General features: G+C 47.1%; 5 protein-coding genes and 2 long non-coding RNA genes across 10 annotated transcripts in view; 2 read left to right on the top strand and 5 right to left on the bottom strand.

Moving 5' to 3' along the window:
* LOC133889561 (probable polygalacturonase At3g15720) overlaps positions 1-14475 on the bottom strand; it is a 22731-nt gene extending 8256 nt beyond the window's left edge. Inside the window, 4 exon segments of the mRNA XM_062330037.1 lie at positions 13574-13662; positions 13665-13710; positions 13825-13971; positions 14458-14475. Of these exon segments, the coding sequence (XP_062186021.1) occupies positions 13574-13662; positions 13665-13710; positions 13825-13971; positions 14458-14475 (300 nt within the window).
* Positions 14476-15660: 1185 nt separating this feature from the next.
* On the bottom strand, positions 15661-20401 carry LOC133888687 (O-fucosyltransferase 6-like). 2 transcript variants are annotated; one of them, XM_062329021.1, is made up of 11 exons: positions 19859-20401; positions 19679-19738; positions 19500-19590; positions 19299-19375; positions 18161-18249; positions 17906-18089; positions 17623-17804; positions 17439-17541; positions 17016-17347; positions 16261-16874; positions 15661-15966 (listed from the first exon to the last, which is right to left on the bottom strand). In XM_062329021.1, exons 1-10 carry the CDS (start codon positions 20042-20044, stop codon positions 16457-16459), a joined length of 1722 nt encoding a protein of 573 aa, XP_062185005.1. In that variant the 5' UTR covers positions 20045-20401; the 3' UTR covers positions 15661-15966; positions 16261-16456. The 2 variants fall into 2 exon arrangements, with proteins under 2 accessions (XP_062185005.1, XP_062185003.1); XM_062329019.1 differs by having other exon boundaries at positions 19679-19741.
* A 3170-nt stretch (positions 20402-23571) lies between these two features.
* On the top strand, positions 23572-25727 carry LOC133887903 (uncharacterized). Its single transcript, XR_009903667.1, has 2 exons — positions 23572-23912; positions 24967-25727. It is a non-coding gene; the product is annotated as an uncharacterized LOC133887903 (long non-coding RNA).
* A 5108-nt stretch (positions 25728-30835) lies between these two features.
* Positions 30836-35247, bottom strand: LOC133888681 (protein LAZ1-like). 2 transcript variants are annotated; one of them, XM_062329011.1, is made up of 10 exons: positions 35041-35244; positions 34263-34530; positions 34093-34149; positions 33903-34011; positions 33143-33327; positions 32973-33061; positions 32419-32680; positions 32048-32296; positions 31211-31552; positions 30836-31131 (listed from the first exon to the last, which is right to left on the bottom strand). In XM_062329011.1, exons 2-9 carry the CDS (start codon positions 34413-34415, stop codon positions 31232-31234), a joined length of 1425 nt encoding a protein of 474 aa, XP_062184995.1. In that variant the 5' UTR covers positions 34416-34530; positions 35041-35244; the 3' UTR covers positions 30836-31131; positions 31211-31231. The 2 variants fall into 2 exon arrangements, with proteins under 2 accessions (XP_062184995.1, XP_062184996.1); XM_062329012.1 differs by lacking the exons at positions 30836-31131; positions 31211-31552 and having other exon boundaries at positions 32097-32301; positions 35041-35247.
* A 1577-nt stretch (positions 35248-36824) lies between these two features.
* LOC133887818 (uncharacterized) lies at positions 36825-38827 on the top strand. The gene is made up of 3 exons (XR_009903650.1): positions 36825-37345; positions 37683-37749; positions 38534-38827. It is a non-coding gene; the product is annotated as an uncharacterized LOC133887818 (long non-coding RNA).
* A 3595-nt stretch (positions 38828-42422) lies between these two features.
* LOC133889802 (cyclin-B2-1-like) lies at positions 42423-46193 on the bottom strand. Its single transcript, XM_062330278.1, has 11 exons — positions 45817-46193; positions 45642-45724; positions 45463-45553; positions 45320-45376; positions 45080-45239; positions 44853-44981; positions 43987-44076; positions 43676-43897; positions 43231-43329; positions 42942-43120; positions 42423-42847 (listed from the first exon to the last, which is right to left on the bottom strand). The coding sequence occupies exons 2-11, from the start codon at positions 45706-45708 to the stop codon at positions 42682-42684; spliced, it is 1260 nt and encodes a 419-aa protein (XP_062186262.1). The 5' UTR covers positions 45709-45724; positions 45817-46193; the 3' UTR covers positions 42423-42681.
* A 9965-nt stretch (positions 46194-56158) lies between these two features.
* Positions 56159-69340, bottom strand: part of LOC133888239 (uncharacterized) — a 19913-nt gene continuing 6731 nt past the window's right edge. For both annotated transcript variants that reach the window (XM_062328401.1, XM_062328402.1), the window contains 24 exons: positions 69323-69340; positions 67442-67555; positions 67263-67349; positions 66502-66630; positions 65760-65958; positions 65534-65674; positions 65364-65407; positions 65177-65260; positions 61584-61652; positions 61418-61494; positions 60962-61031; positions 60593-60742; positions 60123-60194; positions 59785-59929; positions 59591-59655; positions 59429-59494; positions 58835-58928; positions 58654-58690; positions 58501-58558; positions 57889-57999; positions 57369-57436; positions 56982-57048; positions 56825-56893; positions 56159-56740 (listed from right to left, as the gene is read on the bottom strand). The exon at positions 69323-69340 is cut by the window's right edge and continues 90 nt beyond it. In XM_062328401.1, the coding sequence (XP_062184385.1) occupies positions 56651-56740; positions 56825-56893; positions 56982-57048; positions 57369-57436; positions 57889-57999; positions 58501-58558; positions 58654-58690; positions 58835-58928; positions 59429-59494; positions 59591-59655; positions 59785-59929; positions 60123-60194; positions 60593-60742; positions 60962-61031; positions 61418-61494; positions 61584-61652; positions 65177-65260; positions 65364-65407; positions 65534-65674; positions 65760-65958; positions 66502-66630; positions 67263-67349; positions 67442-67555; positions 69323-69340 (2124 nt within the window). In that variant the 3' untranslated portion in view covers positions 56159-56650. The remainder of the gene's footprint in view (positions 56741-56824; positions 56894-56981; positions 57049-57368; positions 57437-57888; positions 58000-58500; positions 58559-58653; positions 58691-58834; positions 58929-59428; positions 59495-59590; positions 59656-59784; positions 59930-60122; positions 60195-60592; positions 60743-60961; positions 61032-61417; positions 61495-61583; positions 61653-65176; positions 65261-65363; positions 65408-65533; positions 65675-65759; positions 65959-66501; positions 66631-67262; positions 67350-67441; positions 67556-69322) is intronic.

Below are 69340 nucleotides of genomic sequence, written 5' to 3' on the forward strand. Positions count from 1 at the left end.
TTCTGCGCTGTCGGTTGGCGCCCTTGCGAGAGCGGGCCCGGCCAAGCTGGTTCTACACCGGGCCGGAGGACATCACCAGGACCCAGATTGGCGCGAGCTGGGATCTGGGGCAGGCGGAGCTGCGGGGGATGACCCGAGTGATCACCGGAACGGAGGACATGAGCCGGACGGAGCTCCCGTGGCCGGAGATGGCGCTCTGCGCCAACCCCAGCCGGGTGGCCATTATGGCGGGGCTGCCGGAGTTCGATGCCCAGGGGCCCGTGGACCGGCCAAGAAGCCAGAGTCCTGAGGCCTCCGAACTCCCCGGGCTGGAGGAACTACTTGGCGACGAGGTTGCTGGCAGTTCGGCGCAGGCTGGCGAAGGGGTCGCCGCAGGCGGCAGCCGCCGTGCCAGAGAGGAGGGCGCCACTGAAGTTGTTGAGGGGTTGGCGCCGGGAGACCGGGGAAAGCGTCCCCGGGCCTTGATCCTAGTGCCGGACTCTCCGCCGTCGCCGACGGCAGCGGCGGCATTTCCGGTGCTGGAGCCGCGCCTGGTGCGGATGGGGCCTGCATCGGTGCCCGCGACCCGCACTGCGGAGACCGAGACCCGTGCGGTGGCATCCGAGGCCCGCACGACGGCGCCCGTGGCCCGCGCAGCATCTCAGTCGAGCCCCCAGCGGAAGAAGCGGCGGGAGGAGTCCAGACCGACGGCGCCGGACCCGGACATCAGGCTCCCAGCGGCCAAATGACGGTATCGGTGAGTCTTCTTTCTTGCTTTTCCATGGGCATTTCCGGCCCGAACTAAGTTTTGACAATTTTCACTTGTCTCTCGTAGGCCGGGCGCAGGCGCTGCTGCGACGGAGAGAGAACAGGCGCCGGGGCCAGAGCCGAGCCCGCCCGCTGCACCGACGGAGGCCGGCACAGGAACGGCGGAGGCGCCAATTGACGTGGCGGCCCCTGGGAGAGAGGCGGAGGCGGCGGCCAAGAGAAGGGCGCCGGCGGAACCTACCCCGGGCGCGGAGAGCCCGGGGCGGATAACGGTGGAGGTGGATGTTCTGCCGGGGCCGGTGGACAGGGCGGCCGATGCGGGAATGCGGCCGCCGTCCGAGACCTTGGCTCCGGCGGAGCCTACCCCGGGCAGGCAGAGCCCGGGGCGGATGGCGGTGCAAGGCCCTGCGGAGAGCTCGGCCCCCCTGCAGGCACTCTGCGGAGAAGCCTGGGCCCCACCGGTGCCCGGCCAGCCCGCCGATCCTTTCCTGGCCGCCATTGAAGGCGTCCAAGTAGCGGTTGGGCGGCTGGGCGCAGTGGTGAACGCCAAGGAGGGGGAGCTCGAGGCCGAGCGCACCCGCCTGGCACTGGAGAAGGCGCAGCTGGCGGGCTCCCAGGAGGAGGCCCGTGCGGCAGCCACGCGGGAGCAGAAGCTCCTAGAAGACATCCGCGCGGAAGCCGCGCGGGAACGAGAAACTCTGAAGACCGCGCGGACAGAAGCCGCGCGGGAACGAGAAGACGCCGCCCGCTTGGCTGAGGCGTCGAGGCAGCAAGCTGCCGAGGCCCTTGCCAGGATGGGGCAGGCGCAGGAGAGGGAGGTGGCAGTCGCAGCCCGGGAGCAGGCTGCGGAGGGGCGGCAAGCCGAGCTGGCCCGCCGGGAGGGCGCGGCCGAGAAGACGCGCGCTGACCTCCAGCGCTGGGAAGACGACCTCCGGAAGATCAGAGAAGAATTCAAGCGCTGGGAGGAGGACGTCTCCATCCGGGAAGTGGACAATGAGCTATCGGCGTCGGATCTCGGTGCCCGGGAGGATTCGGTGGCCCAGCAGGAGGATGTGTTGGCCCGGTGGGAGAATGAGCTGAGTCGCCGAGAAGGCGAACTGAGTCGCCGAGAGGGCGAAGCTGCTGCTGCGGCGGCCGCCGCGGCTACCAGGGCGGAGGAGAATGCGAAGCATGAGGCGGAACTGGCCGCCCGCGAACGCGCCTTGTCCGAGATGGTGGCCAAGACGAAGCAGGCTCCCGCCCCTGCCGCGGCTGGCGGTTCTTCCGGTCCGGCCGGGGACCAGGGACTCGAGGCACAGCTGCGGGCCGCCAAGGAGAAGCTCGAGACCGCCTTTGTCTCGCGGGTCAACCTCGAGCATATGCTGGAGGACATACTCCGGCGGATGCGACGGGCCGTGGAGAAGGGTGGTCTCGGACGGCTTGTCGACGACAAGAAGGGCGACGGCCCCGCACGACAAGTGTTGGGGCTGCAGCAGGTCTGCGAGCGCCTCGAGACCCTGCCTTGGGCAGTTCAGGAACTTGCCGCCCGGGAGGGACGTGGCTTGGCATGTGCCGTGGCCGAGCACGTCCTGGCCTGCTACCGAAGCAGGGACCCGAACTTCCCACTGGAGCCGGCGCGGGAGGGAGTGGTCGAGGCTGAGGGGGAGGCCGCCCGGGCAGCGGTCCGGAGTACCGCCTCCGTGGTGGCGGCCGGCTTCAGGCGAGAGGTGCCGCCGCCGCCAGCCCCCGGGGACGACTCAGAGGATTCAGCCGACGCCTCCGCCGTCGACTAGATCTTTTGTAGCCTTTGTCTTTCTTTTGCCGTCTTAATGGATGTAAATATTAGGAGTGAACCCTTAGAAAACGCCTTGTATATGTCTTGTGAATATAATGGCAGCTTCTCCTTGGGCTCGCAACTCCAATTTCTCTGTGTGTTTGATGTTTCTTCTGGTGTTCTGCCTGGAAGTCCCGGGGAGTACTCAGTCGGGCCGTTCCCGACCTTCCCATCCCCGAGAAATGAAGTTGTTCCGATCGCTGACGTTGGCGCAGCCAGCCCTCGAGCTCTCGCGAGTCCGCATTGCCTAGGTTAAGAAATGAAGACACAGACTCCCTTGTCCGGGAGATAAATCGATCCCGCTCGGAACACGCCGTGCCTAATGAACACTTTTTCACTTTCCGACCACTCAGTTAGTAGAAGGGAGACGCGTGCGGGCGAGAATGTGACCAAGAGTCCTCGCGGTCCGATGGTGCCCGGGCTTAAAACGGGCCAGACCGAGCACTGACAGCCCGCCCCCGAGACCTGAGCTCCGGACTACCCGAGTAGCTCGAGCGATAGGATTACCCAGGGCACCCGAGGACTCGGTAGTGCTCGGGGTCCTTAAAAGCGGACCGAACACCACGACCACCATGAAGGGCTTCGGTCAGACATTATCGCAAGCTCGCTACTCTTTTCTGCAAACCGCTCTGTCGTTCTGGGAAAAAGTAGACACGCGGCAGGGTTTTTGCGTGCGAGGAAACCACCTCACCGAACAGATTAAGGCGCGAGAGCCCCCGAGAATGACTCGGGAACATAAATTTACTGAAGGTAGATTTGTCTGAATATAACCACTCACCGGACAGCTGTCGGCCTTCCGGCCCATCGATCCAGGAGGGATGTGCTTCCGAGTTCAGGTGTCGGGAACTTAATTCTTTTAACGGGGCGCCCGAGCGCCTGGAGGTGCACGAGGCTCCTAGGGTCGGGTGATCTCGACCACCCACGCCTAAGTGGTAGGACCACCCGAGGACCCTTGGGGCCGACCAAAGACAGGGGTATTGAAGCCCTCGCGGCCGAGCTGCTTGTGATCGCCAGCCTGTGACTTTAAAAGAGAAAATAGGATTTCTTTGTCTGGCGCGCTCTGCCAGTGCGGTACTTGTTATAGACTACTCTTGTTTTCGACCCGAGACCTCTCGAACACCCAAACCGGCGGACAAGAGCGGGCAGAGGCATAACCCAGAGGTCCTATGGTTTGGTGGCGCCCGGGTATGACAGACCAGACCGAGCACCGACAGCCCGCTCCGGGGGCCCGAGCTCCGGACTACTCGAGCAGCTCGAGCGATGGGATTACCCGGAGCACCCCGAAACTCGGTAGTGCCAGGGAGCCTGTCACGACACCGAACACCACAGCCTACCATGGCGGACGTAAGTCAGCGGCGACTGCTCGCATGCATACCGATCGGGATTCTTTTGTCAGCGGGGAAAAAGAGAGAGCGAACTTTTTCTCGCACAACCGAGCTCCTCACCAGACAGATTAAACATACGGAATCCAGAAAAAGTATTTTGACATAGCGATTGCTTATTGAAATACTTAATGTGCAATATTTACAAGGTTGGGCGACAGCGACTTACCCCACGGGGCGAAGCCTTCAGACTGCTCAGGCGGGGAGAAGCCCCCGGCCTTGCTAACCTGAGCCGCGAGCACGACCATCTACGGGTAGAAGCGTCGGAGATGCTCGATGTTCCACGGATTCGGGAGTGGCTGTCCTTCCTCCGTCGCCAACCTGAAAGAACCTGCCCGGGGGACCGCGATCACGGTGAAGGGACCTTCCCACACAGGGGACAACTTATTCATTCCTTCGCGCGACTGGATGCGTCGGAGAACTAGGTCCCCCACCTCGAGAGACCGGGCCCGGACATGGCGCAGATGATAACGCCGCAGACTCTACTGATACCGAGCCGCCCGGACAGCGGCACGCTGTCGGCGCTCTTCCAGGTAGTCCACGTCGTCGCGTCTTTGCCGCTCCTGCTCACCCTCAGAGTATGCATGCACTCGAGGGGAGCCCAGAGTGAGCTCGGAGGGGAGGACTGCTTCGGCGCCATAGACGAGGAAGAAAGGAGTCTCCCCGGTGGCGCGGCTTAGCGTAGTCCGATTGGCCCACAGCACGGCTGGCAGCTCGTCTACCCATCCCTTCCCGTGCTTAGCGAGCACGTTATAGGTCCGGGTTTTGAGTCCCTTCAGTATCTCCGCGTTGGCGCGCTCGACCTGCCCGTTACTCCGAGGATGAGCGACGGAAGCGAAGCAAAGCTTGATGCCGAGATCTTCGCAATAGTCCCCGAACAAGGCACTAGTGAACTGGGTGCCGTTGTCGGTGATGATCCGGTTGGGGACGCCAAAGCGGCTAGTGATGCCGCGGATAAACTGGAGCGCCGTGTTTTTGGTCACCTTGATGACTGGGACCGCCTCCGGCCACTTGGGGAATTTGTCGATAGCGACATATATGTATGCATAGCCCCCGACTGCTCGGGGGAATAGACCCAGAATGTCCAAACCCCAGACCGCGAAAGGCCATGACAGGGGAATGGTATGGAGAGCCTGAGCTGGCTGGTGAATCTGCTTTGCATGGAACTGGCACGCCCTGCAACGCCGAACCAGCTCGGAAGCATCCTGGAGAGCTGTAGGCCAGTAGAAACCTTGCCGGAAGGCTTTCCCGACCAGCGTGCGGAACGATGAATGGCCACCGCACTCGCCCTCGTGGACCTCAGCGAGAAGATCGCCGCCTTCTGCCCGAGAGATGCATTTCAGGAGGACACCTCCTGCGCTACGCCGGTAGAGATCCCCATCTACTATGGCATAACGCCTGGACTGCCGAGCAACTCTTTCGGCAGACTCCTCATCCTCGGGTAGGAACTTTTCTTTCAAGTACCCTCGAATGTCAGACATCCACGAGGCATCTTGAGAACATTCGGCGAGCACAACGCACTCGCCGGACGGCGGCGCCCTGACGGGGCTTCCCACTGAGGGCACCGCCGGGGTCCCCTGAATTGAGTTCGAGGTTTCCCCTTCATCCTGTTCGGCAGGCAGGACGGAAGGCCGTGCGAGTCTTTCTTCAAAGACTCCGGCAGGGACGCGCGCACGTGAGGAGGCCAGGCGAGAGAGCTCGTCGGCCGGAGCATTGTCGCGGCGAGGGATATACCGCAATTCGAGGCCGTCGAAGCGTCTCTCAAGCTTCCTGACTGCAGCTACGTACGCCGCCATTTGAGGATCCGTGCACTGGTACTCCTTGGATACCTGGTTGACGACCAGTTGGGAGTCCCCTTTGACCAGGAGGCGACGAATCCCGAGCCCCACCGCAGCCCGGAGGCCGACGATGAGACCTTCATACTCCGCCATGTTGTTGGATGCGCGGAACTGCAACTGTACGACGTACCAGAGCTCTTCACCCATTGGGGAGGTGAGAACCACTCCGGCCCCTGCGCCTTTCAGCGAGAGGGAGCCATCGAAGTGCATAACCCAGTACCCGGGCGCGTCGCGCCCGGGATAGGTAGAGATCTCTTCTGGGATGACGCAGGGGACGTGCGTCCACTCTGCCAAGAAGTCGGAGAGTGCTTGGCTTTTGATTGCCTGGCGGCAGATGAAGTGTAGGTCGAACTCCGCCAACTCAACCGCCCATTTGACAACGCGCCCGGTGCCCTCCCGGTTCCGGAGAATGGGTCCCAGTGGATAAGTGGTAACCACTGAGATCTTGTGCGCCTGGAAGTAGTGGCGCAGCTTCCGGGAGGCGACGAGCACGGCATAGAGTAGCTTCTGCACCTGGGGATACCTTGTCTTGGCCTCCCGGAGGACCTCGCTGACGAAGTACACCGGTCGCTGTACCCGGCGGGCCCGGATGGTGGCCCCACCCGGGGGGCTGCCACAGCCCCCAGGGTCGGCGGTATGGTCGGGGCTGGCCGGGCACTCGGGCTCGATTCCTTGGCTGGGAAGAGCAGTGTGTTCGGGCTCGACCCCTTGCCCAGGGGGAGCCGCGAGGACAAGTGAGTGGTCGGGGGCCTCTGGGAGCTGGGACCCAGCACCCGGCTCCGAACACTCGTCGCGCTCCACCACCAGTACTACGCTCACAACCTGAGGAGTGGCCGCAACGTAGAGCAGCAGGGGCTCACCTTGAGAAGGAGTCACCAACACGGGTGGCGAAGTAAGGTACTTCTTTAAGTCGCGGAAGGCCTGCTCGGCCTCCGGCGTCCAGTTAAAATGACCGGATTTCTTCAGAAGCTTGAAGAGGGGGAGCCCTCGCTCCCCGAGCTTGGAGATGAAGCGCCCGAGGACTGCCATGCAGCCGGCGAGGCGCTGGACTTCCTTGAGTCGAACCGGGGGTCGCATCTGCTCGATGGCCCGGATCTTCTCTGGATTGACCTCGATCCCTCGGCAAGAGACCAAGAAACCAAGGAGCTTGCCCGCCGGCACCCCGAAGACACATTTCTCCGGGTTGAGCTTGAGGCGGGTAGAGCGGAGACTGTTGAAAGTCTCGGCAAGGTCCTCGAGCAGGGTGGCGCGGTCTCGGGTTTTGACCACGAGATCGTCGATGTAAGCCTCGACGTTGCGGCCAACCTGCGAGTTAAGAGTGATACGAATAGCGCGCTGGAAAGAGGATCCAGCGTTGCGCAGGCCGAAAGGCATTGACATGTAGCAATAAGTCCCCACCGGGGTAGTAAAAGCAGTTTTTTCCTCGTCCCCCACGGCCATGCGAATCTGGTGATACCCAGAGTTTGCATCTAGGAAGCATAAAAGATCACATCCCGCAGTTGAATCTATAATTTGATCAATGCGAGGTAAGGGGAAGGGATCTTTAGGACAAGCCTTGTTAAGGTCGGTGTAGTCCACGCACATGCGAAGCTTGCCGTTGGCCTTCGGGACGATGACTGGGTTTGCTAGCCAGTCGGGGTGGAGGACTTCTCGGATGAATCCGGCGTCGAGGAGCTTGCTGACCTGCTCGCGGATAAACTCCTGGCGCTCTGGCGCCTGCCGCCGGACCTTCTGCTTCACTGGGCGGGCGTCCGGATGCACGGCCAAATGATGCTCGATCACCTCCCTAGGGATCCCGGGCATGTCGGACGGTTGCCAGGCAAACACATCTACGTTAGCCCGGAGGAAGGCGACGAGCGCGCTTTCCTATTTGCTGCCCAGGTCGCTGCCGATACGGACAACCTGGGTAGCGTCTTCGCCCACCTCGACCTCCTTCGTTGGAACAGAGGTGTCGGCGGCGAGTCGGGGTCTGGATGAAGAGGGTCCCGGGCCCCCTGTAGAGCCATCAACCTCGGCCTGCGCTGAGACCAGAGCCATGTATGATTGTTCAGCGCAGGAGACGGCGCCGCCGGAGTCGGCGATCACGGAGATAGAGCCTGCGGAGCCAGGCATCTTAACCGTAAGGTATGCATAATGCACGGCCATCATAAACTTGGCAAGCGCCGGACGCCCGAGGATGGCGTTGTAGGGGAGAGGGAGCTCCGCGACATCGAAGAGGACGCACTCCGTGCGGAAGTTGTCCCGGCTCCCGAACGTGACAGGCAACTCAACCTGCCCGAGGGGCAGGGAGTGCCCGGGGGTTACTCCACAGAAGGGGAGTGACGGCTTTAGACGTCGGGGAGATACTTGTAGCTTCTCAAAAGCCTCCTTAGAAAGGAGGTTGAGGCCAGCACCACCGTCGATCAGTACCCTGCCGACCTTGACATTGCAGACAGTGGGGGATACTACCAGAGGTAGCCGTCCCACGGCTGCAGTACTGGCGGGGTGATCAGCCATGCTAAAGGTGATCGAAGTATCCGACCATCTTAGGGGCCTTGTGACCTCCTCGCTTGGGGTTGCCAAGCACACTTCGCGTCGCATGACCTTGATGCCACGGCGCGAGCAGGGTGTGTAAGCGCCCCCGTTGATGAAGGCGACCGCATGCTCGGGCTCCTGTAAGCCGAGCTCGGCGTTGTTGGGGACGACCTCGGTATCGCCTCCTCCGCGGGACTCGTCGCGCTCCCTCTGGTGCTGCTCCATGAGTCCTTTGACCGTACGACACTCCGTGAGGTCGTGCCATCTGGTCAGGTGTATGGGACACCATTTACCTGGCTCGGGCCCCGCGGGAGTGGGGGCCCTCGCTGGAACAGGAGCTCGGCCAGGGGCCGGGGCTCTTGCTGGAGCTGGCGCCCTAGCCGGTGCCGGGGCCCTCGCGGGCACAGAGGCCCGAGGAGGAGCCCGAGCAGGGGCCCTGACGGGGCGCCGATCGACACCCGGCCGACGCTCTTGCCGGTGATCGGGCTCTCGCGGCACCCTGTGAGCGGGGACTTGGGCTGGCTCAACGGGAGCGGCCTCGCGCTTCCTTCTTTTTTTCTTTTCCCGCTTATCAGAGCGGGAAGAACTTGGCTGGTCGGAAGCGGGGCGAGGAGCATGCCACGCCCAGGCCTCCGCAGCCTTGGCGCACTTATCGGCCAGTGCGAAGAGTTCCGCAGTGGTCTCGATCTCGTGCGTACCTAGCTTCTCGAGCATCCGCTCATCACGGACGCCCTGCCGGAAAGCAACAATAACAGCATGGGGGGCCACTCGCGGAATAGTGTTGCGAACCTGGCTGAAACGCTATATAAATCGCCGTAGCGTCTCCCCTTCCTGCTGTTGGACGGCGTGGAGGTCGCACTCCAAACCGGGACGCGTAAACGTGCCCTGAAAGTTGGCCACGAACTGGTGGCACAGGTCATCCCAGGAGCCGATAGACCCTGGGGGGTAAGTTCATAAGCCAAGAGCGGGCGGAACCCCTCAAGGCAACATGAAAATAGTTTACCATCACCTTTTCGCTGCCTCCGGCCGCTTGGACGGCCGTCGTGTAGATCTGGAGGAATCGACGGGGTCGATGGACCCGTCGTACTTCTCCGGCAGCTCGGGGCGGAACTTGGAAGGCCACCTAACCCGGCGGAGCTCGGTGGTGAAGGCACGGCAACCGCTGCCGTACCCCGCAGCGCGAGCGGGGGTCCTCGGTGGCGAGAAGCGGCGAGCCGGGGATCCCCGGTGGCCGCGGGCCGGGAGAGAGGAAGCCTGGTCCTCTGCCCCAACCCCCTGCCGGGTCTCCCGCTGACGTTCGAGAGTAACTCGGGCATCCTCGTGGCCCCTCCGCTCGTCAAGGTGTAAACGAAGGTCCCGGGCTTCAGACACGGCCAGGGGGACGGCGCTCCGCCTGGAGACCCCTCGGCCCGTGCGGGTGTTGCCCGTTGAGGAGCCGGCTCTGGCGGCACCATGCTGAGAAGTGGCGCGAGGACTCCCGGCCTGCACCTGGCGACGAGCAGTGCCGACCAAAGCGACGACATCTTGTATCCACCGGCCTTCCGGAGTGTTTGGCGTGGCCTGAACGGGCGGGTGCCTGAGGAGAGCATGTGCTGCAAGCAGCGCGCTCCCTGGGCTGGCCTCGCTGAAAGCGAGCCTGCGCCGAGGCGGCACCCGACGTGGTCCAGAGGCGGACCTAGCGGCCGGGGTTCCGACCACCTGCTGGGGGTCGGAAAGTACGTCGGCAGCGGCGGCGGCGGCCCTGATGGGCCCAGCGCCTTGATCCCCTTGAGCGGGAAAAACCGCGCACGTGGATGGCGGCTGCCGCTGGTACGCAGCAGCGACGGGGCTATCTCGGGCGTCGGGCAGCGCTCCGTCACTGGAAGTGGAGCCGGAACGCTGGAGACGGTGCCCGCCGGCCATCTTTTCCTGGAAAAAAAAAGTGAAACAAACAATCCAGGGATATTCCCCCCTACCTGGCGCGCCAGCTGTCGGAGGGTGAACTCCTGTCGCAGGGATCCCGAGAGACCCCTTTTTAGAGATTCGGCCGGGGGGATGATCCTGGAAAAGCTTGTTTGGGAAATAAGTGGGAACGGAAACAAATACGATGGCTGGTGGGAGATGATCGCCCTAATGCGAGAAAAATGGGTGCACCGGGGTTTAGACAGGTTCGGGCCGCACGGAGGCGTAACACCCTACTCCTGTGTGAGCGCTATATTTATCCTTGAAGGGAATTCTTCAAGGATGTATCTGGTTCCAAGGGGAGAGCCGTTTACAAAGAGCTTGAGGCTCTCGTGTTCTAGCTTGGCTTGAGCTGGTTCGAGCGTCTGCGTCCTCTTCTTCACACACTTCCGGTCCCTGTTTTACGTGTTCTAAATCCTTTCCTTTTATAGGCGCGCCGACCTCAACATATCCTGAATGGGAAAGAGGGGATGCGAATGCCAAGGTGCCACGGAGAAAGGCGTAATCATTTCGTCTTGGCGAAGTGATAGGAGCGGTGGAGAAATGCGGCGCGCATTCGACCACCCGCCACTGTGGAAGCCCTCGGGCGCCATAAAGGGGGCCCGCCGGGCAGCCTCAGAGGTGTCCGGTGCGCCCACCCTGTCTTGTTCTTCCGCCATGGCAGGGTGGCAGACGGAGCGCTTCGATCTTGGCAACGTTATCCCGAGGCACCCGGATGAAACGGGACGGGACCCGTGCATTTAATGGACCCACGCCCCCCCTGCCAGTGCATGGCAGGGTCTGACACTGGGGCGTGGGCAGCTGAGAATGTCAGGATGTCAGGATGTCAGGCCGCGCGTGCCTATTAAATGCGGCATTGGGCCTTTGACTGGATGACACCCTGACGACGGGACCCTTCGGGTCGTCGAATGATCTTGCGCGAACCTTCGGGGAACCGAGTCCTCGGGGGCTGCCACGTGCAGCCCCGAGCACTCTCCCCCGAGCACTTGAGTGAGACCTTCGGGGAACCGAGTCCTCGGGGGCTACCACGTGCAGCCCCGAGCACTCTCTCCCGAGCACTTCGGTGGGACCTTCGGGGAACCGAGTCCTCGGGGGCTGCCACGTGCAGCCCCGAGCACTCTCTCCCGAGCACTTCGGTGGGACCTTCGGGGCACCGAGTCCTCGGGGGCTGCCACGTGCAGTCCCGAGCACTCTCTCCCGAGCACTTCGGTGGGACCTTCGGGGCACCGAGTCCTCGGGGGCTGCCACGTGCAGCCCCGAGCACTCTCTCCCGAGCACTTCGGTGGGACCTTCGGGGCACCGAGTCCTCGAGGGCTGCCACGTGCGGCCCCGAGCACTTCCTTCTTGGTATTTGGGCTCTGCGGATCATCGGGGAACTAGGGTGCTCGGGAACCAGAGGCGGTGGCCCCGAGCACCTTCTCCCAGGACTTAGCTTCTTCTTACCTTGCAGGGTGGTGACATGTGGCGGATGGTCGGCCTGGTCTCGGGACTTAGGGACCCCTGGTTCTGAATACACCGACAGTAGAGTTCAAGGAAGTTACACTCACCGAAAGGTCCAGTGATGAACCGGTAAACACACCAGAGCATTTCTGACAGAGGGTGAGGATAGTCTCACCGGATGATCTGTGCTAAATGAAGCAGTACACACTGGAGCATTTTCAAAAGAAGGCAGTTGAAGATCAACACACTGTAAGATCCGTTGATTGGAGATGTACTCACCGAAGTATTAGGCCATAGCATTTCCTGTGGAGAAGGATTCAAATGTTGAAGACTGAAGATCAACTCACTGGATGGTCCGGTAATATATGTGTACATCGGATGACCACACCTGAGTATTTTGTGTAGAGAAGAATAAAGTAGTTTGGTTGGCTCAAGATAACTCACCGGATAGTCTGGTGATAGTTAAAGGTTACGCTAGATAGTCCGGTGTTTACAATGACTTTGAGTGGGAGTCCAGCGGTTAATTTCTATTGGTGTACATACCGGATGGTCCAATGCTTATACCACTATTGTCACCGGATCATCTGGAGTAACAGTAAAGTTGAGTCATTAGGAAAATGGTTACTTGGCGGATTTGAAGCTATAAATACCACTTCACTCGGTAATTTAAGTGTGCTGGAGTCCAGAGAAACACAGACACATTTGAGAAAACATCCAAGCCTTCAAAGTGTTTAAAGTGATCATCTAAGAAAATTAAGTATAAGATTAGTGAGTGATTAATGTTTATAGGGCTAAAGAGAGTGTTGTTAGGTGATTGTTGTCTAAAGAGTGGATCAAGAAGTGATCCTAGCTTGTATCGGGTAGTACATCGACATCTTGTAATTTTGGTGACTTGTCGGCACCTTGAGCTAGCGTTACTCATGCATGTTGACCCTCTGACTTAGTGTGGAGTGACGATAAGACATTTATACGAGGATACGGAGATCCTTACCTTGGTGGCTCAAGTTCTGAAGTGACCACGACAGCGAGGAACCGGAAGAGAGGCTAGTGATGAGACTTTATCTTGGTAGCTCATCCGGGTGGAAGCCTTGTCTTTGTAACTTGAAGGCTCAAGAGCCGTAATTGAAAGAATCTTGACGATTGGGACCATATCTTTGGTGGAGCTCTAACGTGAACTAGGAATGATATTCATAACATCAATACCACGGAATAAAAATCCTTATGACGAGTTTGATCTCTCTACGTTATTTATGTTTCCGTATTTATATATTTATAATTTATCTTCCTTGATAGATCGTAAACTTTTTTATCAGTAAAGTAAACACACTAGATAAATTTAAAGAATATTTAGATAGAAATTAATATAGTTTTATCTTGTGTAATTTTTGGAATCGAATAGATTCTAAGTGTTTCAATTTATCTTACTTTTAAGATGTCATCGATCCTCACACCTCTAATATAAATCTTAACATAAATAAACTATAATTATAAAACATACGTCTACATAGATAAGTGAAAATTTCGCTTCCCGTCGCCCGCACTGCTAGTAGTGCCCAGCTCCCTCTGCCTGACCCGCGCCCGCGGCCCTTGACTAAATCCCAAACTCAAAACCCCTGCAACCCTAACGGCTGTCGATTGAAATTACAACGGAATGAGTGTTTACCCCGGGGGTGGGCCCCGGGGGGGCACAATCTCTGTTTCCCCGGTGGGACAGGGACAGACTGACAGGCACGCCCCCAATCTATGCACCATCTCTCCTCTTGTTCACTTGTGTTTTGGCAACGTGCTCTGTTTCCGCGGTGGGACAGAGACAGACTGACAGGCACGCCCCCAATCTATGCACCATCTCTCCTCTTGTTCACTTGTGTTTTGGCAACGTGTTGATGAAGGGTATGTACCTGCACGGTGATCCTTCTGGAGGTGCAGGGCCCCTGGAAGCTGACGGGGCCGATGACGAAGGACTTCCCTGCCGGCACGACCATCGACGCGGAAGGCCCTTGGCGCCGCACGCCGCGGCCCACGCGGCCGCGAACGCCTTCAGAGAATCCAGAAGCACCCCGAAATGTAAGCGCGTCTTGCACGGGACGAACGGCGAAGATGTTGGAACCCTCGAACAGCACCGGAACATCACGAGCTCGCTCGCACGTACCTTGGTGTCGTCCGTCCTGCCGTCTCCTCTCGCTCCGTAGCTCACGACGTCGAACGCGCGCCCCGAACCGGCGTCGTCGACCACGCAGCACGCGAGCGCGAGGCCATTGAGCAGCAGGATGCCCGTGCAGATGATGCCGGCGGCGCCCTGCAAGATCCAGCGTCTCGCGCATGAGCATGGCATCGATCGTCTGCTACGTGCCAGTTGAATCTCGAATCACTTGGTGGCGGCGGCGGAACTCGAGATGTTCACCCTTACCATATGTGTAGGCCTGCAGGTTGTATCACCTAGGATTTGGGGGGTGGGGCCAAACGCCAGGCTACTACTCTGTGTTGGTCTTTGAGAACGGAAGGATGCTGAAGCTTGCACGCGGCAGATTTAATTGCTCGATATCCAACTTCATCGCCGACCGATTTCGGATTACAAGGATGGATACTCAGCCATGTATGTCTAGGTGGAAATGAGCGATATCTCCTCACGCAACGGCTCGCTATATCTCCTCGTTAATCACGAACGGCCTGCGTCTGAATTGGCTAAAGCTTCGTTGCTTTCCGGGTCAGTTTTTCTTTTTCAAAAAAAAATTGAGAGGATTTTCGGCCTGGCCCATAAAATCCAGGGCCCAGCCTGATTTACCTGGGCCAAGTCCGCCATGTGTGGCGTGGTCCTACATATGTTAGCTGCAAACGAAACAAAACAAGGATGGGACCCGCACACCCGAACGGGCGTGCACAAGACTAGACAAAACCACCGCGGCGCACAAGCAAAACCGACGACGACGACCTCCCCTCGTCGCACCCTCGTCTCTCTTCTCCCACGGAAACGAGCAGAAGCGGATGCTCGGCTTCGGGTGTGCGTGTCTCAAGGGCGGAATGGAAGCGCATGAGCGTGCGTCGCGACTCCACTTTAGGGATACAGATGTGCGGGCGGAGGGGACCGGCCGGATAGCGCGGACGCCGACGCTGGGGGTAGAAACGCTGGGCTGCAGAATGCCTTTCACCTGAAAATGTTCTTGCAGAACAAAATTCACTCAAAAAGGGCACCAACTTCATCCAATTTGGACAAAACCTGGGAGCTAATATCATAAACAGACGAGGATTGCTCGAAGGGCTTGACTCATATGAAATTCTGTATCCATTTGCCATAGAACACCGAACAACTACTTAGTAATAGCTGTCCAAGAAATGATCAAAGTGATCATGGGTGTGTTTGTTTCCCCTCATCTTCCTGACCTAGCAGATACGTGAAATCTCAAAAAGAAGTTTATTTGGTTGTTTACATCCGTTATTACAGTTTGATCTGATAAATGCAAATATATGATCTTATCCTGATCTAGGAGTGAAACCCGATACAGTCTGATCCAACGAATACATTTATCAGTATCACAAAATCATTTATCAGTGTCAGCCTGATCCGCTGTATCTATTCATGCAAGCAGGTTATTTATCAGTATCACAAAATCATCCTTATACGAGTAATCAATCATAATCTCAACTCTTAAATCTACTCATACAACCTCAGATTCAATCAACCAAACAAAAATTTAACTCAACCTATCCAAACAAATACAACTAACCAAACGTTTTTTTAAATGAATATAACTCTGCTAAGTCTGCTTATACGATACAGCTTATAAAAACTTATCTAAATAACTAAACACACCCGATAAGAACTTGGAGAAAAATATTAGTAACTGAATGAACATAAGCGACTGAAATGTTGACAGGTAGTGGAACGTGTAGAGTAAACCAACAGGATACGAGCGCAGCTATGTTTTTATAAAAAGATTAGGGCAATTCTGTAGGGTGATCTGTACTAGCTAAAAATGCTGACGGGTCCTCGGTACAAATTCCCTTTTCATTCCCATGTTTCAAGTTATATACAAATTTCATAGAAGACCAACAAAATTGGGAAATACCAGATATTGTGAAAGGAAAAAAAAATCAAGAATAATGACTAAAACCCAGCAAACTCTAATTATAACATTGTACAGAAAAACTCAAAAGGGAATTTTTCTTTAGCATCTATTTAAGCTATACGAAAGAAATCCTTGAGGGAAATCTGACTTCCAGTTTTCCCAACCAGCATTACTTGAGGACCAATCAAACACTGTACAATTGTCTTGCTCATATTGAAGGCTTGTTTCTGCATTCACAAGGCAGAGCATTAGAGAGTTGAAGTCCAAGTAAGAAATATATAAGTGAAAATCATATTGCCCAGTTTGATTCAACATGTCTTTGTTTTATATAAATAAAAATTTAATTCCTCATATCAATACTGATAATTTAATGCCAAAGAGCGTCGGAGATATAGAAGTGAAGTTATATGATCAGAATCAAACATGAAGATTTGCGACGCCAGTAACTCTCAGTTTTCAAAGAAAGAATCAAGTGTATAAAGGCCAAATAACATTTGTCACTTCAAGAATTTTGTATTTACCTGTTTTTTTTTCTGCAAGAAGCTCTTCCTGACCTTTATTCTTTGCCGGGTTGGCAGAAACTCTTCCTGGTTTCTATAAGTCTCCAATAAATAAACAGGAGAAGATAAATTATACAGTAGCTTTTGTCCACCAAAGAACTCTTATCACCAAGACCTTCGGGAAAAAACCTATTCTAAAAGTATCTATCTTAAGTGGCTAGTCTGAGATCATGTCCTCCAATTCAGGAATGTCTGATCCACCAACACGATTATCATCTAATTCGGCTTCATTTGATGAATCCCTTCCCAATGGTGTATGCTCTCCATAGTCCAAATCCCTCCAGTCGAGGTCCCCATCACTAGACTGGTTCTCAACAGCTGCCCCAACATGTTTAATTAGGTGCGGCCTGCTATGTCCAGTTTTTCCCTTTGTTCTTGCACAAATGCAATCTATAGGATACTCATGGAATTCGCCTCTTCCTGGTTTAATCTCATTGGGCTCCCCCACAAATCCCTTTTGGAACGTCTGAACTTTGGATGCAAATGTGTCCCAACTCATGCTGGTTCGATTCAGAAAGAGTGAGTAAAGTTTCTTAGCATTGGGCCTTATGGTCCTCTTGTGCCCAAAATATCTCCTGAAACCCACAATTTATCAGTCAACATCATAGCCTTAAATTATAACAAAAACATAAAACAAATTTACTTTGTTCAATCAATTGCCATTAAAATTATTTAACCTAAATTAACCACTACATAGAAATTCAAAGAAAGAATACCTTCGACCAGCCAACATTCTGGCCATGTTGCCATTGTTGTTTGTCATGAAAACATCGCTCCCATCACATACGATAAAATCAAGAGCAGCCATGCGAGATGAATACGGTAAGAATGGTGCTAACTCCTCCTTGCTCGCTAGAGTCTCCTTTGAGTGAAAGTTTGGGAAGAGTGCTTTCAGAGGTGCCAATGTCTCCTCACCTCCATATACATCTCCTGATGCAACATATAGGTGCACGTCCTTCCCGAATCCCAATGCCCTGAGCATGAGGCCGACTTCCTCTGGTGTTAGAGGGCACTTACCGTGCCGCCGTTCTCTGTCAGGGTTACTTGCCTGTACAGAATTTGTAAATGCGGTACAGTAAAAACCTAAAATGATCATACGTTCACAAGAATCACTAGGTAATACCGTAATACTCTCTTACATGCAGGGTCTTCCACCTCTTACGAATCTCACCGAGTTCTATTCTCTCAATGTCTCCACCCCCATAGTAGCAACCAGAGAAAGCAAGCATGTCAGGCTCAAATCTGTCAAAAAGTGTGCCAATAGAGTTAGCGCCTACTCTATATGCAACACAAATGATGGACCGAAAAAATGTCTAATATCACCTTAGGTGAAGAGCAATGAAGCGTCCACTTTTTGCCCTCATTCTTTGAACAAGCGTTTCACCCATTTTGAGAATTGGATCCGTGAACTGTAGTGCATGGTAATTGACTCTACACCTAAGCTTTTGAAGATCAGTCTCTAACCTATTGGACATTCGGTAGTCAAATTTTGTTAGTTGAACAACCTGTGGGTGGAAGTTCAAGAAACAATGTCAGAATTGAGCATTTTCAGCTGAAAATGTCAAACTTAAGGAAACACATCAAGTTCACAAACTGCAATGCTTACATGCTTTTTTAGAAGAGCAGGTAGTACTCGGTTCTCGTAGCATTTTGGAGTACACTTCCTAGGAATACGCATCTTATAGGGTGATGGCATTTTCCCATTCCTATCAGGAACTTGCCGTATGATCTTTACATCATTTGAGAGCGTGGATATGAATGAATCAACATCAAATATCTCTGCAAAATCACTGCAATGCAGAACTCAAGATTAGGAGAAGGTACTTTGCTACAACAAACAAGAGAAGGTAATGGCAGTGACCTCGCGTCTTTCCAGAAGGATTTCTGATCCAGCTTTGGAACGACAAGCGTTGCATTCAGAATGCGGGCTGCCAAAACAGCATCTATGATCTGAAAATCAGATAAGCAGCAGAATTTCCTCGTCATGTATGGGCCAAAAAAAGAGGTCATAGAAAAACCGATGTTGGAATAGAAGAATTTTTTCATTACTTTGTTCTCCATTTATTAAGGACCGAAGCCATGATTTACGCTCACACACTGGCAACTAGCTTGCCGAACGCATTTACCCCCACCACACATTTTTACTTAATGTCCCAGAATGCATGTCGTCAACTTTTTAAAATTTTGAACATAATATACATAAACGTATTTAGATATTTCATCAAAAGCACTTCGGTATAATTACGCTTTTAGTAAGTTTTACTACCATGTAAGTATATAACTAAAAGAGCAGCAATCAAAGGCTATTGGAGGTCCTGTTGATATCAAATAACAAGTAAAAAGAACCTAAGTAGTACTACTTAGCTATGGAAACAACAGAACAGAAGTGCGCTTGCCACCAATAACAAACACCAGGAAGTAAATGGTTGCCCACAACATTCTAAATATGATGGAATTGGCACTTGTTAAGATTATTCACGAACAAAATTAGCAAATAAGCATTTGGTACACAATTTATGACAGAATAGTTGTCCGTACCAGCTAATACTGGCAACTGGCAAGAAATGAAAGAAATATGTCAATTGGAGCAAACCAACAAAAGACAGAAATGCAAGGATGCAGTCACGTAAGGGGGAATCAACAAAGTGGTTGGAGTACAGGAGTGACTAGTTGATAGCTGATCGTATCAAAGAGTTGTTGGAGTAAATGACTAACTAGTACACGCTGGACGCGTACATTTGAAGGAAAGGGATCTGAAGCTACAATAGTAGCATGTAAATGCTCCTGAACCTCATCATTGCCAAACATAGACAATGACACTACGTCACCAACATAAGAATTCAGATAGTCTACCTATGCACTGAAATCAAAACATAATTTACTTGAACCTAACCACAACGCAATTTAATCACCGAGTTGCTCGACCAATGAAAAACTGAATGTTCTGATGGTAGAAACTAGCAAGTGCACTGTTCAATTGACAGTTTGTATCCTCTTACCCCTGTTCGCTGCTGGTTCAGTCCACCGCTCGTCGCGATCATCAGATAGCGATCCGACTTCGTCACGGTCTTTGCATCTGGCGGAACATACAGAAAAAAGTAAGCTCTATTGCTACCAAACACACGCGCTGCGTCAATTCCTCCCCCAAGCGAGACGTTTCGTGTACGAAAATAAATCAAAATGTTGCGAGGAACGCGTACCGGCGAACTGCTTGGTCGCGTTGCTGCAGGCGAAGAAGTTGCTCGCCGCCTTCGACTCCCAGAGCTCCTCCCCCAGCTTGCTCCCACCGCTCTGCGAACCACGAATTCGACAAATTCACCGCTTAATTCCTCCGGTAAACGAAACAACTGATGAACCAAACACCGAATTGTGCACTCACGGGAACGCTGAAATCCACGGTGCCAATAACATTTCTACGCAGCTCCTCTGGCTTGTTCAACTGCTGGGAGAAGAACAGGAACCCGCGTTAAGGAAGGAGCATGACGAAATCGGAGACCAACCCATTTGACCATTTCATGAAGCAACGACTCCCGTCGTCCCAAAATCAGACGAAGCGTACCAGGAACGGGGGATTCGGGCGGCGAACAACACGTGCGCCGCCGCCGCCGAGCGGCGGCGACAGGAAGCAGTGGAACGCGACGACGACGAGCAGCAGCCCGGCCGCCGCGAACGCCGCCGCGGCCGGAGCCACAGCGGGCACCACCCACCGACGGTGGTAGTGGTGGCGCCGCCGCCTGGAGCCCATGCCGCTCCTCCTCCTCCTGGTACTCCCACGCACGTACGTACGTCTCCACGCACGCGCGCGGGGAGCGCACGTACGCCTCTGCTCCCTGCGCCGCGACTACTCTCCAACAAGGCCTCTTCTCAGCCTCCTCCTCCTTGTGCTCCTCCTGCGCTTCCGATGGAGCGTGCGTGCTCGGATCGGATCCGCGGGAGAGACGCGAAGCGCAGGCGGAAGCTTACCGGGGCGGCGGCATTTGGAAATGGAAAGCAGGTGACGAGAAGAGAACGACGAGGCGGTGAGAGAGGGGCGAAACCGACATAACGCGAGGGACGAGGGGCTAAACTGCAAAAAGAGACGGCTCGGCAGCAGAAATAAATGAGAAAGATCAGCGCGAATCTCATGGAAACAACCGTTTTTTAAAATATTTGGTCTGTTTGTTTTGGGTACAAAAGCCGGCATTAACCGGTAATTATTTTTCCTTTTGTTTTTTTTTTTCGTGTGCGGATCGATCGATCGATCTGGCTCGTTCTGTCTCGTTGCGGTTGGTGGCTAGAGAGCAACATGATGGTGTCCAGTAGTGGCTGATTGGTCGCATTGGGTAAAGTTGGGGCGTTGTTGGGGGTAGAAATGCCGGCTCTGATGCAAGGAAACAAAAAATCTACGTAACGGTGTCGTACAAGTTTTCTGCTACAGTGTATGATGCATGGTGCCATTTCGCACGTTTCACCGTTGTAAAATCCTAATCACCAGCACCATGAATTTAATCACTACGAGCACATTTAATGTGCAGCCGATGTAGTGCTTAGATGCTGGTTTACCGAAGTACTGGCATATTTTTGCTCTCCGCTAATCAACTTTTGATTTTCTTCGCGGGAAAAAAAGTTTGTGAATTTTCTTCTTCTGAATATGTCAAAAACGAAAAGAATTATGAAGATGTCAAGACGTTTACGCCTATGGGCGCCTCTGTACGTAGGACGTGCTGAATGCCAATCGTGTCATGTCTCATCAAAACCAGGGGCAAATTGAACAAAATAATTGTGAAAAATAATATTCGAACAGTCTAGAGAGAGATTGCACGAGCAGGATTATAGGAAACAGTCCACGTGATGTTGGGCGTGCTTTGATTCCAGCAAGCAACTGCCGATCGATGTCAAGCAATAAAAAAAAGGAAATTTGGCATGGATATGTACCATCATTGGCTACGAAAAGTTGACACCACTAGTAGTATATTGATAAGGGTTAAAAAAAAGAACAGAAAGTTGCGGTGGGATTCGCTCGAACACTAGCACACATGCTTCAGTTGATGCCAGGTTGCATTAGAAAAACAACCAGGATTAATTCAGAGTCAAAAGTGCATCCCTAACGTCACAAGAAAAAATCACTGCATTATTCACTCCAAAATGGTCAGGTTAACCATGAGTCGCTTATCTCAATTCTTATTAATAAATTTTACAATGATCTGTCCAGCCTGTAGTCTCTAAAGGAAAAGCAAGAGAAATTAGAATATTAACTGTGCTTTTCCGCTGTGCTGTGAGTACATATAATTAGGGAGTTGCTAATTTATAACCACACGTTTTCTCCTCTTTTCTCACGTGACAACTGTGAGCTGCTCGTAACTTTTCTTCCACCTCCGATCAAACCAATAATTTTTTCAACCTCCAGCGCTCTCACTCTCCTGTCGTCTCGCCTGACACTCCTAACCACTCCGTTTTGTAGCTCTCTTGCTCTAATACCTACCCACTAGCTGTCCCCCGGCCTCGCCGCTCCGCCTCCGTGCCCGTCTTCTCTGTTGGGCCGGTCTGCCTTCCGCCGACCTCCCTGTGAGGGCGCATGGCACAAATCCTCACGGAAAAGCTCGTCGGTGTAAGTCTCAAACCTTTACCTCTCTTCGTCAATGGAATTTAAAAGTCGTTTGAAATCTCGTGCGATTCCAAGCATTTGAAGATTAAGAAGCATGATATATATATATATATATATATATATATATATATATATATATATATATATATATATATATATATATATATATATATATATATATATATATATATATATATATCCTCCTTTACCACTGAGAACTACCTAGAGTGAAGGTTAGTGTGCTAGCTAGCCTACAAGATCTGCATGTGATGGCATGGATGGGTGGTGTACTGCACAGAATGGTTTGTTGCACAAATGGAGCGGGGCCTATGGATGGTGGGGCGAGGCCTCTAACAACCTGTGCGCACAAAAAGGCAAAATAAAATGATGTGTTGATAGCTGGATTAGAAGAAATGTCTCTATCAATGATCAACCTAATTTCAACCACCGGTCCAGGCCCATCCATCAGCAAGTGTGTGACAAGGCCAAAACATCAACCTAATTTAAGTGTCCACTGTCCAGTGATTTTGTTCATTTGATTACGAAATATTTAACTTTTTTATCACTCTATCGAAGGAGTAATTCTCCGTTAAGATCTGCAATTGATAAAAGCTTGCAATTAATTATGCTATTTTTACAAGTGTTTCAGTTCAGTGTGATCCAGTACAGCAATGGAGATCCTGTCCTGTCAATGACTTTAAGCTTCGAAAGATCCTTTTTTCTCTTTGCCTTTTTCTTCATCTAGATGAAGCAACGACATAGAATTTTTGCGCCTGGCATCGGTCCCAAAACACACCGACTGGTCTTTCAAATCGAAATGAAAATAAAATATTCTTTTGGAAAAGAGGCGCTCAATGATGCCGTCTCCCCATGGTTTGCAGTGTCTACGACTAACTTAGCTTAACTCTGCTAGGATCAATTTTTAAATCATTACCTATAAAATTTACTTCCTAACTCCTCATATTGCCATGCTTATGTTCTTCCAAAACCAACACGACTATTTGTCCAAAAAAAAAAACTGACGAAGTGGCAAGCCGAAATTATAGCGAGAAGAGCAATGATGAAATGTCAAGTGGACGATCGAAAGAAAAATCTGGCGAGCAGATATATATCCGTAGCTCCTACTTATTTTGCATGCTTTCTTTGCGAGGTGAAAGTGAGATGTCAACCACTAAAGCTGAAACCAACTCGGGCGTGGCTCACGTAACTAGATAGTACACAACGAACCCTTTTGCTATCATAAGTTTTTAAATATGAACCTTCTATTTTTTCTCTCTCTCGATTACACAGGAGAAATATGAAAGGTGGGCAAGGCTTTTGTTCAGCAAGTGCGTGACAAGGCCAAAAGCCTAATCCGTGAAGCAAAACGAACATGCGCGATCGACGGCAACAGTTCCTTAAATTACTAACTTGAGTGCTTCGTCAAACTTAGCATCCATTAATTTTTCTGGAAATCTAATTGCATCTGGAGATCAGAACCATCTAATTTGCACCTTTCCATGGCGATGCGGACTACAGAAGTCGGTGATAATTATTTTTTAATGACACAAGGACGAGGGTATTTGGGCATCAACAGTTTTTAAAAAAATCAAAAGGCATCTTTCTGTACACCCACATGATCTGACACCCAAAACTGTATAGATGCCAAGCAAAATGTTGGTTGAGTCCTGCTTCGCTCTTTCTGAAATGCCACCAGTATCTCTACTAGTGGTCCCTCTTCTTTCCCAACAAAAGAAAGTATTGCGTCATACATCTCATTTGACAACAGCAGCTGCAATCCGATCTCGCTGGGCAGTCGAATCGACCGACCAGGGCACTGTCAGGCTCAGGCATCCGCCGGTTACGTGCAACCGGGATAAAGGTGGCAGTACACATGCTGCAGGCTGCAGCACCACAACTTGCTCGCATCCAACTCCCAGGCTTGTCCTGAGAGAGAGTGCAGTTCAAGGATTTCGACGCTAATGCTGCCGATCCCCAAGATTGTGCTGCTGCTTTAGCTCGATCGGCGCCATTTTCAAGACCTAGCTAGGTAACACCTTCACTTCTGATTAGTTTTGGCTTCTGAGATGCCATGCAATAATCATCAACACAAAGGTGCTGAAATTTGTTGTAGTAGCACTGTAGCAGGCCTAAACGGCTGTGATAATCATCAACACAAAGGCGCCGCACTGCTCCTATAGTAGCGGTATGCTAGTAGTAGTAAACAAGGAGTGAACGCAGCATGGATCTGTTTAACTAAACAAGGGATCGGATGCTTTGGGTAACCGCGCATCTTTAGACGTGACACCCTATGACACCTTTTACTTTTTCTTTCATCTCATCGTGGCCATACGAAAAATTAAGTGAATAAGTATCTTAGTTTATTTATGTGATGAGTTGTTGATAAAATTTGAGTTAAATTGGGCTTGTACGTGCTTGGTCTTGCTCGTGGCTAGCTAAAGTTAGAGTTAGAGTTGTCTGTTTCTGAGTAAGGAAATTTGACCTCACCAGAATGTCTGTTGTTTGAAAAATTGGATACATAGGATGATCCAGTATTCTAAGCAAGATACACCGGAACTTTTTCAGTGCTGAAGCAGAATTAAAAGCAAACACCGAATGATCCGGTGATAAGCTAAGATTATCGTCAGACTATTTCTTGCAGATAAGGATTTCTTAGTGCACAACTGAGTCCAGAGCACCGGATTCTTGAGCAACGTGGAAATTTTTGATTGGTGGCAAAATTTGAAAAGTGCGTCAGACGGTCCGATTCTGAGTTTGTGAACACCAGTGTTCACCGGACGAATTCTTGCAGAGGGGTTACAAACCGTAGTCTAGTGCATTTGAACTAACCGAATGATCCGGTGATCGACATTAGAACACCTGAAGCTTCTGCTGGACAGTTTGTTGCAGAAAACAAAATTTCTCAGGATGCTGTTGTGCTACACTTACTGGATGTTCTGGTGCTCAGAGGATAAACACGCTGGAACATCTGGTGTTCGTAAAATTCTTGGCGTTGTTCTAAATTGAATTCTCATTTCAACAATGAATTCTTGTGTTGAACTAACGTGTGATGTAGGTTGGAGAAACATATTTGCTTGTGTCAGGGTATGCACGTGATGTAGGCAAATTGGCGGTCGATGACGGGATGATCGGAGCCAAGTAGGTACTTGGTGCTGGACGATCAAGAAGGTCGGACTGAGTCAAGAGTGAAGCAAAGCATGAAGTTATGGATGAAGATGGCGTATTGATAAAGTAAAACGAAGGGGATGTCGATGCAAGTGATAAGGCAACCCGATGAATTGGGGGCGGAAGAGACTTGCTAGTGGTCAAGGCCGCAAGACGAAGGACATGTATCGACATTAGAGTGCTTTTTGTTGTGGCAAAGCAAGTGACAGCTAGTCACGCTTTGAAAAGCGTGCTAAGGTTTCGCGGTTGGGCCACAAAATCGCAGGAGGACTGGAGGGTCATGTGGCATCATCATGAAACTTTCGTCAAGGTGAAGCTAAGTCATGAAGAAGCCGTGACCGTTCGATGGACGGAGTAAAAAATAGATCAAAATATCTCGGTGGTAGGTAGGAATGTATTATCAGTGAGGGGTATTTTGGGAACAAGGACACTTATGGGTAAAGACACCTTTTTAGGCCTATAAATATAGGGGTAGGGTTGTAGAGAGAGGTTGAGCTAGCTATTTGAGAGCCTAATGATAGATTTTGAAGGAGAGAAGAGGATAGACTTAGTCTTTGTAATAGTTTAGAATTTTTTTGAGAGAAAAAACTTTAGAATCTATCTAAAATAGGACTAATCTTTGTACTTAATGAAATGTGTTTTCTTGCATATGCTCATGTCTATCTCCTTCTAGTCTTTATCTATTGGTTCCCTTGCTTTGTTGCAAGTTTTCTCATTTTGGTGGTGTTTTATGTTTTTGGTTGTGAGGGGAGTCTTTCATGTACATACTCTATCTTATTTTTGTTGTATTTGTATTGCATAACATTTTGTAAGATTAACATACTAGATAAGCTTCACTTATATGTTCATTGCACTTTCTTGTACTATATGAGAATTTGTGCTAAGTGTAGTGGATATATAACAAACGTAAGTTTATACTCTTATTGTGACATGTCTTAAAATCTATTAAGTAAGCTTGTATTTTTAAGAATGAACTTGAAATGTGAATGATAAACCTAATCACTTATCACTTTTGAGTGTTTGCTTTAACTTGATCAATGTTTAAATTAGTGTTAGTTATGTGAAAAGCTTATGCTTGAGTCTTTGATATTTGTCTATATAAATATTTAGCCTATGATCAACTTTCGAGAGAGTATGGACTCTTTTGTATCGCAAATGCACAACTTGTCTTGGTTTTGTGAAAAATTACATCTCTTGAATCCTATGTTAAGTTAATTAAATGAATGATCAAATTTTGAGCTAAAAGTGAATCCAATACGGTGGCTTAATGCTTAATGTGGTTTGCCAAAAAAGTGAACTCATAGTTGCTAAAGTTTACTTGATGATAGTAAAATGATCAAATGCTAAAGTTAACATGTGCCTTTAAATGTGCAAAGGATGTTCCTTTTCATCTTGTCAAACTAAAACTTGAATTGATATGTGGGCGTTTGTATAGCCAGTCAGATTAAATTTATTTGCCTAGTTTGAACTTAACATAGCACTAGTTTTCCTAATCTTTACACTGATCATAAAATTATAGATGCTTTTGTTGTGCCCTTTTTTTTATAATTGAACAACATGATCAAAACTTGCTACTCCTGGTGCTTGTGACATGGAATTACTTTGAGACCTTGTGCGTCTTTGAGCTATATTGTTTTGACATCTTTAATACTTGTAAGTGTTTTGTGATCTATATGTGAAGCTTTGTAGGTTTGTATCGCATTCGCACATCGTTTGTATTGCAAAAGGGGGGATTAAAATGGGCAAAATTGCACAAGATATAGAGAGTTTTTGCATTCATGTATGCTCTTTTTGCATTCATGATGAATCCATTACCAATAAGGGGAGAGAAAAATGATACAAGAGGGAGAAAATCCAATGTCGCGAGCTTTGATGGCTTCTTTTTAGCTTCCGCCTTTTTCAATTCCATTTTATGATAAGTGATCTTGTTCTTGCTTTTCCTTAGCTTTTGGATCACTTAGATGTGCTAAATGGTTCTCGTGTTTTAACTCCTTCTTTGATCTTTATGTGTGTTGTCAATAGACTCATCAGGGGAGAGATTGAGAAACCAAGTACATAAGTGCCTTGGTTCATTTGTGTGATGAGTCATTGATAAAGTTCGAGTTGAATTGAGCTTGTACATGCCTGGTCTTGCTTATGGCTAACCAAAGTTAGAGTTGGAGTTGTCTGTTTCTGAGTTCAGAAAATTTGAACTCATCGAAATATCCGGTGTTTGAGAAATTGGCTACACTGGATGGTCTGGTGTTACCAAGGAAGACACACCATAGCTTTTTCGGTGCTGAAGCAAGATTGGAAGCGAATGTCGGATGGTCCAGTGATAGGCTCAGATTATCGCCAACCTATTTCTTGTAGAGAAGGATATCTTAGTGCACAACTGAGTTCAGAGCACCATATTGTCCAGTGTTGTGATGGACTGAGCACCGGAGCAATTTTTGGTTGGCGGCAAAATTTGAAAAGTGTGTCGAACGGTCTGGTGTTGAGTTTGTAAACACTGGAGTGTTTACCGAACTAATTCTTGCAGAGGGGTTGCAAATCATAGTCTGGTGCACTTAAGGGCAAAGACACTCCCTAAGCCTGTAAATAGAGTGATAGTGTTGTAGAGAAAGGTTGAACCAGCTATTTAAGAGCCTAGTGATAGGTTTTGGAGGAGATGAGAGGATGAATTTAGTCTTTGTAATATGCTAGAGTTTTTACGAGAGAAATTTTTTTAGAATCTACCTAAAATAGGACTGACCTTTGTGCTTAATAAAATTCATTTTCTTGCATATGCTCATGTTCATCTCCTTCTAGTCTCTATATTGATTCTCTTGCTTTGTTGTAAGGTTTTTTTTTTAGGCCAAAATTTTTCTATCTCGTGAAGTTGTTCTTCTTGTTACTAGAGGTATAAAAATTATATATGAGTGTATATTCATAGATCTTAAGTTTCCCAATTTTAGATCATCAACTTAAAATGTTACTTCTTTCTGTGCCCATCTCCTTCAATTATTTTTAACCTCGTATTCATGGGTCTTAAATGAAACCTCATATTCATATGCTATCTATGAGTCACAAGTTTTATTTTTATTTTTCCTTCATTTCTCTCTTTATTTTCGTATGTGCGTTGTGAGAAGTGTCATGTGAAATAGGAATAGATCATTTATTTCAAAAGAAAATTATAAGACAGCTTTCGTTCCGCAATGGGCGTCACCCCCGGCCAGCCCAAAAGCTGCCTACCAAGTACTGTACTAACCCTGGTTAACTTCTAGATAAGAACGGTCCAGAGCATGGCGATTCGCAATCAGAAGCCCTGATCCGAGACTTGAACCGGATCTGCCGGCACTTATTAAGTGGCTCCAATAATTCAGCCCTGCCGTGGCTGAATCATTGCTCTGCTGTGTGATGTGGTGTAGTAGACTACACCTAATGGGTAGTGCCCCATTGATCGCTTTGATCAGGGGAGGTCAGGGGAAAGAAATACCAGATTGGCGAAGTGATCAAGCCTGAAGATGATTCGCAGGAAGCAGGTGATCTGACTGTATCTGTTGGGAGGAGCACATGGGAGTTCAGAGAGCGACTGTGGTTAGTTTACATTAGAAACTAGGAGCAAACGGTAAGCGTTGAGCCTTTTGTATAGGGATCCACGGTTGCAGAGTGACGGGGAGTGCGTGTGCAGTTCATTAACGCCCCGGTGGTCACTGTTAATGCCGTCCCTTCGCTTGGAATGGCGTCCACAAACGGCCGGTCTGTTATGATTGGGTTGGGGTGGATCACGATGTGCGTGGAAAGTGATGGGAAGTGGAGAGGAAATCAGGCAATCAGCTGCTTCGTGGTGGTGGCAGAGATATGGCGGTACTGCCTGGAGTACTACTCCACCACTACTCCTTGTTCCAAGAAAAAAAGTGGTGCGTGGGTCAAACTATTTTAGTTTAGTGAATAACAGCTACCTTTATTAATCTTTAGGGTGTCCGTTCAAGATGATAAAAAAACGTCGATTCGGAAAATAGTTTCAGATTATCAGTGTCCAGAACAACATAAGGCTAGTAGTACTATTTTTAGTGTCTTAAAAAGATTTTAAAATAATAATAATATATTTTATTAAAAAATTAAAAAATAATACTCAAAATCTGATATTTGTAAAAATATGTACATGTCGGGACGAGGGTCCACTGCACATAGCATATGGCTACGTGAAGTGTTGATATATCTCTAATCGGTACTTTGCGTACTAGCAATATGTTTTATGTAAATATCATATTTTCTAATAAAATAATAATATTTAAAAAATTCCTTAAAAAAGTCATTTGGTTCAGATCTCCAGAATAGCAACTGGGCACATCAAGAGCCGTAAACTGACCTGCAAATCTGCATTGCTTTGCTGGCCGAGTACTGGCCGAAGTAAACAATGTCAGATTCTCCGGCATGAAATTAGTAAGAGCAACTCTAGCACACCTATAAATCTTTTCGTTTCTAATTTTTCGTACCTTACGAAAAAAATTATTAAGACGAGATCTCCTTCATATTTAGAATTATCTCTTAACAACTCTCTAAAATTCTTCTCCACATCTATAAAATAAAAACTAATAGCTAAATCTTATCTTCATCTCCGGTCCCTCTCCCCAGTCCATTCGAGCTGTATGCCTAAGGGTTTTCCGTCGTGGGTGAAAATCTCGTCGTGAAGTGATTTTCGTTCCCGTCAGTGTTTCAACGGTTTCTTTTCATGTTTCTCGTCACGAAGGAATTCTCAAAGTCATTCCTTTTTGAAGACATGATTTTTTCTCCTTTTTCCTCACGATTCCTCTCGAAAGAAAACTGTTAGAGATGAAAAAAAATAAAGAAAATAAGAACGAGAAAATAAATTAAAAAAATAACGAAATGAAAAAAATATAATTAGAGATACTCTAATAGCGCACCCTAAAGCTAAACCCTGGCTAACGACAGGCTCAGATCCTGAGCAGTGGACAGTGGGCTGACAGACCAGCGGGCCCGGGACCGCACCGCGCCGTACGAGCACCCAAACCGGGGTGGGCCCGTGTGTCAGGGGGAGGATCTGGCGAGAAGTCGATTGGACGACGAGGTCTCCTCAAAACCATCGTACAGGACGGGAGGGTACTCCCTGGTCTCTCTACTACGCCTTTGCCCTTTACTTCCTTGCCCTTTGCTTGCGCTTGGAGTTTTCTACTACGCCTCCGCCTCCGCCTGCCCTGGATGCGTCCGTCCATCGATCCCTGTGTGTACCTTATGCACAGTGGGGGCAACCAAATAGGGACTCTCTTTCTCCTTCTTTCTCCTCCTCTTTCTCCTTCTTTTTCTCTTTTATATGCTAGAAAATTAAAGGAGGCTTGGAGGGGCTCCAAGAGTAGTTTACTCTTGGATTGGAGGTTTGGGTAGAACCTGAATGTGCAAAACGGTACGGCTGAAATTTCTCTTGGATTGGATTTACATGACCAGTGGGGACTCGAAGCATAACTTCCTCTACATTGGTTCGAATTCTAGCTGCTCACATTGAGGTCGCAGGTTTATCTGTTGCTTTTGCTTTTTTGCATAGGCGTGTACCAAGCTGGAGATGCACTTGTGCGGTGTGCGTCGTATGTCCCTCTAGTTTGTGTACCTAAAAAAAGAACCTTCCAAGAAGAGTAGGGCTGTATCATTTTCTATTTGGGCCTTACTGGCCTAAGAAAAGCACTCAGATAGGCCCATTAACGGCTACTACTAGCTTGTTTTTTTCAATACTACAAAGCATTACGTAAAATTTATCACACCTCTACAGATGCAACAGAAATAACACAATATTTCTCAACGAGGAAAGAATAACACAATATCAGCATTTCCATTGCTGTTAGTCTGATATTCATGAGGATATACAACCTCGGCACTTTAACAGTTACGCTGTATATCAGTATACGAACATGTCACAACGCTAAATAAGTCTGTCCAAATGGACACCAGAGGAGGAGCTGCTTTCATTTCTTAAGAAAAAGTTCCTTTCCAATTTTTGCAATCGGCCGCTCCTCGTAACAAATATCAATACGACTTGACCCGCCGGGGGGGGGGGGGGTCAGCTATCTACACGGCACAACCTGAACTTGCGTAGGCTAAAGAATGGCCTGCATAACAGGAACCGTTGTCAGTGAGTTTTCCATCAAGAGGTCACTGTTTTTTTACGTGGTATGGTTTGAAATTTACCACTCATGCAAAGCAAAATCGTTAGTTCTTCACTGCCCAGCGATGACCCCTAATCTCATACCCATCAGATGCCTGATCACCACCTCCCCAGCTGTCCACAGCAGCAGTAGCTGAGCTTACAACTCTGCGATGTTTTTTGGCCTTCGTGACCCCACTGTCACTTGCGCTGCCACTTAATAATGGATCATCAATCCCACGAACTGGTCTCTCTGCTGTTGCTGCACTCACCCAGTTGTCATCCCGGCTTTTCATACGTTTATCATTCTTTTTCATCAATTTATCAAAGCGCTTCTCCACTGGCCTCACTGCTTGGTTAACAGTGAACTTGAAATCCTTGATCACCTATGGTAAAAGCGAGGAGAAAAAGAAAACAAAGCATGGGAATTATACTTGCAAACATATGCTGCATAGCTAAACCATCTAAACCATGCAGTACATTATAAAACAAAGCATATTTGACTTGTGTCAAGGTAATATTTGTTCCACTAGTTTGAAAAATAAAGCCCAACCTACTCCCTTCAGCTACAAATAAGTGTCGTTTTGGGTTGTGTGTAGTCAACATTTTCAAACTTTGACTACAAATTACTCTTCATGTATTAAGTTTGGATATTTGAAAATGATACTATTAGATTTGTCTCGAGAAGTAGTTTCATAATACTATAACTTTGCTATATTCTATAAACATATTACACCAAAAGATAGCGGTAAAAGATGTGTTTTGGGGACCGTGTTAATGTCCAAAACAACACTTATTTGTGACTGCAGGGTGTAACTTACAAAGAAAGAAAATTTATCGGTAATGAACAGGAAGAAAGAAGATTTGTTCCTAAGACTCACATATTCTCCGCTGCCGATAACAAAGTCCCGAACACTCTCTTTTATGTTTGTTGAGCTTCTCTCATCTGATTCCAACTGTGGAAGCTTCATTTTGGTGGGCCGGTTGCTTTCCTTAATTTCGTAAGGGTCCACAGGGTCAGATGATACATAATCCCCAAGTACAGAAATGTTTCCTGGTGACTGATTAGCTAAGAGTTCATATGGCTTGGCTGGGAACACATAGAGGTGAACAACCGAAGCAATGCCCATCTGTCCTGGAGAAAGGCATTGACTCTGTCAGATAGCTACAACAGCTAGCCACAGAAACAGCAACCAACAAAAATAATCTTTGAAGCTAAAACTAAGATAGATCAGCCCAGAAGGATAAATACCTCTATGCAAATAATGAAATCTTGGATACTAGATTTCAACTCCAAGCTCTGGGCTAAAGGACTTCTAAGCAGGCCCAAAGCATACATTATTGCAATCACCACACCTTGCCACCAAGTCAAGAATACTATAGATTTGAAAGAAACAAACTTAGCCAGAGGCTTTATATGTGCCAATTCGTCCTTGGTAGCTGTGTACCATGCAACTAGACAATACAGTGCCCAATACTGACTAAAGTTCAGGACTGCAGCAAAGTAAGGGTACCTGCATCACAAAGAGACGTGCCTGAGTTTTAGTAAGACAAATGGAGCAAAATATGAACACAGGAGAAGCGACTAACTGATTGAGCTATCTCAGCTTGGGTTTATTCCTGATGGAAAAGGTGAAAAGTATGATCTGGAATATTTCCAAGGAATGGAGGGAGAAAATCTATCATGAAGATGATGCGACAGTTCCATTCTATCAGAATAGCTACTGCATAAACAAAACTCAATGTATGGAAGACACATTTTTCAAATGTGAGGATAAACAAGCAGAAAAGAAAGGACTATCTTACCCACATCGTAAATTGAATTCTCCATCACAATACACACCAAAAGGTTCTAGAAGAAGAGATAAGCTAGCTGTAAGGGTCTTTATGATCACCTGCAGGTGCGAAGCACTTAATTAAGTTTTATTTTCAACTTTTGAGATTTAACAATTTGCAAGATGGGCCAGTGGAAATACATATTGGAAGATTCCAAATTTGATAATCTGGTAAAATCGCGTCCCCACTCTCCAGGGTTTCAATATAAAATTTACAGGAAAATGATGGTGTATGATTCCCCTCTCAGAGGCATGATACAAAAGGGATTGCCTAGAACTCAAGCCGCCTTCCCTCTTCAAAAAAGCTATTGTTTTATCTTCCCCACCTACATTTGATTAGCCATTATAAATAAATACAAATGAAGAGAAAGAAATACGAAAGCTGCACCAAACAATATACATTACCAAAATGTACCAGTAAAACACCATGTAAAACTACCAAGTGAATGATATAAATAGACTGTATGCCACTGACAAGACATCTACCAAGTTGTCAACAAATATGTTTTTTATTCTGAGACAATGGCTCCATTATGTTAATGCTACTTAGGCCTTATGAGAAACTAACTTGTACGCTTAGCATATGGTGTAATAGATAAGATAACAAGATTACATTTCTACATCATTTTTTCAGGAAATTACTACACATTAGTGCGACTGAGTAAAAACACACTGATGGTTCTGGGAAGCACAATGGCAGACCGCAGAGGTAGATACAACGATGAAGTCATATAGAAACAAATTAGACCATAGCACTTTGTTTTGGAGACGAATAAACCCTTAGCCAACTCTACACTAAATGTAGGTACACAGGCAAAGACAACTGTTGCATGCAAGAAATAGGGGTGGTCACAATTAAGACATGTGTTCTCGAGAAAGCGATATCTATAGGCATACTTACCTAAACATGCAGTAATATATCTTCCAAAGCAGTACATAGCAAATGCTTCATAACCATCGCGCAGGATGCCACAGTAAACACTCGTATTTGGATTTATCAAAGAAATATACTATAACAAAAGAAGATTAAGAACATTAGATATATTGCTCGAATAATTTAGCACATATATAAAATGTTTTAGAGGCTTTACCGACTCAATTGCATAGCAAGGGACCATAAGGATAACACCCAGTACAAATTTCTGTTCCTGTACAAGTAGAACAGAACCCAAAAACAGTTAAACTCATGCTCGCCTATAATACTGATATACAGAGCTATGTCAAAAATTGATGATAGGGTGCAAAAGTAGAAATTAGAAACCTCTGGATTGTTGTATGCCGAGAGATGCTCAAATATCAGGTACAAGGAGAGAGAAAGCGAAAGTAGTACGAAGAACCCAGCAACCAAAGTAGCCCATGTGGGCGCGGAGTATTGCGCCATTACGAGCACGAGGAGCCCAAGATTGACCCTCATGGTGGGGAACAACACTTCTTCGAAGCCGTACGGTCGCACAGTCCCTCAGCATCATCCAACATCACCTTCTGTAGACTAAGGTGCGCATAGCAGCAACAGAACCCCACAATACCGACTGAAAGGTGAAAGTATTCCAAATCAGATGTGATCTCCAGGATCACAAGTAGAGTTTATTATATGCAATGGACTAAAAGGTGTGTAAGTCCTGAAGCTGTGGAATTATACCCTCTAGTTAGCACCCACGGACTGATCAGTTATCAACAAAGAAAAGATAAAAATAAAAATCGAACACTAACAATCTAGCCAGACCTATAGAGTTCATATCAACCGAATACAAACACATACAACTACCAATTAGACCTCCTACACGACTAACCTACCAGACGCGACAGAAGACCTACTGACCTAGGCCAAGGAAAAGGGCAAAATCCAGGCGACGCCGTGATAACAGCCAACCTACCGACGCCACCAGAATTACAGGAAAAATCGATTCATATCGCTCAATCCCCTCTGCCGCAAAGCACGGAAAGGAGGTGGATGGGAGGCCTCTACTAGCAGCTACGAGAGAGGGAGGGAACATCGCGTTGCCATGGATTTGGACGAAGCAGAGGAGGGTGAACGAAACCTGAGCCGACGACTCGCTGGAGCGGGCGCACGAGCTGGCCGGGGCGGCTACCACGCGCCGATCCCGTGGTCGGATCGAGGCGACTCGGACGTCGTGGCGGGGGCGCTCCGCGGCGTGATTTCGCGCGAGACGGACGGAGAGGGGAAGGGGGGCAAGGCAACTCGCTGAGTCGTGCGGCGACGCGGTCTGCCCCTCTCTTCCCCTGTCCAGTGGACCGGCAAGCTTTTCGAAAGGCGCCGACGTGGCGTCAACTGGCTTGCGTTTGGCGACTTGGCGTGGCGTCGCTGTAGGCTGGGGAGTGTGGGCCGGGCTTCTAGATGGGCCGTGAGCCACATTGTGCATGCGGCCGCTGGTCGGAGAGTTTTTTTATATTTTCTAATATTAATATTTAAATAAATAGATAGAACAAACGTAAGAACAGTATTTCGTAGAAATCACTGTGGAGTTTTTTTTATATTTTCTAACATTAATATTTAAATAAACAAACCGTATGAACAGTATTCGTAGAAATCACTGTTCACACTAATATTTTTCCAATCATCTTTATACAAAAATATGGTCTTCTGTCGGACCTCCCCAGCGGTCTCGTCGGCCGCATCCTGCAACTCTTTGATGAGCTCCCCGAAGCCATTGCCGTCGCGGCTGCCTGCACGTCATGGTCTTCTGCTGCCGCGGCTGCTGGTGTCCCTGGTTCTTGCACGCCATGGTTAGTGACCTTGTCTGATCACCCCGCGAATTCGAAGAAACCGGAAAGCAACCTGCAGCTCCTTGAACGCTCTGCTCTGATCACGCCATGGCAGTGAGTTCCGCGGCCTCCTCGATGCTTGCCCTAGCCTGGTGCGGATCATCTCATGGTTGGCTTGTCGCGGCAGATGAATTCTCCAATCTCTTGCTGTACATCCCCTGCACCTTCGCAACGATCCCTCTTCCGCTGGTCACTGATTATGATTGCGTCAGCCTACCACCCAGTACCAGAGTGTGCTTCTTTTTTACATGAATAGCATCTCATCTATCAGTCAATGCTGCAATCAGCAGCCCATTTCAGTGTTTTTCAGCATGTTTTCAAGCAGACTGTATGCATCTATGCTCCAGAGCTATTCGGAACTACCCTGATTTCATATTTTTGTGTGTGCTGGCCTGCGCGCCGCTTCTACTCCACTGCATGCACCAACTCTTCATCGACATTGCCCTGCAATCTGCTGTCTGCGTATACGTACTAGAGCTTCCTGCAGTCCTCCATGACAGGGCCCAACATCAACTTTGTTTGCTGGAATGTGCGAGGTCTCAACTCAGAAGCGAGAAGATCCATTGTGCATGACATCCTCTCCTCAACAACCTCACATGTTGCTTGCTTGCAGGAGACCAAATTGAACCACATGGACCAAAGCCTAGCTTCTTACATGGGTGGTTACAAACTCAACAACTTCCTGTTCTCTCCAGCTACTGGTCCATCTAGAAACCGGGGAGGCATCCTGATCCTCTGGGATGACTCCATAGTCGAGATGAGCGACAGTGCTTGTAATACCGAATTTTTTTTCGAGGAAAAAATGAAAGGAATTTGACCGAATTTTGACTTTTTGATCCGTTGCTCGTACGGACGATCGGAGACCGTGGTTGCGTTCATCTCGTCGAGACGAACCCATTTTGCTATTCATATGTCCGTTCCGGGCATTTTGAGACCCGTAGCGAGCCCAAAAAATTTAGACCGTTCGTTGTTTTGAAAAAATAAAAATAAAAAAAAGGGATAAGTACTGGATGGATCGGCCTCAACCCGATCCATCCAGACGTCTCTACTGCGCTCGCATTTTCTCTCTCTCTCACGTTTCTCTCTCTCGCTCGGCTCTCTCTCACTCGCTGCTGCGCGCTGCTGTTCCCGCGCCGGCCGTCGCCGCCAGAGCGCCGCGCCGCCGCGCCACCGTCTGCCGCGCGCCGTCGTCGCGCCGAGCCAGCGCGCGTCGCCGCCGTGCGTCGCCGCCGCTGCGCCGCGCACCGCCCGCCGTGCGTCGCCTCTGCGCCAAGCCACCGCTGTCGCCGGCTGCTGCGCGCCGCCGGCCGTCGCCGCCTGCTGCTGCCCTCTCTCTCTCTGTGTGGCTTGATCAAAGAAGAAGCAAGCAAGCAGAGCCAGCCGAAGAGAACCAGGAAGAAGAAGCCAGGAAGGAAGAAGGAGAAAAGAAAAGAAAAGAAAAGAGAAAAAAAAAGAAAAAAAGGGGAAGAAAAAAAAAGGAAAAAGAAGAAAAAAAAGGAAAAGTTGGAAATTTCGGGATTTCGTCGGATTCGTCGTCAATCTTTCGAAGGCGATTTCTCGGTAATTTCTGAATATTTGTGATTTGATTAAATCAAATCAATCAATTCCTGTCGTATTATTTCATGTGATCAATAGTCTGTTTCGTTTCGATAATCATTATTTATTCGAAGATACGTTATCCGAGTCGAAGTATTTATTTCGATCATCAGAGCGAAGTCTAATTAGTGAGATTTTAGTTCGACTCTGAATTGAAAATAGTGTATCATTTCATGTGATACAATTGTCTGTTCAGTTTTTCGGAATGTAGGCGTATACGTGACGTTTTCAGACGTAGAATTGACGCTTCATATTTTATGTGTTATAAATGTGTTTTAGTTCTAATAGTATGCCTGTACAGGTGGTACTATTTTCGGACGTTCTTGATTGAATTTTCTTCATCGTCGGTAAAGGCAAGTGAATGTATTGTATGACTATGTTTTAACCTAATATTGGGTTGCCTAAATTCTTTAATTACAGTGCATTCATCTAATCTGAATGACTGATTCTGTGCTGAGTACTATGTTGTTTACATTTCCAGAAGTTTACTCGATGATTGACTTATGAAGTGCAGTAGGCACGATATGCCATTCTGCAGTTGTTCATTAGTGTTGTATGCAATGTTTTTTTTAAGTCTCAAGCATATTCCGGAAGTTATGTTGGTTATGCTTGAAGCACGTCATACATATACATCTCATGCATTAGAAGTTTGTCGTCGTCTTCTGGCCGCGACCGTACCGGTACAGTACCGTATGTCACCCGAGGAGGGGTACGGTGCACACCCTTACGTTACCCGAGGAGGGGTAAGGGTGACGAGAGCATATCATGTGCATGGTTATGTCTTCTTAGGGTACGGTGCACACTCTTACGTTACCCGAGGAGGGGTAAGGGTGAGGAGAGCATATCATGTGCATGGTTATGTCTTTTTATGAAATTTAATGAATCATTCGCATCAAATCTTATTTCCTTTAGTTAGCTTGTATATAGATATATATGCGGCTCTGAAGGCTTATACCAACCGAATGTTAATTTTTTTTTAATGTTATCGTTGGACTTGCTTAGTCATAATTGTTTCTCCTAGTGTTGGTGGTCTGTTTCATTACTAGTTTCTATTTAGAATTGTTAGCTCATTCAACTGTGGCTAAATAGCTTTTTGTTAAAGTACCTTTCACTTGCTGAGATTTTTGAATCTCACCCGTGCTTTCTTTACAGGTATGTTTAGATGTTGTCGTGCATTTTGGGGATGGATCTTGGTAGCTGCACACACTACCTTATCACGATGTCGATAGCTCAACCGGTGTATACAAGTGGTGTGTCTGATGGTCCGTCGTTTGTTTTGGTTTATGTTGTGGCACGACGCTGGTAGCGTCGTGGCGGACTCTATATATATGCTGTTTATATCTGCTTCTGCCTGTCTGTGATATTTCTTTTGGTCAGCTATACCTCTCTATAGAGGAAATACTGCCAAAATTTTCTTTTTTTCAAATAAATAAGCTTGGTTGTAAAGTAGGGTGTTACAGTGCTTCCACCCGATACACGCTTTCTGCGACAGCAGTGGTTAGGAGCTATGGCACCTCCTTCCGGCTGACAACCGTCTATGGCCCGTCTAGGGACTCTCGCAAGCCGGCTTTCCTTGAAGAGATAAAGGCACTGCGTCTAGAACCAGAACAAAAGTGGCTCATTTGGGGGGATTTCAATGTCATCTACGGAGCAAGAGACAAGAATAACAGGAACTTGAATCGTAGCTTGATGGCTCAGTTTCTAGACGCCCCAAACATCTGCGAATTGAGAGAAATCCACCTACAGAACAGAAAGTTCACATGGAGTAATGAGAGGAAAAACCCGACATTGGTTAGACTGGATAGAATTTTTTGCAACGAATTCTGGGATCTCTCCTTTGACACGCATGTCCTCCGGGCATTGTCCACGGCGCACTCTGATCACTGCCTGCTACTCCTCTTAAACCAAAGTGCCCCACCACGACCAAAGAAATTCATGTTTGAGAATTTCTGGATTCATATGCCGGGTTTTCAACAGGACGTGCAGAACGCATGGTCAGAGCATAACTCATACGTTGAGCCTACGCACCGCCTCAAATTTAGGCTCGAGACAACTGCAAAGCGCCTCAAGGAGTGGAGCATGCAACTTCTCTCAGGAACTAAGCTCCAACTCCACACGGTCCTCGAGATCATCTTGCACCTCAACATAGCGCAAGAAAATAGAGCTCTCACAAGAGAAGAACAAGACCTACGGTCTAAGCTCAAACATAAAGTCATGGGTCTCTCCATCATTGAGCGTGCCAGGAACGGCAATGCCCCCGTATCACAAAGCTTTATGTGGGCAACGCAAACACAAAGTACTTCCATCTCAAAGTAAATTCAAGGTGAAGAAAAAACTTCATACAGCGGTTCCAAAGGGAACACGGCTGGGCCATCTCACAAGAGAAGGAGGAAGTCGCAAATGAGCACTTCACAAACTGCATGGGCAGGATGAGCTTGATGTGCCACCACAAGACCTTTCATTCTTGGGAGCACCCTTCTACGAGAAGGAAGTACTCGATGCAATATGCAAAATACCAAATGACAAAGATCCGGGTCCAGATGGCTTCACTGTTGCTTTCTATCGCTCATGTTGGGACATCATCAAGCACATTCAAAGCTTTTTTGACCAGTGCACTGCAAGTCTGAGTCTTCTCAATTCCACCAATATAGTGCTTGTACCAAAAAAGAGGGAGCTAAGAGGATTTCTAATTATAGTCCAATCAACCTTATACACTGTGTTGCAAAGATCTTGACCAAAATACTAGCTCTACGTCTGCAGCCGCTCATGAATGACTTAGCATCAACCAGCCAAAGTGATTTTATCAAGACCAGATAGTGGCGGACCCATAATTTCTGAGCTGGATATGCAAGATTGCGAGAGAGCGAACTAGAGAAGGGTAATTGGACTGGTAGGTGACTAGGTGCGTGCGTGCGTGGGCCTTAGGCCGATAGGATCATGCGGAAGTGAGGATGGACCGATAGCGAATGCCCGATAGAAGGCTATGGTTGTGAGTTTTTGTCTAATTAGCTGTGTACTACCTATGCACCAACGTAGGTCCACCCCACTAAGACCAAAGCTACACATGACAACTTCATGTATGTTCGGAATCTTGCAAGACGCTTTCACAAATCCAAAACACCAGTGCTGCTCATCAAGCTAGACATTGCAAAAACATTTGACTTTATGAGATGGGATTACCTTCTAGACCTCCTCTAGCGGTGAGGGTTCCTAGCAAGTTGGTGAAACTGGCTTTCTTCGTTATGGACCACCTCCAGCTCTAAAGTGCTTCTTAATGGCACCCCCGGCCCAACCATCTAGCATGGAAGAGGGCTACGCCAGGGAGACCCTCTATCTCCCCTACTCTTTGTCCTAGCCATCAACCCGCTGGTCAAGATTCTTCAGCAAAGCGATTGATATGGGACTTCTCTCAACCCTTAGAGGACGCTATGCACGGCTCAGGGTTTTCTTGTATGCAGATGATGCAGTGATTTTCCCATCATCAACCTCAGAGGACATCACAACGCTAAAGGAGATCCTACTACACTTCGGCAATGTCACAGGCCTAGCAACAAATTTGGAGAAAAGCGCAATCGCACCAATCCATTACCGACACATCAACCTGTCGGATGTCCTCGCCGACCTACCAGCCACAAGAATCAGCTTCCCAATAAAATACCTCGGTCTGCCTCTTTCACCGACACGCTTGAGAAAGGTGGACTACCAGCCACTGCTTGCTTAACAAAGCAGCAAGATGCATGGAGAATTGGCAAGGAAAGTTCCTTACCCAAGCCGATAGGAATACTCTTGTCAAATCAGTGCTTTCATTGCAACCAATATACTTCCTCACAATGCTGAAACTTCCAAAGGATGTCATTGAAGAAATTGATGTGAGAATAAAGTATTTCTTATGGGCTGGCACGGATAGGACTACAGGTGGAAAATGCAAGGTGAATTGACATCGAGTTTGTTGCCCCACCTCCTTGGGAGGCTTAGGAATCCTTGACCTTCGCAAATTTTCCAGAGCACTTCGCATCATATGGCTTTGGCATGCTTGGAAGTCTGAAAACAAACCTTGGGTTGGGATGGAACTCCCTTGTGACAAAATCGATCACAAGCTCTTCAATGCGGCAACAAACATCACCCTTGGTGATGGAGCGAAGGCGTCATTCTGTTAGTCCGCTTGGCTATAAGGTGTTGCCCCTGGAAACTTGGCCCCAAACCTCTTCCTCATTAGCAAGAATAAAAAGAAATTAGTGTAGCAAATGCTCGCCAACCAATCTAGGATTCGTGACCTCAACTTCGTAGCCATCAATTCAGTGTAGCATCTAACTGAGTTTGTCGCCTTGTGGGAACGTTTACAGCCGGTGCAATTCGTCACAAACACACCTCAGATCGCATGGAAACTAAACATGCATGGTGAGTATTCCGCAAATCTACATACTTGGCACAATTTATGGTGTAAAGGGCATTGGCTCGTGGTTCTACCTGAAGGCGGTACTGTCACGCGCTCCATCTCAAGGTGGCGACTGCATCGCCATGATCATCCACTACGATGCGAATCAGGTTTCTTTTGCACCGCTGGCAATTGGCTTGGACTTTGCCTCAAGATAGCAAGGATCGGCACCCTGATTGACAACCACCACAGAGGCAGATTCTACACGTTGACAATGTTATTTGAGATGTGGGATCTTGATGAGTCATGTGAACCAACAAAATTGGTCATTTTCCCAGAGGGGATGGGAAATACCGGGAAGTTTTCCTTAGGTTCTTGGTGTCAACACCATGGGGAGATCTCCTGCAGTTAAGGTTTCTCCGGCCTTCTCACCGTCCAGAAAGAATTAAGTACGCAAGGTTGACGTTGTAAAGAACAGGCTGGTTAGATTGAGATCCGCGTCAGCCGCCTGCAGTTTGTTGGACAAAATCATTCAGCGTGTTTGCCAACCCTGCGTGCACCTGCAGTTAGTTTCAGCTATTGCAGGAATCCACCATCAGTCAGGGGATTCCCTCCGCAGGGCACAGCGAAATCAGAGAACATGATGGACAAAAATTATTTATCCAATTTGATTCAGAACTTGTATTCTTTACAAGGTTCAACATCATTCCTCAAGAGGCCAGTTCGTTATTAGCCGCAGTATAACTGCACGAGTGGCTGACGGCCCAGGTCATCATCATTCACAACATAAATAAAAACAGACTAACGTTACTTGATCACAAGCAAGCTGTAACGAAATCTGCTGCACTTCTGTGCAACATCAACACGGTGTTTCTGCATGTCGTCTCCAGAGTAGGTTAAAATCCATCCAGGGCAATAGATTCAACTAGATTGTGCCTGAAGGTGGTGTCCCTCCTGACTCCAGCATGAACAGCGCAGGCTCCACTTTGGCCACGCACCCGAACTTGAATGTACTGTACTTCCTGTGGACGCCGGTAAGCTTGCCACCCCCGGCCTTCTGGTGGAAGTCTACCATCATCCTGGAGCACTCCCTGAGGAGGAGAATAGCAATAGGAACACAAAAGGTCAACATACAGATGCTTGTAAATCCATTGCCCTGGATCTGGTAATTGGACACAAACTTACAGGAGCTGGTCACCGGTGTATCTGCTATGTAACTCACAAATCTTTGTCCAGTGCTGGCAACGACTGATAGAACATTGCGCAGTATAAACTGCAGCGGCAGCCAGAAGCGAAGGGGGATACTTGAGCATTTGGTATTCAACAAGGCAGAGCTCCAACATGAAAAAGGAAACTAGCTCTAGCTGTGAAATACAACATGTGGCATTGTGTCAATCATAAAATCAGCATATGACTACTGGGATTTTGTCATTCAAATCACGAAAACACTGATCAGAACGTTGTGGTACTTCACCTGTTTATCAGAATCTGCTGCCTTCAGAAATCTCCTCATAAAGACATAAGGAGTTGGAACAGACATGTTGAACTTCAGTGTGCTCAAAATCAACTTTTCCTGTTCAATCAGAAGATTCAACTCTTAGTACGAAAAGAAGATTCAACTCTTAGGTCATGGACACTATAAAATAATAAAGATAGTGTGCAAGGAAGGATATGCAAAGAGGGAGAACTCATTCAAAAGCTTACAGTTGGCCAATTTTGTCATGGTGCACTGTTGTAGAAAGGATAGAATTGCATTTTAGTAAAAAAAAAAAACTGTGGCTGGTTAATTAAATGTACTTTATTTGATAAGGTAGTATATATGGATCTTAATCCATGATCAAATTTACATTTAGATATGCAGGACTAAAAGAACTATGCATGAATTCAGTGGATGTGCTCATTGTATTCAATGGGGTTACCATTTCTAGAATCTGCCCTTTTGTGTACGCCCGGTCAGAAATGAGCACTAGGTCCTCAACAACCGGAACTGAGACCTCCTCATATTTGCAAGCAAGAAGCATAGCTGTTACGCCAACCAGCTGCAGCTTCTTCCTTGGAACCACTTGCTTTTCCAAGAATCTATCTATTATGTTTATCGTGAGAAAGAGTGTCTCATCCATGAGCTCAAACTTGTAATGGACCTGGCAAGGGACCAACAAAAATGTTAAAGCCCCGTGCAGTCTCAGATCAGTACAAGTTATAAGGTCCAGGTCCTGCATGCTTTTTGTACCTCAATGAGCCAGTCAATCAGAATCGCTCTCATCTTTGCATTAATATCTTCTTGACTGGACATGTAATCAGGCCTCACACAACTTTTTGCCTGCATAAAGCACCACCATTGGTAATACTGAAAAGGTAATGGAGTTGAAAACCTCCAGGGTACAAACAATAGAGCTGTCATGCAAAGTTTCGCCATGTTTTGAACGTTGCTTCTGATGATATTGTCGACAACATTTTTTTTAAACGACTCGACACCAATTTTCATTCAGGATACCATGATTAATTATGAGGAGATTTGAAGAACCAATTCTAGCAGTACAAGGACAATATGGTTGATCTGAAGCACAAGGATGGGAAGACCATTACAAAAAAAAAAAAAAAATGCTTTCTTGCAACATCGGAACCAAATTGTTGAAATATGGTGTTTTAGCTTTGCATTTGTATTAGTTGCGAGCGCAGATAAAGCAGTTTCGGTGGTACAAGTGTAATGTATTAAAGCTTGTAAGATCAGAACAAAGCCCTATATTGGAATAATATACAGACAGCATAACGTTCCAATGTGTTGAACTATACAATTAACTGAGTACTCCTCCTGGCTGATTCAAACGGGCAGATATGCGAAGTCCATGTTAGGAATTCATTTCCACATTAAGCATACTGCAGTTAAGATTCCTGTGTGAAGTGGAATATTGATTACAGGATCCTGGTCTAATTCACTCAACTTTGCAAGGACCTTGTTCGTTAGAATATTTACGCACATTGTAGCTAAAGCATCTAATCATCCTTTATCTCATTTAAAATTCAGCATTCAACTCGAGATTATCTACAAAAGAGAAACAAGATACGCATGTCTGACACTAAGAGTCAAGAGATCACCTCATTTTCTCTGTAGAACTTGTAAAGCTCTTCAACATACTCGGTTGCTGCAAGCGGATTCCCCGAGTCAGGACTGTCGATATCCATGATTGATTCATCATTCACACTGTCCTTGTGCTCAATCTCATCCTGCAATACCAAATGTAACAATGCCGGAGCCGTCATAAAGATGCCCCATATCCATCCCTTTTCGAGAAATAGTACTATAATCACCACAGTGCAAATACCATGTCAATATCGATAAACAACTCGTACTGTTCCAGGTCGATGTCGACAGTGCCATCATCGGTTAACTCCTCCTTGTGATCAACTACAAGTGCTGCAGCATCAGTCGCGGCCGCCTTATGTTCAGGTTGTTCTTTGCTCGCCAAGGAGGCAGCGAATTTCCTGAGCCAGCAAAGCAATACCAGATTAAATCAAAACCTCCAAGACGTCAGAGCGCAAGAACAGCTAGTACGCGTTCTAACCTGGTCATGGGCCGGTCGCTCGCCAATGCCGGCTTCTGCTCATCCCTCCCGCTCTTCCTGAATAGAAGAAAGGGGCGCCAGGATTAAACAAGATTTCGACCCAAGACCCATCAAAAAGACACGATCTTGGGCGAGGAGATTACTGCATCATGGGCTTCTTGGCGATGGCGCATGGGTACGGGGCAGCTCCGACGAGGTTCTTGATCTCCCTGAGCGCCCGCCGGTTCCCCATCTCTGCACCAACCCAACGCAAATCACGAGATCACAACGAGGGAACGCGACGCCCCAAACATCAAGGTTCACCCGGGAACAGATCACCCACCTCGGACGCTGGCCACGTGCTTCGCCACCACCGGCCTTCGGTTCTCGTTGGCCGCCCTCCCCTCCATCGTCCCCGACGCCGACCTGCACACAGACCACGCCGCGATTCGCCTCAGGATTCGATTCAAGAGACGGCCCCCGATCCCCGTGGGGAAAGCGCGATTCGTCAAACGCACCCGCAGGAGGAGGAAATGGATCGGCCGGCTTGCTGGCTCCCCCCTCACCGATCCAGGCCAGAAGCGGCAAGCGCGGGCTACGAACGCAGGAGCCCCGAGACGACGCAGACCATACGAACGCAGCGGCGGCGGCGTTAATAACAACGGCAAAGGCAACGTCTCTCCAATCCCTCTCTCTCTCTCTCTCTCTCTCTCTCTCTCTCTCTCTCTACACCTGGCTGCCTTGGGATTCGAAGGAGGAGAGAGATAGAGGGAGACGGGGAAGATTTAGTAGCGGATTTTGTTTTGTTTTTTGTTTGTTCTGAGGGGGAGAAATTGGGAGAGAGTGTCACGTACGAGAGAAAGGAGGGGGTTTGTCTGGGGCTAGATGCGAGAGGGAAGGGACAGAATTTGAAAGGGGGGAAAGGATGGCGGCCAACGGCTAGTGGGCCGCAGCGGGAGCCGTTGGATCGGACGGCTCGATAGGGCCGGCCCCGTGGTCGTAACGGTCGCCTCCCCTCCCCTTCCCCGCGTGGGCATGCACGTGCTTTCAAACTGACAGGTCCGGGTGCGCCGCCCGCCCTGGCGCCGTCCGGCCCGGGCTAGCCTCGGACGTTCGTTTGGGTCAGGTCAGAGCGCAACGCCCCCTATCCCACACCACTGACACGTGGGCCCAGGTTGTGTGCTGCATGCTGCATCACGACGCGTGGACCTTGAGGATGTTGGTTGGATCCACTTGACAGTGAAAACCGACGCGGCGACGCCCAGCATGGGAACACTTCAAACCAGGAGGAATTGGCGAGCCTACAGCGAGTAGTCACAGTCATCTGTCCCCACCGAGTGGAGACAGTGACGCTCCCCTCCACTGACATATGGAGCTTTTAAAGCCGTAGCGATGCGATCGAACGGAACGGATCGCATGATCCCAGAAGAAGCCACGAGACGGGGATGGGTGGCGGTGGGTATGCTTGGTAGAGACCAGAGATAGCTGATGCTAGTCATTTATTATTATTTTGATGGACTAGTAATTTATGCAGTTGTATTGTGTTAGTATCAGTATAGATTGTACGAGATTAAGATTTTGTCATTAAAATAATTGGCATAGAGACACTCTGCACTGTCACTGTCGAATTTGACTGCTTGCCGTGCATGGACTGGTTGATTTGAAACCTTGTCCAAGTGTTTGACGCGAGTGACCGCATGCATCTCACATCCGTACGGCAGGATGGTTAGGAAGGAGTAGTGCTGTCACTTGAAAATAAAAAACAGCGGATTTTATTGCAACCATTAGATTCTCAGTTCAAATGCCGGTTTGGCACATATAGTATGGGCAAGTGTGGTCAACTGCCTGGCAGGATTTACAGATTAAAACTCAATACAACTTGGAGAACACAGCTCCAAAATTGCTAATTAGTAATCGAGGTTTTTCTTCACTCAAATTTTGATCCGCCTGATTTGCCTCATGATTCACTCACAGAGTTTTCCCATGGCGTCCTGACAGTGGTTTTAATTCATCAGAGCCACTACCATCATAGGTGGAGCTAGGGAGTTTTTGAGTGTCACAGGAAAAAAAAAAATCCTAGATGCTGGTATAGATTAGCTTTTTATTGAGAAAAAAATTCACAAATACTAGTACAGATTAGTGCCACAGGCACAACTAGAATTCTCGTGCAGTGGGTGTTCTGCCTCCGCCACTGACTATCACAGATTTAAAATGGTTGCAGATTGACGGTGCACCAAGCAGTGGTCTAAGCAGAGCGGATGTAGTCTGGAACGGGAGGCGGAAGTCACTAAAATCCACCAATCTAATCAGGTGTTTACTCTTGAGGTATCCATGCGCTGTAACAGTTCTCAAATCTTTGATATCAATAATTTTATTTTGTACATGATGCAAACAAACAAATCAAAAGATGACAACTAATGTCTCCCAAAATGATATAGGTTAAGATGGTTTATTGTTATTTGCATCCACTCAAATTGAAACACAGAAGTAATGCATTGACCTATCAAAAGATAACGAAATAAAATATACACTAAAAATATAATGTTTGAGAGAACTCTTAATTAGGGTCATAAACCAATTTATATGGCTACATAATGTACCAACAATCCATTAAATTGATAAACCAAAAGGCCTTGCAATGTCTAAAATAACTTCATCGTAACCTAATAGGACAAATAATGTATTTTGACTTTTCCACACTCCATTGATCTATTTGATCCTAGCTACTACCATAGTGAAGGCTTCAACAGTAAACCTCCATGCAGGCACTAAGGACGTGTTTGGATCGCCTGCTGAGCGCATGCATGCACCGGCGGATGCAGCATCGTGCGTACAAATTGATAGAGCGCGTTGTTTGGTTGCCGTGACGCTCGCGCTCTGTTTGCACCCGCTCGTGCGCGTATACGGTCGGATGCTGCATGCGCCCATGCGACCAAATCGGTCGTAGCTCGCGTCCTGGCTCGCCAGATGCAACAGTTTGACGCTGGGCCCACTCGTCAGCGACAGCGAACTTCCTCACGCAGCCTCAGATTCAGCCTACCAAACACAAGCTCAAATTCAACCTGCATCCGCTCATCCAACCAACCAAACACTCTTCTTTTCTAAAATATAGCTTCCCCTCATCCAGTATATACGATGCAGCTATACGAAACACCATGCAGGCAACCAAACACACCCTAAAGGACCATGATGTCGCCTCCTTGCTAAGCTACGACATTTTGCACATCTAAAAAAAGAAGGCTAGGTAGCTTCTACATTGTAATAAGGACCATGTTTGTTAGACAAAAGCCAAATATATGAGGTTTTCTTGGCCATAAGACATAAAATCTTTGTTGCAATGCTAAATAATATAAACTGGCCACCAGAACAAATTCAAATGCCAATATATGTGAGAAAACTCAGGCTGAGTTTGAGAATGATTATCATAGAAAAACAGTATTTTGCTTTGTCTACCAAGATTACATCACCTAGGAATCCATGTCTCAAAAATCCTGGACTCATATGCCAAATCATAACTCATGTAATGTTCTCACACCCAATCTCTTATACAACAAGGAAAATAGCTCAATGGTAAGTCTCAAGTGCATTAAAGAAATCTATCAATATTTCTTCATTTCAACAATATATGTTTCATAGCACCATTATCAAGTGTTGCATAAAGCAGCTTGTGGCTAATTGCTCCAAATGTTGAAGTATGTCATACTCACACCAGTGTATAAAACAAGGGTCATCAGTTACCTGCAACTTTGCTTTTTCTATTTATTTTATTTCTGGTTGGGGTGTAATTTCTTGCGCTGGCCTGGAAATGAACACAAAAATAACCATATTGAGATCGTTATAATTGGATGCCAACCATTAGGGTAAGCATATGAGCTAAACTCAAGAAATAGTGTATATATGAGATAAACTAAAGTAAGCATATGAACACCAGCATGTGAGCTAACTTCAAATTAGCACCTTCATCATAGTTCTAAATTCAACAAGCAAAGTTTCGCTCAAATCCAAAGTAGATGAAGGCAAAAATATCATAAGAGGCACGAGAAGGTTCCATGAGGTACTTGTAGGAAGAATATATTGCATGGAATGAATTGCATTGAGCCTCAAGAGCAGAATATATAGAGTATAAATATTGGAGGGCAAGAAGCCTCTCCTAGAGATAAGGCATGTATCCTGATATTACAATCAATCCTAAACTACCATATCTGGAGATATCCTAAATATACTCTAACATCCCTCCGCAGTCGTAGCGGGAACATCACAGACGATGAGACTAGAGAGTAAGACAAATGACATCCCCCTGTAGTTGAAACAATGCGATGCAGATGCTGTGACTGGAGAAACTGATGAGTAGCTCATGCGGATGGTAGCCCTTTATGCCGATATTGAGGTAGCCGAGACCAAGGCGAGTAGCCATGGTCGCGGATGCCGTGCGTGAGATAGCCGTGATCGACATAGCCGTAGTCGGGGTTGCCGTGGTCTAGGGAGCCACACATGAAGCCATGGGTGCAAGGAGGTGCCATGGTGACGGGCGCAGGGATGCCCGAGGGAAGAAGATGGTGACACGGATGAGACAATTGTCGAAGAGAGATCGATGCCGAAGTCGATGCAGTCGAGGCCATCGTGGACGAGGTGTGCATCGGGTTTGCCAAGCCCAGAAACATATTAGAAATGAAGGCACATACTGGTGTTGCCAGTACCAAACACGTGAATGTAGGGAGCCTAACCAAACGCCAGTGTCTGAGGAGAGTGCCAATGCAGCTTGCGGTTATTGGAGTAGATAAAATAGTAGAGGAGGAGACTACGATGTTGGCAATGAGATTGTGCTGGATGAAGGAGGTAGAGGGAGGCAGAACTAGCGGCGTGGAGCGGCGACACTAGTGTCCGAGAGAGTGTGGAGACGGTGCTCAAAGAATCCAATGAATAACCCAAACAATGTGATGAAGACCAAGTGTGCCGAAGACTGAGGTGATGATGCGCCGAGGGAGGTGGCGTTGGGAGCCAGAGTGTCGTGGCGCGTGGGACGTAGGGTGACGACAAGATCCTTCGTTTAGCCAGACCGCTCCAAGGATGGTGATGCAGTGCTACGAAGGTAGAACCACAGGTGGCAGCACTGCGACCTAAAGGTGACGCAACGATAGCCCTAGTTCTCAGGTAAGGGGTACACGTGTACTCATGGGAGACGAGGATGGGAGTCATTGCCGATCGGCCAGGATGAACCGCACGTGATCGGCTGATCAACCAAGGGCACGCAAGGCGGTTGAGGCAGATGGTCATGAGTGGAGGTGACGATGATGAACCAGAGGTGATGATGTATTGGCCACGACACGTGTAGAGACAAGCGAGAGGCCTGGTCAAGAGGCCTACATCGGTGGTGGTGTGAATGGCTGACACTATGGGCGATGCATATGTCGGCAGATGGAGACAAGCGGAGCTGGATCCAGGTGCGTGGAGATGGGCGACATGGTGGGGAGTTGTGGCCAAGTTACGATGACGCTACGTGATCTAGCACGATGAGCGACGTGACGTGCCAATTAACGGAGGTGCGTGGAGTCATGGAGTTGTGGCCGGGCGATGAGGTCGAGAGTGGTGGTCGAGTCCCAACGACACGTGGAGATCGACAATACGAGCCATCCCATGGGCGTGGAGATGGCTGGAGTGTGGAGTCGATCGCTGTGGTGTCGAAGCTGAGGTCGAAGTAGAGGCATGAGGATGATGGGCGGTGGGCGATGCAAACCGATATTAGATCAGTAAAACCAAAGAGAAATGTCGATCAATAACCGACGAGAGAGAAAAACCCGATCAACGGATCAGTAAATGACAATATAGGGCGGCCGATCAACATGATCGACGGTGCAAACCCTAGGTACAGGAGGTTCTGCCCACGATGAAGATCATGGAGATCGATCTCCCCGGGGGGGGGGGGGGCGATACGGAAGCTGGTGGCAGTTAGGGTTTGTGGCTTAGGGTTAGAACCTAAGATTGTGATACCATATAGGAAGAATGTATTACCTGAAATGAATTGCATTGTGCCTCAAAGGTGTAATATATAGAGTACAAAGCTTGGAGGGCAAAAAAAACCTCTCCTAAAGATAGTGTCGGAGGAATAACTCCAGTCGCAGGGATCCCGAGGGACCCCTTTTTAGAGATTCGGCCGGGGGGATGATCCTGAATCCGCCTTGGATGATGAAACAGGTGGGAACCGGTCGGGCCGGTGGACACTAAGGAAGACTATAGGCGGGTTTATACAGGTTCAGGCCGCGCGGAGGCGTAATACCCTACTCCTGTGTGTATGCTATTGTATTATGAGAGCTCTTGGAACGCCCTTTCTGGATCTCCAACGCCCCGGAGCTGGGGGTGGTATTACAATGGTATTTCTTGTCTATCTACTTGGAGCTCGGGTCTTCAAGTGCCGGACTCTCTGAGCTTGATGAACTACTCCTCTGAAAGGGCGAGCCTGAGTCTTCTCCGTCGGAATCTGAGAGTCCGGAGGCCCCAGGCGTCCTTCCAGAGCCCCCCCTTTTATACAACTGGGGGAGGCTTTGCGTGCTATCCTGACGCTACAGTTTGATGTTACAGGGGTTAACTACACGTTCCCTGAGCCGTCCCGTCGGCCTTCACGTCCCAGCTTTAGCAGACGCAGGGGAGGGGGCCCGCCGGGCAGCCTCTGAGCCGCCCCGCACGCTGCTAGGTCAGAGGGAGTCTGACACAGCAAGGGGGCTGGCAATAAGTCTTGCGGCATTGAATGCTCCCACGCCTCCCTGCCAGGCGAGGCAGGGACTGACGATAAGCGTGGGGGGAGTGGTCGGAAGTGACAAGCCCCTGCTCCTGCTGAGGCAGCAACGGGCCTCCCACCGATTGACACCTCACCGCTGAGCCCTTGTGGGGTCCAGCGACAAGGGGCTTCTAACGTCGTCGGGGAACTGTGGGTGCCCGGAAGCTATGCCCGAGTACCCTCTTCCCGGTACTGTTTATCTTGGGTCGTCGGGGGACTTGGCTGCCCGGGGGCCACTACTCCTGGCCCCAAGCACCCTCTCCCGGTACTGTTGACTTTGTGTCTTCGGGGAGCTCAGGTACCCGGGGGCCACGTGGCGGTGGTCCCGAGCACGCCGCCGCCCGGAACTGTCTTTCTCAGGTCCTCGGGGAACCGAGTGCTCGGGGGCCACTGATCACGGCCCCGAGCACTCTCTCCCGGTACCGTTCATGTCGGGTCTTCGGGGGACTCCGAGCACTCGGGGGCCACTGACCCGGGCCCCGAGCACTCCTTCCCGGAACTTGGCTTCTCTTGTCATCGGGGAACCTGGGTGCTCGGGGGCCACTGCTCACGGCCTCGAGCACCGTCCCCCGGAGCTTGTCCTCCTTGGGCCCTCGGGGACCTCCCGTAGAGGTGACCCCTAAGGCATGGCACCACGTGGCACTGCTACTGACCTGTCCCCGGGAATCGGGGAACCCCCGATCCCATTTCTCCGACAGATAGGATAGCTATCCTAGGATTACAATCAATCCTAAATTACCATATCTGGAGATATCCCGAATATACTCTAATAGTACTCTACCGAAACATGGTACATGCACATTCAAACCTGCAAGGAACCTACAGTGCTACCTATGACTGAATTATGAATGTGCATTGTAGCTATACCAGTGAAAGAAGCATCATGATTAAGGGAAAAGGCTCAACACTTACCCATAGAAGAAGGACCTGAGCTTGATGTTATACATAGTGACAAATGATTGTCCATCAATCTTGTTGCCGCTTTAGCAAGTCATTGTCCAGTTGTACTCATGCTCGGCCTTGAGATAGAACCACATGATGTTGTTCTGCTCCATGTAGGGTTATGAGCCTAGGCCCCAGGCCCGCATTGATGTTCTTGTGGACTTGCTACAAGAATTGAGGGAAACAACTATGTCGGTGTATAGAATAGGAGGGTCCTCTATTCTGTGGGCCCACACGGATCAATTCCAGTTGGTAAAAGATTTTTCCCGAACTGGGTCCCACCGCGCGATCAGTCTGCGCGACTAGTCTGTGCCTTCACGACCAGGATCCTTACCACATAAGGAAAACCCGCGACCAACCTTCGCTGGTTGTGGGGCATGTACTCACCAAACTAGTCTATTCTTATTAAATGCTTTCTACTCAAGTGTATTTCCTTCCCTAGGCACTCCACCCCGGCGGACAGGTCGTGGTACGTACAGAGGTGCCATGCCCTGTCCCGTAGCGTTAAATGCTATGGAACAGGCTTGCAGGCATGGCAGGACTCTTCACAGGCGCACGTGCGAGACCAGTGAGGTTACAGGGCAGGCTGGCTAATCGGGGTGAGGTGAGCATGGACATATCTGACGGATGGGACGGGCTTGTTAGTATCATCAGAGCAAAAGGTGTCCACTTGTAAGTTCATCCTCTCTCTCTCTGGTATATAAAGAGAGGGAGGAGTCGAGAAAACTCATGTATAACCAGTTCTAAAACACTGATAACCAAATACATAGGATATAGGGTTATTATCCTTCTAAAGGCCTGAACCTGAATAACCCCTATATTCTTGAGTTCATAGCATACACACCCCGCAAGCATTGTTCACGCGCCCTTCGATCGATACACCCTGGAATCATTGTTAGGGATTAACCCTAGACAAATTAGATTTACCTTTGTGGTGGTAAAGAATGGAAGACTGATTAATGAATGAGTACAATGAAGTTATGATCAGAGGGCATGGGCGCACCAGGAGGCTGAGTGTGTTGCCTCACATGGTCCTCCACAATAGCCGTCTTACCTAAGCCGATCTTGCCGATGAGGATGGGGTTGTTCGTAGTGAGGCCGGAGAGGATGATGATCTTTGCAACTTTAGTTGATACAATCACTATGAGAATGATGTAAAAAGCAACATAAGTATTTTACATATTTTTCTTATAGAAAGAAAAACTACAGATAAATGAAAGATGCATAATATACCAATCCCGCACGTACGACCATGACAATTAGAAAAAAAAATCCATACATCTGAATATCGAGGAGAAACATTTACAACAAAACTACATTCTTGTCCCAGAGTTTTGATCTGATAAAACAACTTTATACCTTTTTTCCATCATACGATGGCACAAGGAAGCACAATGGGTGTCAAATTAACAAAAATCCAACTGGCCTTATTGCATGAGCTTGAAAGAGGTGTATTATTGGTGATATATAGCCTCCAAATTTCCTTTTGAAGATCATCTTTAGCAACCCACATAGAACCTTTGTCTGTGCTCAAACTTCTTCTGAGCTTTGAGGTTCTCCTTTGTCCTCCAACTCTATAGATTTGCAGCTCTTTCTTTCATCTGCACATCAACTCACATCTGCACACATTTCATGCATAAACCAACATACCCCACGATGGGGGCACACACACATCAAATATTCCATCATTTAATGGAAGTGGTAATCCCGCTACCAAATTCTTAACTAAAAATGTTTGATACAATCTTGTAAACCACAAAGGCTCCAATAGACTCATACGACAAGCTAGAAAATAGTGAGATTACCAACCGAACAAGTTTAATTGGACCAGGCAATTCGTCAAACAAGTTATGTGCAAGGATGAAGGGATAACACTGATGGAGGGAAGATTGAGCAGGAGTGGGAATGAGAAGGGAAATTACTAGTGCATGACGGAAGTGTTCCTCAAACTCATGCTGCTTGGTCGTGGGTCTGGGCGGCGACATCCTTGCGCTCCCTGTTGGTGATGCAGGCGGCCTTAGTGCACGCCTATGCATTGCGCAGCCGCTCGACCTATAGTAGTTGTATAACGTAGGCATTCCTCGGCACGTCGCGTATGTTCCTCTCGCGCGACTGCTCTAGTTGTGCTCATGCCTCCTGCCTCCCCGGAGGTGACCCGCGGGCTCCCAGCTCCTCAGGTTCGCCCTCGCAAGGGCCTGCATGCAGGCATGGAAGCAACGAGGATGGCACCGTGATGATGCTCTGGCCATGCCGTTCCGCTATGTGTTTCCTAGATGCTCTACGGGCACATGACCCTACATCTCTGGCGCTGTCGCACCGCCCTGCACCTGCAATCTGCTACCACCAGCGGAGAGGCGACGAGGGTGCCCATTGAAGGAGCGACGGTTGAAGGGGGTGCTGCTATGGCAGGGAGCGACGTGATGGTATGGGGAATGAGAGGAAAGAAGGTTGACCCCTACAGTTGGCAAGTTGCGATGCAGGAGAAGGGAGGTGCGATCGAGGAGGGATCCAGAGGGGTCCCCGTGGCTGCCAAGAACCCACCCATAATGAAGGAGCAAGCGATGATAGGGATCAAGAAAATGAACGAGATCAAGTCGGTGAGTGGCAACGAGGCTCCCTCCACGGGGCGAGCAAGTGAGGCAAGACGTTGTTTCGAGCAGCGATGCCAATGAGGGCGGATCTTGCGTCAAAATCTAGCCTTGGTGCGAGATCTGGCACCGCGAGAGGCGACAGGGTTCCTCTCGATGCGGGAGTCGAAGGAGAGGAGCTGAGACCGAAGCAAGGGAGGAAGGGAGGAGAGCTAGCGCGTGGGAAAGGGATGAGGACAAGCAGGATAAGGATCAAGAACACGGATATCGCGCGAGGAAACAGGCTGAATGGGATAAGGCCCCACATGTTGGCGCTTAGGATCACGAGGGAGAGGGAGCGAGTAGAAGAAATTTTTTGAGGCGAGAGGTAGAAAAACTACTGATTTTTTAAGCCCGCGAGTTTCATGAAATCCTACCTAATCCCAACCTATTAATAAACAATTTACAGCATGTGTCTCGATAAAAAGAGAGGAGTTTGATCAAAATCCTCCATTAATAAACAAGGATGGTTCGGATAGAACTTAATTGGTTGTGCACTGTATAGTTACAGCATGTATGTCAACTAAAGCACAAACATCAGTCCATTTTTCCGTGGATTCATCAGACAAGCAGGCAGATTCAGGCTAAACAAAGCACCTCTTACATTTCTCAATTAAAAAGAAAATGAGCCCATGTCAGACGAAGAAACAAGCTCAATGTCACAACGGTAGCATGACATGGGCTCTCAAGCATCTACTCTCGCGTGAAGAAAAAAGGATACAAACAACCAGCGGACTGCAGCGAACTAGCTATACCGGACAATCTAGTCTAAATGCACCTCTGAGATTCCTTTTCGACATGTGGAAACACCAGCTAATCTAGCTACGTAAACTGAGCTTAACTAGAGAGCTTATATCTTTTTTCTATGGATCTGTAGGGCTCCTTACAAATTTCAATGAATGCTGTACTGGGCGAGATGGATATGTACATGGATGCACCGCGGAATTCCCAAACTAGCCTACCTCAACTTTCCAGTATGTCTCTGTTAACTTGAAGAAAATCCCGAAGCTGTCAACTCTGCTCGGTTGAAGCCGAAGGTGGTTGACTTTGTTCAATTGGCTTCATGGATTTTGGAGGAGGGCCACATAAACTCAAAACAACCTGAAAGATCCAGTAATTTGTTGGTGAAAGCTTCTTATGCCAATTTGGAAACAATAAGAGATGCCAGATGATTTAGATGCTAACCGGTAGGAAGATAAGCCCATGCAGGAAGCCAATGAGAACAAGCGCCAAATACATTTGGAAGTAATAGACCTGTAGTCAGATGAGTATGAAAAAGGTACGCTTCAAGCTAAAGCTCTAACAAGAATTTTGGGTTAAATGGGGATTCAGAAGTAGATACCACAAAAACTTCAGATTTTGCAAAACGCAGGACAATAACTCCCACAAGTTTAGTCAAGGTGATTCCACTGAAAAGCCAAGACGTATATCAGAGCCAGACCAAGATAATATAAATACTGCTCTGGTGTGCAAATATAACAACCAACTGACCCCAGTAGTAAGTTTATTTGCAAGATTGAAAAGTTCTTGTAGAAATGTACATTCAAATTAAAACATCTAAGAGCACTTGTACACAACACTTGCTATGCACATGACTGCATAAATTCAATCATTAAAGCATAAGATGTAACCAAATTAAAGTATTCAAATGATTGAGCTTAAATGTCCTTCCAGTTTCTTATTTACTCAGGGTTGCCTTATAATTGTAAGCCAGACTAGGTTCTCTAACCTGAATACAGAAGCACCCATCGTGGATAGAGCCTTCCTTACGCGAGTTTCCCTGTCCCCAATGCCAATCTATAAATCGAAAAGAGGAATCAAGTGTTAAACAGCAGTGCAAACTGTGGAAAAGAACAGCCTAGAGAAAAATAGAAGTTAAATATATATTTTTAGAAGCATGTTAACATCAGAAATATCTAGGTGACAGTAAAAAATATATATATTTCTTGCTACGAATTTATGCAGACTGTATTCGAGTATATCCGATTAAAATGCTTCCACTTTAGAGTCCACAGCCTGGGTCGTGTGAGTCCTCACCTAGGGAAAGCTCTAGGTGAGGACTCACACGACCTACGAGCACCCGGGTTCGAGCCTGGGTGGGTAGCCTCTTCAACCGGAGGCTCTACCAACCGAGCTATTGCTCGGTTTTCAATACTAGAGCAACTACGGCTAGAGCTTTCCAATAATCACAGATCTCAGCAAAAATCAAAGAGTTAGAACTGGTATTTCCAAATGTACAATGCACCTACCATAAAGGCATGCGTGATATGAACACAGAACTCAACAGCAATTCCGATTGACATAACAAGGTTTACAATAGAAATTGCATTGAGCTGAATACCAAGGATGGCCATCACTCCCTGCCAATAATTTCCAGGAAAAAAGAGGAAAAAGAAACATTAGCGCCAAGAGTAATTTAACCTTGCTAGAAAATAGAATGAATTAGAATAAGCAATATCATTGCTAGGGACCTAAAATTGTGCTGTGAATCTGTGACATCATACACTAGTGTTACATATACAAATACCCAGAAGGACATGCCAATAATGACAGGCGAGGTAATGTGGAATGCGATATTTATAAAGGTTTCATTTTTTATAATTCAGCATCATAATTCCACATTGTAGAACTGGTGCATAGGTACATATCCATAGGCTTCACCAATAGTTGATGAGTCATATAATTTTTTAATGCTTAGTTCAGCTAATTGTCACAAAATCTCACCATGAGCCCACTTTATTTGAACTTGTGCTTCAAATATGCTGTATATCTATATTGATTCGGGGTAGTTAAATTCTGTGAAGTTTAAAAATATATTTAATCCCAAGGAGTACTTAATCTTACAAGAGAATCAACCATACCATCAAGTCCAAGACAATCATGGCCAGAACAATTAAAATGATTGCTGAAGCCCACAAACTGAAACCAGTAGAGATAATGAAATATTAAAATCTAGTGAACTGAAATAGCAACTGAAAATAGTTGGCACTAGGATTTTGAGAGGCCTTGCTGACCTGCTGGTGACTATGAAGCAAACAACAAATACTGTACCTGCAAATTGTTTTGCATAACAATGAACTTAGTTAGATTACAATAAATATCTTAGTTCGTGCATAGAAATGGAGATCTCTGTGAAAACTATGTCATAAGACAACACTAAATAAAATTAACAAAATTGTGAATTTAGTAACTAACCAAGGCAAATGCATATGTTCATGATAGCTGTCTTCCATACGCCCAGGTATTGCTCAAAGAATATATAGAACACGGAATATGGGAAAATTTGCATCTGCACAAACAATATATATTAGATAGAGGCTTTGTTAGAAAGTATGATCTAGTAAAATCTCAGAGTAAATCCTAGTGAAATATCGAGCGATTATTGTTTCATGCACCTCAGCTGAAAAGAAAAATCTTGCACAATAAACTTTGCCTCATTTCAAAAAGATCACAACTGCTAACACTAAAAGTTAAAACTGAAGTCTAGGTGTAATGTGCTCTCAGCAGAAGGCCAAATAATCAGAATGTGCACTGGCAAGTTCTGTCATATTAGAACTTTCACAAAGGAAACTCACCTGTTTCTCTTGATGTATTTTTAATTGCTAAGGGAGAGAAGTGCACAATCTATTTTTCTTTAGTAAGTTGCTGGAGAAAGTATATAAAGGCAATGGACAGTTCTTTACTTACATTATGTAGTCAGTAATCCATATTGTTTACATTTGAAAGCAGTACTTTTTATACTTTTCATTGATATTGTCCTGGTCTAAAAAATTGTTGCAGCCAAAGTACCTGTAAATCTTCTGACATTTTAGAACTGAAGTCCCGGGCAGCTCTCATCGAGTTAACATAGTCACTCTAGAAGAAAAAATATATATTCAACACTACTTAATCTGGCGATGTTGAAAAGGAAAGATGGGGATAATCATAATGGGTTGCATGCTAGTTCACAACCTGCTTATTAAGGGGAGTATGGTATGTTCGGAATGCAGACGCTTGTATAATGCCACTTTCGAAACCTGAAAAAGAAGAGGCTTGTCAAGCACGTATTTCAGAACCTTCTTAGTGGAAGTTTATAGATTACACGCGATTTTAGATCCTAAAAGATGGCATAATAACAAGGTACATAATCATAATGTACTACACACCATTGAGGTCCAAACTTGTCGAATAAGCTCCTTTCCCCCCTTTAGAACAATCACTAGATGGAAGGGCATCAAGAAACCATGGAAGTTTATCTTTGAATTGAGTTGTGGATGGACGTCCATTATGCAAGTCTGAGTGTAGGAAGCACTGAGATAAAAGCATACCAAGTAGTAGATCAGAAACATTTCACCTCTACTTACAATATATAGTAACGTGTGGATTGTGGTTGAATCATACAATTTACGTATTAATCCATTACATAAAATAGGATGCAATAGTACAGAATACAACCACCCAGAATTGATTAATATGGTAAAGGAACAAAGATCAGAGGCATTACTGTTGTACAATTATTGCAGGCTCCACTTGCACTGCAAGTACCGGAATCTTGATCGAGTTGGCAGCATGGAGGCTGTAGGTAGAAGTTTGAATGTTATTTACCAAACATTAGATCAGAAAATGAACAAAAAAGTTATTCCTTAACATAGCAGACAGTTGCTACTTCAGTATCCAAACTTCCAAAGCAACACATGCTAGTTCTTTTGCAAATACCACAGGAATCCTGCAGTAATGAGGCAGGAAGGTGCTTTTATTTTTGTTGCTGTGCTTGCCTGGCAATTTGTCCCCCCAAATATCAACACATTTGGAAACAGGTTCTCCATGGTGTAACCAGTTAATTTTCTTTGTTAGTACTATTTATCCTTTTTCTTTCTTCCAGAGAGGGAAAGTTCCACTGATTCAGATCAGAATTAATCTGTTTTGTTCTAACCAATATAGATATAGTAAACCAAGCAAGGAAAAGTCTATAACCTGATCATCTGGAGGGCAGTAACTTCCATTAAAAAAATTCCTACAGCATCCAAATGCCTCCGGAGACATCCATATTAGGAAGTCATCAAGCCATGAAGCAGCAGGTTTAGCAATGTAACTAGTCTCAGGGGATAATGACTGTCTTGCTATCTGCATGGTTGCAACAATCGTGTTAAACGGAGTACGATCTTTTCAACAAATGAACTATTGTACCTGATGCTCGATTTGCAGTGCCTGCTGGGTAGCCTTATAGTAAAGTATCTCACCTCTGAAATCTACTGTGCTACTAAACTGGGCTACTGATCTTTTTTTTTTTTACTGAATATTTCTGGAACAAAACTTAGTTGAAACACAGAAACAATAATATACCTCATTCAAAAGAGAATTTGAATTACACTGGTTGATCGAGCATATTTGATTCGTATGCGCCGACGCAGAGCTGGAAAATAATATAGAACAAATTAAAATCAAACTGTTGAGCAACTCAAAAGAGCTCTACTAAATCACCCCATCTCAAAAGGCAACAGTAACAACTGATCAGCAACATGAGAAACTTAGTTTATTTTTTAACCTCTGTCGTATCAGGGACAATCAAAATATAAAAGTTTGGAATTACTGAGCACGCTGTTTTGTTTGCCACAAAGAGAAAGCATATATCATATGTAACATTGGCCACAAAAATCATTCATGATGGTAAGTTGACCATATTTGAAGAGCTAAGTTCGAATAATGACGATAATGATAACTTGTGAGTTGCATATTTGCATGTAACATGGCTCTTTTCTTTGAAAAAGTTTGGGAGCGCTAATTTTTACAAATGAATACCTGTAATTGAAGTCCTTCACAACAAAATATAATGGTGGCCCAATTTTCATGTACTTTGCAAGGTCATCAAAATAACCCTGGAAATATTACAATTAGCATGGTCTTAAAGGAAAAAGAAAAGAATGTGCTTACAGAAGAACTAAAAAGGGCACTTAGAGTAACAAACCTGTAAATAGGAATTTCGTGGCAGAACAATTTGCTGCTCCAATCCTGGCTGCAGTCTACTAGACAGTGCCTAATTAGAACAGAGGAAACACTACAGGTGAGTGATACCATATCAACAGTTTTTTTCCCAACAAGATGCAAGAGAAATGCATTACGAGGAGAAATGGTCAAAAATCAGTTGCAATGAACAACGCCTAGAGCCTTAGATCAAAGACAGGGTTAGGAAATGCATGAAGCCATAAAACATCAATGCCAGATGGGTTCTCATGATGTGATTGCAGGAATTCTTAAAAAAATGACTAAGGCTCTTAGGAAACAGGGTAATCATAGTAATTAGTAGTAGTAGGCACCTTGTGATGCCCCTGCCATCACCTAAGAAGCCCCCTCCCCCCCCCCCCCAACCCCCCACCTCCCCACACACAGAACACATAACTCATGGGCTTTTACAGGCTTAAAATGAAACAATCGGAAGACTTTAAAGGAAACTTATGCTCTGCAAGAACTCTACTCTGTTGTTACTTCTATTGGAATATATGCCATACCAGGCCTTGCCGCCAGGCCCAGCTGCCAGCCACCCTCTTTAGGGTTTTGTGTATATAGAAGTACAGCTGTATAGATTTATTCCTTTCCTAGTTTACCACCTTGTACTTCTATATAAGCCAGTCGGCTTCATGAGAATGAATCAAGCAGAGCATTCTCTCAACACATCTATTCTTTCATGGCATCATACTAGAAGATATTGGTTGCCCCCCCCCCCTACGCCGCACCTTCCCTAAACTAGCCGGCTCAATACCACCACCCAGCCTCCTTCCCCCCTACGCGCCCTTAACATGCGCTGCCCAGAACCACCAGTTCCCCCAATCCTCCCCACCAGGCGCTGCGCCATCACCCCAGCAGCCGGCCACCCCATGACAACCACCGCCGTTTTCGCTCTCTCCACCATCAACGTGCGTACGCACATCCCTTTTTAGCTCGAGCTTTACCTGCCGAACTACTCCCGCTGGCGTGAATTGTTTCAAGTTCTCGTCGGCAAGTTCGGTGCCAAGGGTCATATCGATGGCTCCTCCCCCCAAGCCAGGCGCCAAAACAGAGACCGACAACGCCATCTCTGCCTGGAGTCAACAGACTACGCCATCCTCTCTCTCCTCTACCCGTCTATCTCTGAGGAGATCCTCGCCATCGTCCTCGTGACCGGCACCTGTGCGCACGTTGTCTGGACCAGTCTAGAGGGACTGTTCCAAGACAACGAAACAGCATACACCCTCTCCCTCGAGGCCAAGTTCCGCAACTTCGCTCAAGGCGATCAGACCATCCTCGCCTACTCCCAGCATCAAAAGGCCTTCGACGACGCCCTCGCCGAACTCGAACAACCGTGTCTAAGGACACCCTCGTTCTCACCATGTTGTGCGGCCTGTCTGAGCCATTCCACAACATCACCACTGTCATCAAGACCAAGACGCCATTCCTCAAGTTCCTTCGACGCTCGTTCCCTCCTTATCGAGGAGGCTGATCTCAAAATCACGGCGCCCGACCCTTCTACGGCTCTGGTGGCAACCACCAACACCACGCCCATCGGCGCCACCGTCTCCGACCATTCGACTAGCAATGGCGCCGAGTCCAAGAGCTCCTCTACCGCCTCCTACGGCGGCAAGAACAAGGGTAGGAACAACCGTCGTGACGACAGCGGCACTAGCGGCGGCAATGCCCCTCCCCCCTCCTCTAGCCCTGGGGCACCATGCTGCTAATCTGGCCTGGTGCCAACCCAGTAATTCTCGGACCACAACCTACGGCGTCCAACGCCCAGCACGCCTTCGTTGCACCAGGTGCGTACAGCACCCGGCTCTTCCACCACCATCATGGGATCAGGCCTCCCTCATCCGGACCATGAACGCCATGTCCATGCAGCAGCAGGCACTTGGTTCATGGACTCAGGTGCTTCGTCCCATCTGTCCGCGGACCCGGGTAACCTCTCCCCACCCCCCAAAACCAGAAGTCATGTTGTCGATGATGATTCTGTCCTTCCCATCACGGCCCCTGGCCATGTTGACTTTCACGCCACTAAGCCTCTCACTCTCTAATGTTCTGATTTCCCCCAACCTCATTACCAACCTTGTTTCTGTTCACAAATTTACAATTGATAATCTTTGTTCTGTTGAGTTTCACCTGTTTGGCCTCTTTGTGAACTCCGCACCAGGAACATGATTCTCAGATGCAATAGATCCGACAACTTGTACCCGTTCTTTGCACAACTTGTCCATCATCATCACGCCCTTAGCACGCCTTTCACCACTACATGGCACCAACGTTTGGGTCACCTCGGCCACCAGCCCCTCTCCAGCCTCCGTGCCAGCAACACCATCACCGCCACCTCAAATAAAACGTCACCATCCCTATGTCATGCGTGCTAGCTCGGGCGGCATGTTCGCCTCAAATTTCTTCCTTCTGTCTCTAGCACTAGTGCACCTCTTGAGCTTCTTCATTGTGATATGTGGACATCTCTTGTACCCAATATTTCTAGTTACAAATACTATTTAGTGATGCTTGATGATTTCACGCACTTTTATTAGGCTTTTCCTCTTAAGTTGAAATCCGATACTCTACATGTTATACGAAATTTTCATGCCTGTGTCACTAACCAGTTCCACAGCAAAATTCAGAACATCCAGTGTGACAATGGCTAAGGGTTTGACAACCACGCCGCCCGCGCCTTGTTCCTTGCCTGCGGCATCCACCTACGATTCTCGTACCCCTATGACTCAAGCAGAGCATTCTCTCTAACACATCTATTCTTTCGACTTCTACAACTGATCTATCCTAGTAGAGAATCGAGTCAGGTACTTCAAGTCATGCGTGTACAAGAACGTTACAAGACACTGCCACTTATTTCTGCTCTAATTTCTTAGATCTGTCTGTGTCACCAGTGTGCATTCCCTTAGCATCTCAAGTGTCTTTTGTAATGTTTTCTCATACAACAATATCTATAGTAATGCACTAACCATGTAAATAAACTAGAGAACTCTTAGCATGCTTTTGGTAAGGGCTGTTAACTTGTCTGAATAAAGTTCCAGTTTCCACAGTGATCATATCAATGGATACATCATCAGTGCCCTCTTCATCTTCATAGCGTTTTGCTTATCTTACTTAACAAAGTATTAGTGCAGTAGTACCTATAATGAGCCTATCGAAAGATCATCTCATGAAACAGAAGTACACTAGCACCACTTTCAAGCTAACAAGTTGCAAATGAAGGTGCCTCTCAAGAGAAAAAGAAAATGTAAAAGAAGCTACATTAAGTGTCATTAGTCATTTAGTCAAAATTTCATTAGTCAACGACTGGAGTTGTAACAAGCAACTAGACTAAGATATGATAACAGATTCCATATTGATGGTCACCAGGATTTCTAAGAACTACAGATGGATCTCTATTCATAGTTAATCTCACCTCCATAAGAGGACTTCATTGAAAGCAAATTAAGTAGACTAGCTGCTATGTAGCAGCACTGACATGTGGGCCAGATATAAATCTCTTGGTCGATGCAATAAGAGGAATAGCAGCAACCATGATGCATGCAAGGACAACAGAAGAAAACTTACTATGCTTGTGAATGCAAATCCTACAAACACAGTGATTACAATGAACTTCACTGCCCGGTAACTGAGAACTGGTCCATGGACGTCCTACATGTAAAAAAAGCTATAAATCTGCCAAAAGAAGAAGAAAATCCAAGAACTTAAAACATGGCTAAAGCTGAAGTAAAAAAAAAAAAGGCTAAAAAGTTACCTTCATATATCTAGCAAGCAAGTGGAGCCTCTGTTGGTTGCCACCTTAAGTTTGCAAGACATAAAAAAAATGGACTGTTAGAGAAGAGCCAAATGACCTCACATTTACTACTGCAGATTATAGCCTTTCCTTTCTGCAAAGCAAATGCAAAATCCTATTTGGCTACTTACCATCACCAGCAGCCGTACTCGATGCAATTCTTGCACAAGGGACACAATCAATTCTGCCATCCTGAGCCCTCCTAAAGTCAAATACAATAAGGGCTACAAAGGCTGTCACTTGGAGAAGGAAATCCATAAGGACCGCCAATGCTGCACAAGACACAGTAGGTTGGAAACTCCCAAAAGTGACAGGTAGGGCTACAACTTACAAGCAAGCCAATGTAAAGAAACCAACCAGCAAACATGGAAAACACTCTGGTGGCAGGCATTGGATTGATTGCACTCACAGCAAAAGCTAATACTTCAGCCAAACTGGCTAATGTAATAGATGGCCCAACTTCCACCAGTGCATCACTTATGCGCTCTTCCAAAACCGATTGATCTGGTTGGCGTTTGACAGCATGCACAAGGATACACATGTTGTCGACACCGACCTAACCACAATCACAACTGTCAGTTTCTTCATAGTAACTGACAATCTAGCATCTTACTGCCATCTATCCTGCACACTTTGTAAGCATATAAATGTCTTTCTGTTTATCCAGTATTCCAGTTGCAACATGATCAGAACACCTATTTCTTGAACAAACTAGAGAGCAATATAAAGTAGCATCAGTCAACTGCCAACCCCTTTTAGATGAAAAAAAAACCCAGTAATGTAGTCACAGCATAAATAAAAAATGTAAAGAAACCCATGGCAGAAAATTTGAGATAGACACCAATCTTAAGCAGAGGAAATTCATGGTAAAGCCTACTCAACTTGCTTAGGACAAAAGGCTCAGTTGTTGTTGTAGTAGTTCATGGTAAACCAACTTTTTAGTAGAAATAGTTCAACATTCAACATGAAGATGATATAATGTAACTCAGGTGTGTAAGGGTATTATATTTTTTGTTAAACAGCAAATCAAAGAAACATTAGGAAAGAACATATTTAATTGAAGAGCGGAAAATCAGTCACTATCGTACAGAAGACTTACAGCCAGCACAAGAAAAGGAATCACTTCCATGATGATAAGGGTTGACCTCACTCCAATAGCACTAAAGAATCCCATTGATCCTAAAACTGAAAGCATCACCAGGACAACCCCAGACAAGCCAAGCAGTACCTGGAATCTACCTTGTCAAATATTTGTCAAATTCAAATGCACCGTAGTGCAAGACAATTTTTGATAGTTAAGTAAATCAATGTCAGACGAATAAATCAACTCTTCAAATAAAACTCAAGAATCAACTATTTTTTAAGAGATCTAAATGCGTGTTCTCTCTTGTCAGAAATTTTAGTTTTTTCTTTTTGGCAAACAGTAGGGCAGGGGCCTACTGATATATATATTAAAGAAACAGCTGTTGAAAAGTTATATGCAATTGTACATGATTGTGAAGGTGGTTCTGGTAAAATGTGTGATATTTCTGGTAAATCTACAAAATAGTCTACTGAATCTAAAGCACAAAGTTGTATCTATGGTTTCACATTTGACATTTTTCGCTTCTAAAGTAATTTGACTCAACCATAGAACCACAAAAAATGTGGCCAGCTTCATTAGTAAGTATCAAGCACATAGATAAATCATAAGCACCATATCTAGAATCTAGATGCTATCTGTGAGGTCAATAACACATGCAAATGAGAATAGAACTCCATCTTGTATAATATTTTATTACTCTTAAAATAGTGCAAGCATGAGGAAAAGGTCACACAAGTATGTCAAAGAGATGAACAATCGTTTTATTGTACTCATACCTTTGATGAAACAAATAGTGACAGCCAACGAGAAGGACGATCTCCAAGTGTGAATGATATGTATGCAAACATCACAATATAGCTAATCTGATTTCAATCAAAGGACACAAATAAGCATACGGCTGAAATTGCGCTGTCTTCAACAATATTAAGGCGTTTTGCATAAATAAGATATTTACCACAATTGTAATTGCATCAGCTGTACTCTCTCTGTTTAATTCATCTTGGATAGAACTCTCAGACGAATAGGACAACGTCAGGTTCTGTGCCAATACCATTGGCAGTATTTCTTCCTGAAAAAAGTTTTAGCTTTTCTAACTCATCATAGAATTTTTTTCTAAAGAAAAATATATAAATCGTAAGGATAAGTAACTTGTTAGTTGTTACAATGGTAAATCTAAAACTACAAAACATAGAAGGTAAGAAACTGCGACGAGAAAATACTCGAAATACTTAAAGATAAAATCATTGTGCATACTAATGACATCAGTAGTCAAGCAACTAACATTGCAATTTCGATGATATTGCCACTCTCGCAAGTTGAATTTCAGGATATCCACCCGATATCTCAATGGCACATGGACCAGGACCCACATATAAGTGAGGCAAGGAGTACAAGTGAGACCAGGACCCACATATACTGAAACTGAACTCAGAGGAGTGACATATCCTCAAATGCCCCAACAAAATTTACTAGCTTCAACCATTTGGGAGCTTGAACATGAGAGAGGAGTTGGGTTGCAATGTCAAGAAAGGAGAAATTGAACAAATGAAAAAATCATGTTCCCACATAATGTCCTGAGAATATAAAGCTGAATACTCTCAGATCGCCTTATCTTAGCCTTTTCACATTGATATATCTTATGAGGACGTAGAGCCATGTGTACTCAAATGTTCTTTATGGTGTGGGGCCAGTGGGGAAGTGCTGAAATATGTCACAGGAACTGCTTAAAAAACCTACATCGAAGGATTAACTTGTACATACAACAACAACAACAAAGCCTTTCAGTCCCAAACAAGTTGGGGTAGGCTAGAGATGAAACCCATAAGATCTTGCAAGTCTAGTCATGGCTCTGGCACGTGGATAACTAACTTTCACGCACCCCTGTCCATGGCTAGTTCTTTGGTGATATTCCAGTCTTTCAGATCCCTCTTTACAGACTCCTCCCATGTCAAGTTTGGTCTACCTCGACCTCTCTTGACATTATCCGCACGTTTTATTCTTCCGCTATGTACAGACGCTTCTGAGGGCCTGCGTTGTATATGCCCAAACCATCTCAAACGATGTTGGACAAGCTTCTCTTCAATTGGTGCTACACCAACTCTATCACGTATGTCATCATTCCGAACCCGATCCTTTCTTGTGTGGCCACACATCCATCTCAGCATGCGCATCTCCGCTACACTCAACCATTGGACATGTCGTCTTTTAGTTGGCCAACATTCTGCGCCATACAACATCGCAGGTCTAATTGCTGTCCTATAGAACCTGCCTTTTAGCTTCTGTGGTACTGTCTTGTCGCAGAGGACGCCGGAAGCTTGACGCCACTTCATCCATCCGGCTTTGATTCGATGGCTCACATCTTCATCGATTTCACCATCCTTCTGCAGCATCGACCCCAAATATCGAAAGGTATCCTTCTGAGGTATCACCTGCCCGTCAAGGCAAACCTCATCCTCCTCGTGCCTAGTAGTACTAAAATCGCACCTCATGTACTCAGTTTTAGTTCTACTAAGCTTAAAACCCTTCGACTCCAAGGTCTGTCTCCACAGCTCCAACTTTCCATTTACCCCCGTCCGACTATCGTCGACTAGCACCACATCATCTGCAAAGAGCATACACCATGGGATATCACCTTGTATATCCCTTGTGACCTCATCCATCACCAAAGCAAATAGATAAGGGCTCAAAGCTGACCCTTGGTGCAGTCCTATTCTAATTGGAAAATCATTGGTGGGATTAACTTGTACATAACAGGTATCAATTAGAGTGGAATTCTATCATACGGAGGGCTACTTGCTGAGCACATAAGCTTAGAAATTGAATTAGCATTGCCAACCTTAACAAGATTAATAAA

The sequence above is a fragment of the Phragmites australis genome, chromosome 13 (assembly GCF_958298935.1).
Source record: "Phragmites australis chromosome 13, lpPhrAust1.1, whole genome shotgun sequence".
NCBI lineage: Eukaryota > Viridiplantae > Streptophyta > Magnoliopsida > Poales > Poaceae > Phragmites > Phragmites australis.

Bases quoted from the DNA above. Each gene is read 5' to 3' on its own strand.
- LOC133888687 (XM_062329019.1), bottom strand. From the start codon at position 20,044: ATGGGCTCCAGGCGGCGGCGCCACCACTACCACCGTCGGTGGGTGGTG. The intron at 19,591-19,678 runs GTGAGTGCACAA...CGTGGTTCGCAG, and splicing joins CCGTGGATTTCAGCGTTCCC to AGCGGTGGGAGCAAGCTGGG. The intron at 18,250-19,298 runs GTAAGAGGATAC...TCTGATTTTCAG, and splicing joins TGAACCAGCAGCGAACAGGG to ATCATAGATGCTGTTTTGGC.
- LOC133889802 (XM_062330278.1), bottom strand. From the start codon at position 45,708: ATGGAGGGGAGGGCGGCCAACGAGAACCGAAGGCCGGTGGTGGCGAAG. The intron at 44,982-45,079 runs GTATTTGCACTG...TTGGTATTGCAG, and splicing joins TGTTTATCGATATTGACATG to GATGAGATTGAGCACAAGGA. The intron at 43,330-43,675 runs GTAACCCCATTG...CTGATTGAACAG, and splicing joins AAGGGCAGATTCTAGAAATG to GAAAAGTTGATTTTGAGCAC.
- LOC133888681 (XM_062329011.1), bottom strand. From the start codon at position 34,415: ATGAGGGTCAATCTTGGGCTCCTCGTGCTCGTAATGGCGCAATACTCC. The intron at 34,150-34,262 runs GTTTCTAATTTC...CTACTTGTACAG, and splicing joins CGGCATACAACAATCCAGAG to GAACAGAAATTTGTACTGGG. The intron at 34,012-34,092 runs GTAAAGCCTCTA...CTTTTGTTATAG, and splicing joins CTTGCTATGCAATTGAGTCG to TATATTTCTTTGATAAATCC.